The sequence below is a fragment of the Temnothorax nylanderi genome, unplaced genomic scaffold (genome assembly GCF_030848795.1).
Source record: "Temnothorax nylanderi isolate EJ_2023f unplaced genomic scaffold, tnyl_v1.0 TNYL_tig0481_pilon, whole genome shotgun sequence".
Taxonomy (NCBI): domain Eukaryota; kingdom Metazoa; phylum Arthropoda; class Insecta; order Hymenoptera; family Formicidae; genus Temnothorax; species Temnothorax nylanderi.
This window is the reverse complement of record NW_027249543.1, coordinates 60,021-132,109: the sequence shown is the minus strand read 5'-3', so window position 1 is coordinate 132,109 and position 72,089 is coordinate 60,021. Positions and strand designations below refer to the sequence as shown.

General features: G+C 40.9%; 1 protein-coding gene and 1 long non-coding RNA gene across 2 annotated transcripts; one reads left to right on the top strand and one right to left on the bottom strand.

Annotated features, from left to right (window-relative positions):
- Positions 1 to 14,067: 14,067 nt before the first annotated feature.
- Positions 14,068 to 41,714, bottom strand: LOC139783241 (uncharacterized). The gene is made up of 4 exons (XR_011721179.1): positions 41,479 to 41,714; positions 39,859 to 40,027; positions 14,275 to 14,495; positions 14,068 to 14,159 (listed from the first exon to the last, which is right to left on the bottom strand). It is a non-coding gene; the product is annotated as an uncharacterized lncRNA (long non-coding RNA).
- A 6,532-nt stretch (positions 41,715 to 48,246) lies between these two features.
- Positions 48,247 to 51,792, top strand: LOC139783240 (uncharacterized). Its single transcript, XM_071722394.1, has one exon. The coding sequence runs from the start codon at positions 48,247 to 48,249 to the stop codon at positions 51,790 to 51,792; it is 3,546 nt and encodes a 1,181-aa protein (XP_071578495.1).
- The last annotated feature ends 20,297 nt before the right edge of the window (positions 51,793 to 72,089 follow it).

Sequence of the window (72,089 nt, the reverse complement as noted above, 5' to 3'; positions counted from 1 at the left end):
CATGTTGCCAACAAGCAGCTTGTCGTTAATGCAACTAATTTTGACAAACTCGGGACAAGGTGAGACAGCATTATGCTTGTCGGGTTGAACTCATATGAATTATATTTTTATTAACAGCAAATTGTTTGCAACGTGACAGCATCAATTTGTGAGGAATTTGTGACAATTTAATATTGTCAACACTTCGTTAGCAACGAGATACAATTAAAAAACTTCATAGCTTGATGACATATACACAATAACGGATGGAAATCATTATATATGTGCTGTTGCCGTCATGTTTGCATCATGATGCTCAAGATGGAACGATGAATCATTCATTGCTGTCATGTTGCTGACATGTTGCAGACAACATAACGTACCAAAATTAACAAAAGTTTCGCTCGACAAGCAATAGCTAAATAATATAAAACGGCCAATTTCGAGCTAATACCAGATGTTAGAAAAAAATATTTAATACATTCAATAATCGTATACAGACTTGTTTACGTTTCGTGCCTTACTTGGCCTTCTTCAGAACAATAAAAAAATATAAAGAAAAACGCATTACAATATATCGCATTATTCTACGAACAAAACGAATCAATTCGATCCAACGCCACAATTTACATTAATCCGGTCTCACCCAAGTAATTGGACAATTAGTCATATTGAAGTCAGAAGTATGTTGTCAATTAATCGTCAATCTACACGCAGAATCGGTCGTTTCCTTCGCTGCATGACACTTATGCGTCCATGAAACCCGTATAGATGTGAGATCCTTTATCGCCAGACCATCTTAGTGGCAACTATATCAAAGTTAGAACTTACATAGGACCAAAACGAAAATTTGATTAAAAACGAGTTTAGCCTTAAAAACGGACTCACATAAGCGGTCGATGAAACAAGGAACTAGGGTGAATTCCTTCCATCGTCTCACAAAGCGTGTGTTCGTCGCGAAGGATAACAGACGACTGAGACAATACCCGCATCGCAAGGGCACAATAACCAATGATCATTGTTATTAACAGAACGTTTAAGACAACCGATTCAAGATATCAAAATAGGCATCGTTTAGTAGTTCCGTGTCCTTATTTAAATTTATACCATTAGTTTGTTCCTTAATATGTATCATTTCTGCGGTTAATCTCTTTTTGTAATTATGCTCAATTTCTAAGATGCGTGCATTTTCCCAGTCAAATGAATGATTGAATTTTGTGGTATGTTCTGATACAACAGAATGTTTGGACTCGTCTAATCTTATATTGCTTTTGTTACGTCCTGGAGACTCCACGATTTCCCTTTTTCGCGGGAATTCTTGTGCGCCTAAGAGTGGCCCTTAAGATTAGGATACACAAACCGAGCACGGACGGTTGTCGAACGGGGAGTGAGTTTAGATCTCCTCACATTCCTTTTTTTTTTATGATCAAATAAAACCAACCCCCCAGATTACGAATTGGTAACAGACGGGGCGTATGGTGACCAGATTCTCAGCAACCTTATCGGGCCCATAACTATAAACCCGGCGACACGACGCGTAAAAGGGGCCTTAATTCCAGACAGGGTTGATGGGGATCTGTACTGTATCGTGCGACTAGCTCAGATTTCCCGCGCAATGTTCCGACAAACAGAAACGAGATCTAAAACGTGCTTTTGGAAATCTTGTAAGAGCACGTGGCGGAAGTTTCTGTTTGCACTTAGCAATAAAACTGCAATAAAACTGCACTTGAGATTGGAGGGATATGCGTCGTCTGTCGGTAATTCGAGCAGGGTTGCGAGATAAATAAGGGACCCTAATAAAAGAGAAATCGGCGATAGTCGAAAAACAGATGAGTCACTGGAGGAAACGATAGGTTACCCCCAGCAAGACAGTGGGGGCCTTACGAGGGGACTCACCAATGAACACCCGGAAAAATCGACAACCGTCTCTAGCTTTCTAGGATAGGCGAAAACTTAAGAATCCAGCTCTTGGGTGAAGACCATCCCACACAATAAGAAATCCTTCAGACAAAAATTAGAAACATCCCGCCAACCAGAAGTTCCCAAACTGAAAACCTGACACATCCCACACGCAATTCACCCTTCCCATCCTTAGGGACGTCCTATATAACTTTCCTATATAAATCGCGACATCGCAGGACTTGCTCTCTTGCGCAGCTCCTCTTCAGCCAGATCATCTCGTCGCCTCCTTTCAATTTACTGCGCCAGATTCAAATCTCATCTTGAGTTCAAGTTAAATTCTGTGCGTGAACTTAAACCCATCGAGTGCCAACTAGAGCCTATCCACAGCACCCAAGGAGAGCCAGCGATTTCAAAGAACCAGCTATTCGATCACCGACAAGTAGTAAGTTCTACACACACCATATATATATATATATATATATATATATATATATATATATACGCTCCCCTTCTTCTTCATATATTTACGCGTTAGGGAAGTCTCCCAGTATAGCCCTTCCATCCCTCTTGCTACCCCTGTTCCGAATTAGCCGATTTATCGGTCGATTCCGAACAATCTCCTTTGCTTTGAGTTAACTGGCTCGGTGGACTCGGGGTATGTTGCTTTGAGTTAGCTGGCTCGGCGGATCCGAGGTATGTTGCTCTGAGTTAACTGACTCGTCGGTGGACTCGGGGTACACTGCTTTGGGTTAGCTGGGTAAGCGGACTCGGGGTATATTGCTTGGGGTTAGCTGACTCGTTGGTGGACTCGAAGTACTCTTTAGATTTATTCTCCAAAGCATGAGGAGACTTCCCCGCACGTGACGGACTTAAATTTTAACAATCCGCTAATTCGTAGTGGATTCGGCTGGTCCCACCAATAAGAAGTCGCGAAACGCCGCGAAACACGGGAGACGTCGCCACAAACGGGCCCGCAGGGAACCGGAAGAACCTTGTCCCACACAGCCCGGTGCTTCGCGTCTCGCCACTCCACCGCCCCTACCAGCCTTCTCAGAGGAACCCTGTTCCTCATAACAGCGTCGCCCCGTCATACAATCTTGCCCCATTATCCTCCCATCTAGGTTTTCCCCCGCACCTTATCGTCCGGTTTGTCGGGTGGCCCCATTTCGCGTGGTCCCCGTCAACCGCGATCCGGTCGCCCTCCTCGAACCTCCCGACTCCCCCTCCTCTTCCCGAACTCCGTCTCCGGCCCCGTCCACCGCCTCGACTCTCGACCTTGAGCAAGTAGGCGATCCTGAGATCGTAACCTTAGATTGATAGCTATATAATTAGGTTTTACTTATTACAATTTTCATATGCTTTACTTCATCGATTAACATACACACGCACACACACAGTAGATTCATGTAACTTCAATCCTAAAACTAACTGTAATAATAGCGGGCAGGATGTGTATTTTCAAGTAGGTATCCCCTTAGAAATCTTGCCCGATCACCCCCGCACTTATGTAACACCCGCGAGAAGTACACACATATACCTTAAACATACACTTCCATTGTAAAATGCTTTCAATCTACCGTTTTTGCCTAGTTCTCATCAATTGTAATTTCGACAGTTACTTAACTTAAATTTATAATAAATGTTTTACTTATATTAAATATAAATTTCCATTTATTTATCACTTAAGACCTCACCCACCACTATCTCCCTCTCGAAATTGCACGAGGTCCGATCCCGAGTTAAAGGGATTAAATTCCTTGACTCGAAAGAGGACCGTCGATCGCACCGCTCACGGAAGGCGTCCTAGCGTCCCTACGAACGTTGACCCTTCCTGAGTCATAAAAGTGTGTTCGGGCTCGCGCCACGCGCCGCAGAGCGCGTACCTGCGAGCAGTATTCTTAAGCTTCGAGTTGCGTCCTTCCTTACCCCGACCCCCCTGGTTAGCTTTTCCTTCGCTTCCCAGATTTTCTTATCCTAATCCCGGGGTTGGACGTAACACTTTTATGTTCTTTTAATCTGGTTTGTAATTGCCTCTTAGTCTGACCGACGTAAGAGGCATCACAATTTTTACAACAGATTTTGTAAATTACGTCATTCTTGGAAAAATGAGCGTTCTTATCCTTATGGACCTTAATGATGCTACCAAGATTGTTAAGAGTGCGGTATCCCACAGAATTTTCAGATTTATCGACTGCTGAGGCGATGATTTCCGAAGTATGTTTTAAATACGGCATAACAATAAAACTTTTTGTTTGCTGTGCACATTCGGAATCATTACCCGTATTATTATTCTTTATGGACTGAAGTTTCCTCAGTCTTTTATTAATATGCAAGAATATTAGATCGATGGGATATCCATTTCCAAGCAATACATTGATGACAAAATTTAAATTTTTATTATAAAAGCTGGAATGTGATAACGTACCAATATTGCGGCCCGTTTGCTCTTGAAATTGCGTCAACTGATTGCATGTATAAGCAGTCATCCCTGGTAACCAGTCCATTGCAATTCTGCTGTAAAACTGCACGAAAAGTCGTGCATTAACTTTCGGGCAGATCATGCGTTTTCTATTTCCAACTTTGACTATTTTTCTGTTGGCAGAAACTTGCTCTCGTCGTAGTGCAACAGAATTGTGGAAGATATATGTATGCATTTACATATAGCAGAATAGTGCAAGAAATGCGGTAGATGCTTGCGCAAATTGCAGTGCAACATAATCGCGCCAGATTTGTAGCAGCGCCTACTGCTACCCATACAGCACAAAATATTTTTAAAATATTTTTTAGGAAGATTAAAATAATTTACAAAAATATTTTTTATATTTATAGCACCGCAGTGGTGTTGGGTAAACCTTGCGTTGTATTACTAGCAAAAATATTGTCACAAATGTCATGATTTTGCTTCGCCGGAGGCCTGCTTATATTAGATCCCAACTGAAATTTATTTGCGAGTTAGTTTTACCATTATGCGCCGCCTAGCGGCATCGTTGTAAACTAGCACATACAGCAGAATTCAACAAGAATTACGGCAGATGCTTGCGTAAGAAGTAGAGCAGCAGAAATACAAATGACTTTGGCAGAATATACCGTACATCTGATTTATCAATCAAACATTTTTCGAAATTCGAAACGCCAAAATGGACCGTATAGCCTACATCTTACATCACGAAGCTATAACAGTTTCACAATCTCCAGTTAACTTACAGTAATTATTTCTATAAATATTTATAACATAAATTAAAAACAACTTTAATAATATTGATGATAATTATTTACACTTTATTTTAAAATATTTATTATAATCTTTTAGATACTTTTATTTTCCGGACATTACAATATTTACAAAATATTCAACGTATATATTTTCAAAATATTTAAATATTTTTTATAAATATTTTGAAAATATTTTATAAATATTTTGTGCTGTCTGGGAGTTTAGCGCGCTCGGCTGTTCTTTTTCTGACGGGCAGATGCTTGCACGCTTTTTTCGCATTTCTGTCACTCGGATCTGTACGGCAAAAACAACAATTTAAGCGACATTATACACTTGTGAAATTTTGCTGCAAATATGTTTCAAGAGTCTAGCACATTCGACTGCTCTTTTTCTCACGGGCAGATGCTTGCACGTTCTTTTCGCGTTTCTGCCCGGTCGGATCTGTACGGCAAAAACAACAGTTTAAGCGACATACACTTGTGAAATTTTGCTGCAAATATGTTTCAAGCGTCTAGCACACTCGACTGCTTTTTTTCTCACGGGCAGATGCTTGCACGTTCTTTTCACGTTTCTGCCGGTCGGATCTGTACTCAAAACTCTGCTGCAAATGTGCGTGAAGAGTCTAACGCGATTTGCTGTTATTTTTCAGTTGGGCAGATACTTCCATATTGTTTTCACATTTCTGCTGCATGTTTACTTTTAACAAGTAGTATAAAATTTCACAGTAGCTTCTTACAGCAGACTACTGCAATAGTACAGTAAGTACACGTTCAATCACAGATATTATGCACTTCTGTCGCAATTTTGGACTGTTTTCTTGCGCACTTTTTCGGGACGTATCTGAACTATCAGACTGGTTACCAGGGATGTAGCTGTATTTCTAACGTGTTCTATTTCGATGTCAGCAAATTTACAGCAAATATATGAAAACACATGCAATGCATTAGTTTGCTCAATATGCTCTATCACGCTTGGCTATCTGGGAAGAAGAACACGCAGTTCTTCTCTATCCGTCTCGTCAGTGCCGTACTCCTGTTAGTCGAATTTTCGTTACACTTTCGAGTTTCATGTCGCAAAATCGAACTTACTACCGCGCTAAAAGTAGGAGCCGTCTCGCCAATGCCGTACGCCTATTGGTCGAATTCTTGTTACACTTTCGAGTTTCGTGTCGCAAAATCGAACTTACTACCGTGCCAAAAGAAGGAGCCGTCTCGCCAGTGCCGTACGCCTATTGGCCGAATTTTTGTTACACTTTTTCGTTTCCCAAAATTCGTGTCGCAAAATTCGTGACGCTCTTACGTGTCGCAAAATCAAACTCACTACCGTGCCTAAAGAAGTTTCACTTCAAAAAGAAATCGCTGAGAGCTTCGTTGCATTTATCGAAAAATATGAATATAGCAACACAAAGGAAGCCAAAATAAAATACTAGGAAATGCTTTTTATTACAGAATGCTAATAGCATGGATCACCTTTACGAAGACCGAACCTGATATCCGTGCATCATTTGAGGTAAAAAAAATTCATATACAAGTCGGGTATATATTTCGAAAAATTCAGAGTAATGAACCAGGTCGAGTCAGCATGGAAAATGGTAATCCAACTGGACATCATAGCTATAGACCACCGATACCAACAACTACAAAATTATATGGCACAAACCAAAGCGCTGTGATAAACCGCTAGAAGAAAGCATGAAGCAAACCTGCCGAACCTTGCTTCAAATAGTAGAAAAAGATAACAATCAAGTAACAATGGTATTAAGATGATTGAAAATCGCGTACCAAAACCCAAGGAAAAGACGAAGAGGATTGATCAATGGTTAGGAACGATAGCTAAAACATTATTCGGAACAATGGATGCTGATAATAAAAAAATTATAAAGGAACAATTAAAGGTAATGCAAGGAAACCAGCAAACATTACAACACGCCGTAAAGAATCAAATAAAGATATTAAATGCAACTATTGCGCACGTGGATGATATGGAAAAGAAATTATTTTCTACAAGAAAATGAAAACTGATTTCTAAATATCACAGAAAAGATGAGAGAAACCTGGTTACGCGCAAAAGCCGGGTATAGACATCGAGAAGAACTCGACGAACACTTTCTAATACTAAATACAATTGTGAATGATTTAACAATTGATAAGACAGACATTATAGAATGTGGGGGTATTGGGTGATAGGATAGGTGCGTTCAGCTTCCCACAATAACAATACCTTTTAGTAGATAAAATCTCGATCTATATTCTTTATCTCTATATGTATACAGTATTAATAAAGGAATTCTTTGGTAAACTCTTTGATGTGTGTGAGAATAGATGGTTGTGCGGGATTGTGTAGGAGGTTATTGTATAGTGTCTTATTCGTGTAGTGTGTTGCGTTTATTCGTCCCCGAACATCTTCTTAATTAGGGACCTCTTCTTCGCGCTCAGATCCTTCCGCAAGAACAGATCTCGCCCGGGAGTCCACGGGTTGCCCTTCGGTGTAGTTGGTAGAGGACTTAAGCGGATTCAAGGAGGCCGAGGTCGAGGAGGAGTCCGGAAGACGTGGTCAGTCTGCGTCGCCACAGATATTCCAGGAGTGCTCGGATTGGTCGGAGCGGGTAGAAGCCGGATACGTGGTACTCGGGTCAGCAGGTCGATAAAGTGTAGTTTCCACGGCAGGAAAGTCTCCACCTTGGAGATCGGGAACGGATCCTCAGTCTTGACCCCAGGTACAGGAATCGGAACTCGGGAAAGGCAGCGTCTTGGTCTCCACCGGATTCGATGCTGCCCGACGGGCTAGATCGTAACGACCCCGGAAACCTTTCCGCGGCAGGGTGTCTGTCGACTCTTACCGAAGAAAGTTAACGCCCTGCAAAGCAGGTATAAACGAAGGCCCCAGAAGAGCACACTCCGTAATCAAAAGAGTTTAGTGGTGGGTACAAAAACGCCGAACTGTTTGAAAAAACTGTTTTTCAGCAAACAACGAACGAACTGTTTTTCCAAATGGATCCTAACAGTTGAATCGGTCTGATTCGTGTCTCCTTTCTCCCCACTGCTCGCTTTCCTTTCAAAAGAACTAATAGGTGCTTTCCAGTTAACGACACAAGTCGACACAAGCGTCATTCTATCTTTGTTGCTCACTAGATGTTGAAAAGAGACAGAATGACGCTTGTGTCGACTTGAGTCGCTAAATAAAAAGCACACAATGGCTCCTGCACATAGGATGCAACAAAACGGCAAAGCGACAACACGGTGGCCAATCATCGTCTTGCTTTTCTAGTAAGTAGTAATATATAATATTCGCCGATTGGCAATGCGTTGCCGCGTCCTGTATGCAGGAGCCAATGGACCCATAACAACAGAGCCTGCGCTCATTGGCTGTTTCTTCAGTTAGCACGTACGTGACGTATGACATACGTATGGGTATCTTTTGCTTTTCATTGGACGTGTACGTCCCGCTTCCAAGCGTTTTTCGTTCAAAAAACAGTTTCTTGTGTTTCTGAGTTATATAGTTTTATATTATCGTACTCAGTACTGTTTGTTTTATTTCGATTTATATTTTCTAAATAACCTAACTTTTTTCAGTTATTCGCATTTTTATAATAATGGCTAATAAACAAAGAAGTGATGTTTGGAATTATTATACTAAAAGTGATAATGAAAAGGCCATTTGCAATATATGTAAGCAATCTATATCGTATAAATCCACTATAACAAATCTTAAAGGACATTTACAGAGAAAGCATATTGCCATATATACAGAATTAGAAGAACAAAGAAATACAAGTTTAAGAAATGCAATTGTTCAAGACAGAAATGATAATACAAACAGTAATCCCGAGGAAATTGAACATGACACCAATCTTTCAATTTCAAGAGTTGACACTTCTGCTATCTTGCCGTTGACTTCCACTTCTTCCACTATACAGCCTGCTAAACGCCAAAGATTAATGGGTTCATACATTGCAAAAGAAATTTCACCGAATCAAAAAAAACTTATAGATCGGGATTTGCTCGACTTAATCATAAAAGACTTTCAGCCGTTTAGCATTGTCGAAGATGCCGGTTTTTCTAAATTAATTAAGTGGATACCCAGATACGAACTTCCCGGAAGAAAAATTATTTCTTCTGTAACAATCCCAGCATTATACCACAAATGTTTAAATTCAACAAAAGAAACTGTACTCAGAGAAGCAGAAACTATTGCATTACAACCGATTCTTGGACTTCATCCATTACCGAAAGTTACATAGCAATTACTGGTCATTATATTACTAAACAATTTGAATTTAAGTCAGTTTTATTAAAGTGTTCGAATTTCACTAGAAGTCATACAGCTATTAATCTAGCAGCAGAACTTAGGAATGTGATAACAGAGTGGAATCTGCAAAATAAGGTAAATTTCGATATATTCTATTAATTTTAGTTAACTGGTTTATATACAGAATATATTTTTTTAGGTAAATTTCGCCGTTTCTGATAATGCCAGCAACATAACTAATGCCTTTGAGGAGGTTCTAAAATGGAAACACTATGGTTGTTATGCACACAAACTGAATTTGATTATACAACGATCTCTACGGAAACTACAACCTATCCCAGAAAAAGTTAAAAAAATAGTAGGCCACTTTAAAAGAAGCACTACTGCTAGTGAGAAACTCTTAAAATATCAGATATCATCTGGCAGCTCTCAAGCAAAACGCCTTATACAAGATGTAGCTACCCGGTGGAATTCTATACTTTTTATGCTCCGTAGATTTGTTGAGCTGGAAGAAGCTATCAGGGCTACTATAGCTTTAATAGACAAAGATCTACCAGTTATAACAAGCGACGAATGGCAAACTTTTAGGCAGTTATGCGAAATACTCAGTCCATTTGAGGAGATGACCAATTCAATGAGTGGCTAGAAGTATATGACTGGGAGTTCAGTTATTGTAGTTACAAGATGCCTAAAGGGTATTTGTGAGAAAATGGAACAAAAACATAAATATTCAAAAGCAGCCAAAAACATCATTGCATCTTTGAAAAATGGGCTTGAGAAGAGATTTAGGCATATCGAAAATAGCAGTACGTTTACCCTATGCACGTTGTTGGATCCGCGGTACAAAAACTACGTATTTCATGATCATTCAGCTTTAGAAAACGCAAAAAGAAATCTTCGGAATTTAGTTGTAGGAGTTATAGAAAAAAATACCAAAGCCAGCTATAACCATTCACCAAATTTTCAAGAACCATCAACATCGGCAACTTTACCACCCCCAGAGCCATCAAGATCGGCAACTTTATCACCTCCAGAGCCATCAACATCGGCAACTTTATCACCCCCATCTTCATTGAGTAATACAAGTGCTTGGTGTATATTTAATGATATTATAGCAGACGAACATGAAAAATGTACCGCATTATCGAGGACAATAAAAGAAATCGATACTTATTTCAAAGACGACATTTTACCTCGCCTGAATGAGGATGGTAAAGTAAATTGCCCACTGAAATGGTGGAAAAAACATCAACATGTTTACCCAAAGGCTGAATTGTTTAGAACAAAATGTAATATAGTGGCAACGTCCGTGCCATGTGAAAGACTTTTTTCTAAGACAGGAAACCTAATAAGCGACAGAAGGACACGACTGACATCGAAGAAAGTAGAAATGATTATGTTTTTAAATGCAAATTCTAATTTTGAATTCTAAAATAATTTTGGTTAATTTTTTTTATTCTATCTCCAATAACTTTGGTTAATTTTTTATATTCTGTCAACGTAATAAAACAAATCTGTTAATTTTTTCTATTCTATCTAAATCTCCAATAATTTTGGTTAATTTTTTATATTTTGTCAGCGTAATAAAACTAATCTGTGAACTTTTTTCCATTCTGTCTAATCTTTGGTTAATTTTTATATTTTGTCAATGTAATAAACTATAAGTCTATCCGATTATGATATTTATTTATTTCATTTTTCAAAATTATCCATGTTTTCAGATTTAGATATAATTATTTTAAGTAAACTAAAAATTTTATTAAAACTATTTTACATTCAGAACGCGTGCAACCTTTTAAGCAAAATACACACACTTTTCGTAAAACGTAACAGTAAGATTTCGACCAATCGTGTTGCTCGATTCTTACTTCTACGGTTACAGACGACCGAATCGAATCAAGCAACGCGATTGGTCGAAACCTTACTGTTACGTTCTACGAAAAGTGTGTGTGCCCTGCTTTAACGTTCTAAAGGCCGTGGTACATAGAAAAACTTAACCAGTAAAACTCAAGCAGTAAGCAAATCAGCCAATCACAGTCAAGAACTTAAGGCACGGCCCTAAGCGGTAGCGAATCCATACCGTTGATTTCTTTACTGCTTAAGTTTTTCTATGTGCTACGGCCTTAAAGGCCATTGCACGTAACAAAGTTTTAGTCATAATCGTAAGGCCGTAAGAAAATAGACCAATCACAGTCGATTATTCTCCTTGAGCTCGAAGAATAATCGAGTGTGATTGGTCTATTTTCTTACGGCCTTACGATTATGACTAAAACTTTGTTACTTGCAATGGCCTTCACTATTCGTGCGTCACGACATTCACGACTGTTGATTGTTGATTCGAATAACCAACAATTATGACGCATGAATAATTAGAAGGTTACACGCAGAAGAAATTTTTCCACGTCCGTGCATTCCGTCAAACTTTGCAATTTTCAGTATGCCAAACATGCCCTCGGATTTCAGGGGTTACAGGGGTAGGGCTGCATCGCATGCAAAAAATGGAGATACATTCTTAAAGTAGAGACTTCAAGCTTTAATTTAAAAAAAAATAATTTGTCTGCGATAATTTTTCGCGAAGTGACCGGCAGTCAAAATTGACCTATTTTCGGCAAATTTTTTTCTATGCCATAATTTTTTTGAGCAGTGTACTTATTTATTTGTCATGTAGCGCATTATACACAATACTGTGTAAAGCGTAGGCTAATAATTCGCAATCATTAATCGAATTTTGATCATAAACCTCACGCAAGATATTTGCCGCATTACATTTATCGATGATACATTTCCGCTGTAAAATAGTTACAAATTGATTAAATTTTATATTAACTTCATGCGTATTTTGATACAGCTTGAAATATTCATGTTCGACACTGTTACGTACAAGCTCACGCATGAGCCTGATCGAGTGATTTAGATGAGGAAGCTACACACACAACTATAGAAATGAACTGTACTGAGATTGTGTATTCGAATCTGACTTACAAATCAACGCATTTTTTGTATCATACAAAAGGATGTCATACATGAATATAAGCTGTGTAAAATACAATAAGAAAAAAGAAATGATTAGTCAAGAATGGCCATTTCTTTGATTCTCACAATATTGTCCTTTTCTTCTACACACACACAATCATCAGAAAGAAATAAGTCTCTTATTTTATATTGATACTAATCTGAAGGTACTAAGTATCTTGTTTTATCTTGTCTGGAGATTATTGACGTAGTCAAATTCACTTCGCATTTATATTTCTCAGAGAAAGGATCATTCCTCGTAAACACAAGTAAAATAAAATATAACAAGCATAAATAGCAGTGAATATATACACAAGAAATAATAGGGTTATGTGGGGTGATGTGCAACACTTTCACGCGTTGCTCGGAAAACATATCCAAAAATCAAATTCTTGAATATATCATGGCTGTATAATGTAGAGGAAGGAAAATACTAAAATTCTGCGTGATTAGATTTTCAAAATTTTAAATTTTTCCTAAAAATTTTTCGAGTTTTCAAAAACGTCTGTTGTAGCATTTTCAAATTTTCTTGGGGTGATGTGCAACACAGGTAAAATTAAGGTAAAAAATGCATGAATATCGACATCAATCGACTTAAATGTTTAATTTGGGCTTCTTAAATACAAATTAATCGAAATCTGGTGAACAAAAAATTTCACTGTGTTGTAATCGACCTGAAAAAAAAAAAACATTTTTTATTTGATTTCTTATTTATTTATCGCTTAAAAATTTATATAATGAAAGGAAAAACGCAAAAAACTTTATTTTTCATCATCTGAATCGCAGTTGTCACAAGTAAAATAGTTGCGACCTTGCGTGTCGACACATTTCACATCATGTTGCACATCACCCCAAACACGCTATTTTGCGCGGACTGGCGTGACACCAACACAATGTAAGAAAATCACAAAATTGCTTTGGATTATCAAAAGTACTTGAAAAACTAACAATATAAAAATATTTACCTATAAGATGACTAAAACCAATTCACGAAATCACTATGAATGTGAAAAGCAAAAATTACATTCAGCTCGAGAAATTTAACTCGCTTTTCGTACAGCAAACCAGGGTGCGTGCTATCTCGCGAGTTATTTATCTAAAACAAGGTACTGTCAACACAAACAGATGGCAGTATGCGGTTCTGTCAAATGTCGACATGCAGACCAGGAATCGGAAACGTTGCACATCACCCCATGTTGCACATCACCCCACACAACCCTAGTAATTGAATTAATGCGTCAATTCTTCTTTCATTATAAAAATGCTCTTTATCAGAATATAAAGTGCTTTACTCTCGAATAATTATTTTCGCCTGTAAGAAAACAATGAGCTATACAACTATATATAATGATTAATCTTCATCAATCAGTAGGTAAATCAGGAAGAATAGCACTTTTCCATTGCCATTGACACACTAATTCTCACCATAAAATACAAATACAGTACGCAAGACTTCGCATAAAATCACATTCTGGATTTAACGAAACGACAGTGCAAATTCGGGTTAATCGGTGAAACGCAAATAAAGATTTATAATATAGAAAAGCATATAATCTAAACTGTAGCGAGTTTCACAACAATAAACTTCTGAATAAGACAGATATCTATTTAATATCTCAACTCGGTTATTGAATGATACGTTATAGAAAATTAATATAAGATAAATAGTATTGTAGCTACACAAAAGAACGTGAAAAGTATATTTCTACTGAGCTCAGTATCTCTAAAGAATGTAATGTGCACACAGAAATTGTATCCGGATTAATCGTCGAGGACGAATCCTCGCTTAGTGAATTCGAGATCTCTGAAACCAATGATCGAATAATTAATAGCCAGTAAGGCCTCTCTATGACGTTAGACGGTAATCTAACGCCCACTCTCAAATGATCAAGAGTTTACAAGAGATCGAATGCAATTACCTGTAGGTATGCCATTGAAGAATTCCTCTGAGTGATGGTCGCTTCGACCAAGCTCTAAAGAGCGTTCTCGTCCTTAGCAATGATGGTCGCTTCAACCAAGCCTGACAGGGCTTTCTAGAACGTCCAATGGCGGTGTCGTTTCTTCTGGCAACTACGTCGTAGCAATGGCGACGATTCCCTCTGATTAATATAGCTCGGCTCGTTTCCACGATGTAGATCAGCTACGCCGGGATCGTTCGTCCGAAATTAATATTCTCGATTAAACTCTAACTAAGGTAACTCAAAACTGTTACAGTAAAGAATTTCGACAACTCGACTCGTGTAATAGGAAGAAAACGCATCGATCGGACACGATACGCCACGCAGGACGAGCAACACACGAATGCTCGCAGAGCCGCAAGCACGCACGCACCAACATGCACGCGCACGCGCCGTTACTCTCTCTCGAACCCTCTGTATCCGGGTCGCAACGCGGTCTGCGCCGCGCGCGCAGTAATACATAATTCTTGCATCGAAAGTAGTAGCAGTAGCCAACACTACCGCCATCCGTATTAGTTAAGTAGAACTACAATTCACACCGACGATTTCCGCGTCGACGAATACACAATCTCTCCAGTTTTCTACTTTATCTTTTAACAGACACATTGTTCGAGCTTGAATAAGAAAAGCATAGTCGAAGGTTTTATGTACAGACAAGCATTGCATGATGTCAATTTTACAACACTCGCATCGCGCATTTTTTTTACGAATTCTATAACTACATCCTGAATTGATAGCGGAGAACCGATAGTTGACCCCAAAAGTTGTTCAATATCCATATGCCTTTGCTGAGCGCCGTCCACGTTACATGGGGTAACACTATCCGATTTCCTCGATTATCACCAAGAAGTAATTCAACAAAGGATGTAGGTCCTACGCTGATTCCCACATCCAAATATTTGTAAGCTGTAGATGACAAGGCAAATCTTCTTTGCAAGATACGTGGCGTATAACGAAAGATGGACAAACATGTAAATCTGCTGTAGCACTTACAGCATTTACAGCACTTACAGATGACGACAACGTGAGACATTGCGCATGGATCAAGAACCTATCCCGCCTCGTGAGCTCGCAAGTGAACAAGAATAAGAACAAAAAATACTTTTGCGATCGGTAAGTATACATCCTGATAAAAATAAACGTAATTATTTACAATAGGGCCTTTTCCGAATTTTGATATTTTCTTGCGGCTCTCTTGGTAAAAACCTTTGTTGTGACTCTGAGAGTGATAATCAATTGGGGGAGCCCGAAAAATATGTACCCTACCTATTTTTTAGTCTATTTTTTTTTTAAGTAGGGAAGACCGGGGCGAAGTCGGCCCTTTTTTTCGGTGCCGATTTTTAACAACAAAATAAATCATTTTAGTGAAATATAGTATACCATTGTAAAGAGTGAACCTTTGGCTACAAAATTTATATAGGCATTTTTGGTCTATGTCGCTTTGTTCAACCGGTATAGAGTAAAAACGACAAAGGTGCAAAAATCGAAAAGTCAAAAGTCCCGGGGCAGAGTCGTGTCTTCATTCTTGGACTGGATTTTAAGTAAAGATACATAATTTTGATCATAAAAAATAATAGAATACACTTTATTCATTGTTTTTTAGTTTAAAAAATGGAAAGCGGACAATAATTTCAAGAAAATCAATTTTCTTTTTCGCTAACAGTTAAAGCATGTAAAGACAGAGTCTGACGAGCGCACGCACTCGTTGTGTGCCTTACGCCTGCACGAAATGCACTGTTTTTCATCGGCTCTGTTTTCTATTATCTCCGAGCATACGCAGCACATATTATTTAGCTTTCTTGACTTCGTTTTGGCTTGGAAACTGCACTGGATTCATGTTCAGCATGCATTACTCTTTAGAATTACTTACTTTGAGATTCGGAGAGACAATAATACTTAAGATATTACAAACTTTCGACGCGGAAGAGATTTTACTTTTGACCTGCGAAAACACGTTTGCTTTGATAAGAATCACAACATGGCACGTAACCTTAATAAACTCCGTTGGTCACGTGGGCACCATAAACCGCGCTTACAGTATTAATGGCGAGTTCACACAACATACAGATTTCGAGATAATTGCAAAGACGACTTTGCCCCGGGGCCGACTTCGCCCCGGTCTCCCCTATTCAATTTTCCACGCAAACGTTTAATTTTCTTTGGTATTTATGCATAAAAGGGGCCTTCTCTCCGATTTGGTTTATTTTTAAATATGTTGTTGGGGGAGTCTTCCCGAGTCATTTCATATATATACATATATATATATGTGACATTCCACGTCAAGTGGCCCCTCCCTCTGTCCAAAAATTGAAGCGACTTTAAATATTGAGTTTGGGCTTAAAATGTTCGTATAAGCGAGGGCTTTTGAAATTTGAGTGGCCTTTTTGACAAACTCCATAACCCCATGACCCCATAAGCAAAATAACCCAAAAACCTGATGAAGTGATCTTACAATATGATTTATACGACTTGTCTCATCTCAATAATCGCTTTAATTTAGCTGTTTGGCCCTAAAACCCTCATAAACTATTAACCCCATGACCTCTTGATCTTATAACCCTCAAAACCCCATAACCCCATAATTATATATATAGCCCCATAAGCTTCTAAACCCCTATAATCAAAACCATCGCACTTTGATTATTATCTTTCTATACCTCCGTAATCCTGTAATCCCATAACCCCTTGACCGTAAAACACCAAAACCCCATAACCCCATTCTAGAATATGCCCAATTACAAATTTGAATACGCATCATGTCTTACCTGCACAATGTCACGACTCATTCCAAAAACTGCATTACCATGTCGTCAGTATCCAAAAACTCCATAAAAATCATAACTTAATGAGTCTGACCTTGTAATCCATTCAAAATTAGTGTTTTCTCAAAATTTGTACTGGTTTTAGCGTTACCCATCCTGACCACGTGGAGGTACCAGTCATCCCAGTACAAATTTTATGAGGGTTTTAGGGCCAAACAGCTAAATTAAAGCGATTATTGAGATGAGACAAGTCGTATAAATCATATTGTAAGATCACTTCATCAGGTTTTTGGGTTATTTTGCTTATGGGGTCATGGGGTTATGGAGTTTGTCAAAAAGGCCACTCAAATTTCGAAAGCCCTCGCTTATACAAACATTTTAAGCCCAAACTCAATATTTAAAGTCGCTTCAATTTTTGGACAGAGGGAGGGGCCACTTGACGTGGAATGTCACATATATATATATGTATATATATATATATATATATATATATATATATATATAAGGGTCGGATTCAAATAACTTCGGAGATATTGTATATGCATACACACACACACGTACACGCGCGGGGGGGGGGGTGCAAGGGGGGCCTTCGGCTCCCCCTCCCGCACCCACTCCCGCCGGTAGACAGCGTGGACCTCGCTTTACAACTTAAAGTACGTGCTAAAGGCTGCGGTCCGATTCACGCTTACAGCGTTGTAAAGAGCGATGTTTTCAGCGTGTGTGTGTGTGTGTGTGTGTGTGTGTGTGTGTGTGTGTGTGTGTGTGTGTTCCGGCATTTCGGAAAAAATAGGTATAAAAATAGGTAAAAAAAAATTAGTAAAAAAATAGGTAGGATACATATTTTTCGGGCTCCCCCGATTGATTATGTCGGAGTCACAACAAAGGTTTTGTGTGTGTGTGTGTGTGTTCCGGCATGTCGGAAAAAATAGGTATAAAAATAGGTAAAAAAAATTAGTAAAAAAAATAGGTAGGGTACATATTTTTCGGGCTCCCCCGATTGATTATGTCGGAGTCACAACAAAGGTTTTTACCAAGAGAGCCGCAAGTGTGCGCGAGCGCGGCAGGGATTTCAGCGAAAGGGCGGGAAATGAGTCTAAGCGGAATTACTGTCAAAGAATTTGTGTATGTATTTACAGAGTCTTCAAATTGCGGCTTTCTACAAACTATTTACAAGGTTTCGATTTATCGAGCCCGCGAGCCACGGGGCGACCACTCGAGTCCGCGAACAATAGGATCGCGCGAAAATGCGTAGGCTAATGCGAGCCGCGAAAGCCTTTATGTTTCGTGCGCTAATTCTGATACTCTATCAATCGCGAGACTTGGAAGCGAGTGCTTTCGTTTGCGAAATGTACGTTCGCCGAAATACTTTGGTCGAATGTACTGGTGTGCGGAGGTTCGGGGTTTCATCCCCACGGTTTCCGAATTTTCGCGAATCCTCCGGACTCCCGGTAACGAGTCGAAAATTCAGCTGAGCCAATCAGCTATCGACACTCCGAGAAATTCGTATTCGACGAATGTCACTGATCTCGTGGTCGGCGGCTGATCAGCTGTTTTGAAACACCGCTCGCTCGCTTTGACCCGGGTGTATGCCTCACGCACCGAGTCCCCGAGACAAAGGAGCGAGGCGGTATAGGCAAAAACTGGGCTTTGTTTTTCTGTCCTTCTAGTTTACCAGGAAATATGTTGAGGTTCCTGCGAACGGATCTATTCTTAACGTTGAATTTAGGCAACTTTAAACCGAAAGGCAGAATTTGACAGAACTAAATTAAAAGAATGATTATTTTAATTCGCAGCATTGATTAACCGACGGTTTTAGGTTCGATCGCGAACAGCAAGAAAATATCAAAATTTGGAAAAGGCCCTATTGTAAATAATTACCAAAATAAAAATAATTCTTACGTGAAAGATATATAAAAAATTTTATTATTTACAGATGTTTGCACTATTTCTACACGAGCGAGAAATTGGAAGCCCACACCGTCGACTGTCGGGAGATGAACGACTGCGCAATCAAGTTACCAAGTGATAACGACAAGTGGCTGAGTTTGAAGAATTACAGCAGGAAGGAACGAGTTCCGTTTATCGTATACGCCGACCTGGAATGTACCCTGGAGAAGACGGAAGCGGTTCCGAAAACGTCCACGTATCAATATCACCGCGTATTTAGCATAGGGTACTACGTGCGCTGCTTGTACGATAACTCGTTATCAATGTATCGGTTTCGTCGCGATAAGGATTGCTTCGCGTGGTTTGCCGAGGAGCTAAGACGTTTAGCACATGACGTAAAGACTATCTTATCCGCTAATGTATCCATGGCAGATTTCACGCGAGACGAGAGGGAAAAGTTTAACAGCGCAACGCACTGTCACGTGTGCGAAAAACCGTTCGAGCCAAACGACGTGCGAGTACGCGATCACTGTCATCTGACCGGTCATTACAGAGGTCCCGCGCATTCAAATTGCAACTTAAATTACAAAGATTCGCATTGCATTTCCATAGTTTTCCACAATTTATCAAGCTACGACGCGCATTTTACTATCACGGAAATAACTACAGCGTACGAAGGACATGTAGACTTACTTCCAATCACGAAAAAAAAAATATATTTTATTTACAAAAAAACGTTAAAAGCACCGAAGATAAAAATCAGAAAATTTGCGTCAAATTACGATTTATCGATTCATACAAATTTCTCAATAACAGTCTCAACAAATTGGCATCTTTTTGGGGTAAGGATAAACTGCGAATATTACAACGCGAATTTTGTAAATTATCCGCAAAAAATTTTAATTTGTTGACACGAAAAGGCGTATTTCCGTACAAGTACATTGACTGCATCGAAAAGTTAGAAGAGTCATGTTTACCACCGCGCGATTTGTTTTACAGTTCGTTGACAGGTGACACCGTACCCGAGAGCGATTACGCGTACGCCGTCAACGTCTGGCAGCAATTCTCCATTCGAACGCTCGGTGACTACAGCGATTTATATCTCAAAACCGATGTCTTGCTGTTGGCCGATATCTTTGAAAATTTTCGCGATAGCTGCGTCGCGAGTTATGGACTCGATCCCGCGTATTGTTACACTCTACCGGGTTTTACGTGAGACGCTATGTTGAAGCATACGCGTGTCAATTTCGAACTGCTCACCGACATTGACATAGTCATGTTCATTGAACGTGGTATACGCGGCGGTTTGAGTTCAAACAGATACAATGTTCAAACAGATACGCGCGGGCCAACAAAAATACATGCAGTCGTACGATCCATCGAAACCGTTGTCGTACCTGATGTATTTTGATATAAACAACTTGTACGGCTGAGTAATGTGTCAACCATTGTCCTACGCAGATTTTCAATGGGTCGACGACGTGTTCAATTTTAATGTTATGGATGTCGCGTTAGATTCCTCGATAGGCTACATTCTCGAAGTCGACTTGGAGTACCCGTAATATCTTCACGACGCGCACACTGACCTACCGTTCTGTCCGACGCGCGATAAACCACCCGGTAAACGGCAGAACAAGCTCCTCGCAACATTATACGATAAGAAGCGTTATGTCATACATTATCGCAACCTGCAGCAGTGTACTCGCCACGGTCTCCGTATAGCAAAGATTCACCGCGTATTGCAATTCGCGCAATCTCCATAGCTTTGCGATTATATAGAACTCAATACGAAATTTAGACCATTGGCCAAGAATGATTTCGAGAAAAATTTATACAAATTGATGAACAACGCTGTATTTGGCAAAACCATGGAAAATGTGCGCAATCACATTAACGTGCGACTCCTGACTCATTGGGAGGGTAGATACGGCGCGGAGGCAATGACCGCGAAATCAAATTTTCACAGTCAAAGCGTCTTTTTGGAGAATCTGGTCGCAATAGAAATGCGAAAACTCGAGGTAAAGTTCAACAAATAAATCTACGTGGTTATGTGCATCCTTGATATATCCAAAAGACATGTTTGTACGAATTTCATCACGAGTACATATCACCGTTGTATCGCGCGACAAGTGTAAAGTTACGTACACCGATACAGACAGTCTTATTTATCACATCGAGTGCGACGACGTGTACGATACCATGAAGCGCGACATTAATAGATTCGACACTAGCGATTACACGGTCGATAATGCGTACGATATCCCACTCGCCAATAAAAAAGTACCGGGCTTAATGAAAGACGAAAACAACGGTGCGATAATGACCGAATTCATCGGGCTTAGAGCAAAGATGTACGCCTTGCGAGTCGACGGTAAGAAAAATACGAAAAAGGTCAAAGGTGTCAAAAGTAACGTCGTAGCCAGGTCGATAACGTTCGACGATTACACGCGGTGTCTGCGAGACGAAATTGAAATGACGCCACAGCAGGCTTGCATAAGGTCCAAACTACACCAGGTGTACACCGTGTCCGAAACGAAAATCGCTCTAAGTCCGTACGACGATAAGCGATACATTATACCCGATTCTACTGAGACGCTGCCATAGGGACATTATAAAATACCATTGTAAATATATATATTGTAAATAAGATTACATTTGGTTATTTTGAAAATAAATGGCTCATTTGTATGTATAATATGTTTTTTATATTGTAATAAATTTTTACACTATATTATCCTTGTGTATCCATGTATTGTGTGAATTATTAAATCCTAACCACTTTACATAAACCTCATCCCCCCCTTTTGCGCAAAACTTTTTCGACGAGATACACGTCGGGATTAGCAACGCAATGCAACTCGTATTCGTAGAATCCGCCGGCGACAGGTTTTCCGCAGGAATCTTCCAATACGTCACGGGATTAGTTTTCTGCACTTTGACGATTCTAAACACCTCCGTGGTCCAATTTGGAGTATATCCTTTCTCGAAGATGTCTTGAATTTACTCACGCGTACCGAGTCGCCCACTTTGAATCGCGCGGAAGCAGCGATCTTTGCATGGCTGTACAATGTTGTTAGGAGCCTGTCGGCGATCGCGGGGGTAACATCGATGGGTCGCATGCCGATAGTTCGATGCTTTCGCGCGTTGTAATCCGATACGAGACCCGGTAGCGAATCAATCCATTTGTAATTTCCATTGTGCGTAAACATTTTTCACATGTCGTTCTTGAGCGCGCGATTAAATCGCTCGACGACCGATGCCTTCATTACGGAATAGGTCGAATAGTGATTGATATTATATTTCTTCAAGAGTTTCTGCACGTTTGCGTTGTAAAATTCCTTCCCCTTGTCTGCAGATTTTTCGGACATCTTCCGTCGTCTCGAATTATTTTTGCAATCACCGTAGTAACCTCGTTTCCGCTCTTGGCTTTGAGCGGTACGGCCCATGCGTGCTTGCTCAGCACGTCGATAACGGTGAGTATGTAGTGGTAGCCTCTGTTGAATCGCGTGGACGCATCTCGACCACATCCGCCTGCCACAGGTCATCGTATCCGCGCACTATGACGCGTCTTCGCGGAAAGTTTCTTCTCGCCGGAGCGTGTAGTTCCTCTACCAGCCACCGTTTCTCAGCTGATTGCTTCTAACTGGCCATGACGCTGACGCGCAACTGACGCAGAGATCAGTGTACGTTCCGCCTTATCTATTCGCGATGATTCGCAATTACATCTTGAATCATGTTTTGAAGTTTGTTTAGGGTAATTTGCAGGTTATTCTGAAATGCGCCCATCTTTCTCTCGATTTCATCCTGTCGATCTTTCAAAATTTGCACGCTCTGCTGCACGTAGCGTTTGTTCGCGACATCGCCATCATCTACAGGCGACGCTACCCGTCGAATGTTGCGCGATTTTGCGTCAAAGTCAGTGGCGACCATGCAAAGAGCATTCACGCACGTAATTTCTGAATAATCCGCTCCATTGATAGTACGGTTCCGCACCGCCTCTTCCGAGCGATATACCAAACTTGTTAATCGGCATTCCGATGTTGATTGAATGACTCGCCGACGCGCGGTTTAATTTATAATAAGTCCAGCCTCGCGAAGTTCCTCGATAATCTACAGGATCTCGTTGTCGTGACCCGCTAGGTGCGAAGCTTCGAGCAATCGGAGACGATCTAGGCTGCGTTCGGAAATGCTACCCTGAAGGAAGACTCGGGTGAATAGTGGTGGGGGCAGGGTGCACCCCGGATGTAAGTAGTTTCCGAACGGTAAATAAGTAATAAGACATGGCGGATGAAAGGCAATCCCGAGAAAATATTATTGTATCCTGCGCCATGACTACTGGACAAAAATCGATAAGTCCCTGTCTACAATAGGTGTTTTAAGCCCTAAGCCTTAAGAAATTGTTCAATCACAGTTGAATTTGAGGAGAATAATTGACTGTGATTGGTCAATTTCTTAGGGCTTAGGGTTTAAAACACCTATTGTAGACTGGGACTAATCACACAGGATAGCTTTAGATAGTTTATATCCAGATAGTAATGACACAGTATAATATCTACTTATGCTGTGGTAATGATGAGCCGTTGAGTGTTTCTACAGCTTCTACTTCCTTTTAGTAAAATTAGTGGCGCAATTACCAAATAACGATGAAATAATATATTTTTTTATTTAAAATTATTAGTTATTACTTTACAAAAGGAGTGTAAAATATATCGATCGCTTAAGCAACTGTTAAAATATACCTACATAAGATGAATTATTAATTAATATGAATAATAGAAAAACATAATCGTAATAGCGTCAAGATATTATTAAACGTAGATAAAATCTGATAATAAATTAGCGGTAGGTAATAGAATATAATTAACCTTACTTAAATCCAACTAATCAGAGTTATTATAGGTTAACAGTTCGACCAATTTAGCAAATCGCAACGCAAACCCGGCAAAACATTTTTTATATAAAAATATATTTAAATATATATAATCATATAATATTAGAGGAAAGTCCCCTATTATGAGACACCACATCTATTTTGTGTGATTATCGGAAGTCTATGGGCAGAATTGAAAAAGGTAGTAGGTCATTTTGAAGGGAATTTAATAAGCTTTAAGATGCTGAAATGTAAAATTTAATTTAAATATTAATTTTTCTGAAAATTAGAAAAATGTAAAAAATGAGCTTCATGCAAAATCGAAAAAGTGTCCTTTTAATATGAGATACCCCGAGAAATCGCTAATAAAGTGCAAAATACATCGGTATGGCAATTAGAAAACTTCATTTAATGTCTCTGAAATACAAATGTAATAGAGAAGTTTATTTGCAATAATCGCAAACCCACTTATGCTCAATATTTCCAGCGCAGCCAGTGTGCGCCCAGCATGAGCATGCGATCACTATCAGCACACTTTTGTAAGTTCGTATGAACCTTCCCTTAACTTTAACATAGTATTTTCCCTCTTTTTATTACTGTACAATAACCTTCATACTCTAGCAATGATCGTCACCCTGAATATCTCATATTACGGATCCCACGCCTTGCGGATTCGCGATCACCAAATCTATCCTCTACAATTAAGCAACTCAACATATCCTGTATTTTCCTATTAATACGACCTTACTCTATCGCTGCATACAGAACTCATTGTCAAATATTTATTTATTATATAATAAACAAGGTTCGAAGTCTCACCTTTATGGGACTTGACAACATCCAAATTCACAATTTCGATATTTGTAACGAGTGCATGCACGATCGAACAATGAATTTTCTTCTAAATAAAGGTTTTACACCAAGGGCAATAAGTTCATGGTGGAACCAACAAATAGAACCTATTAGTTTAGCAGAAAGCCCGTTATCGCATATTAGGAGCTTATCTCATAATAGGGGACTTTCCTCTAAATAAAATATTATATAAAATATGTCCATATATGTCCACACTATGTTTTTTTCTCTTGTATAATCTCTGTTCGTATGTACAAGAAAAATAATAAGAAAAAGAATTAGAAAATAATTAAAAGAATAATTTTTGCATTGTTTTTTTATAACAAAAAATAAAGTCTAAGAAATTGTGAAAAATTTGCTCATATAATCATATATAATCATATTTTATATACAATTATTACATTTATATATGATTATATATAGGCAAATAAATAAACAATGCAAAAACAAAAAAAACAATGCAAAAATTATCTTTTTAATTCTTTTCTAATTCTCTTTCTTTTTATTTTTCTTGTACATATGAACAGAGATTATACATAAAAAAACATACATGGACATATATCGACATATTTTATATAATATTTTACATAATATCATATAATTATACATATTTAAATGTTTTGATATAAAAAATTTTTTACCGAGAATAGATAATGGAGCTACGAATTCAAGTATTTAACGCACAATACGCGATATTCGCCAGCCTCGCTTCGAAGAGAAAAGATACGTAATACTTGGTGTATTGTATACGAAGTACTGGACACAGAGGAGAGATATACTAGAACCGACTGGAAATGTTTGGAATGTATTCCGATCGAAATTCAATTATTTCCTAGATTTCTATTGTTTTTTAGGGAAAACGGAATAATTTCAATTGGAATCCATTCGAAACAGTTCCATAGAAGAAGAAACTCCATTTCTACAGTTTGAAAAATGCCGCCAAATGTAATAAGTTACCCGCATTCACCCTAAAATTTCAGGGTGGAAAATTTTCCTCCTGAGGTGCACCCGGGTAAAGTTTCCGAACGACTTCATCTCTGTCACACTGGTACAACCCGAACGTTTTCGAACAGCGTGAGCCTCGGCGGGTACACCCGGGTGAAGTTTCCGAACGCAGCCCTACAAGCTCGTTGGGGTCATCCCAATGAACGTAGTCGATCTTGTTGTCGTTTAATGTCATGGCACGTGGTATACCTTTTCCAGCTTTTTTACCCGAAATCAACGATGCGATTATATGTCTACTTGTATCCCCTGTTGCCATTTAATTGAATGTGCGCATTATGATTGCGTTTATGCGTGTTCATCATCAACAGAATGCTCTTGTACTTTTGCATGTCCTCCTCCGTGTAGATGACGTCATCGGGGATTCTCTTACAGATCAACTAGTAAAAACCGGGTGTGCCGGCGTATCGTACGCCATTGATAATTATGTTATCAGCGTTGTCCACGTCAAAACGTTTATTACCGAGCATCATTCCATCGTTGCTGAAATAAACGCCGTACACGGTGTCTATACCGCTTTCTTGATCGCCGCTCAGAACAGCCCCGACGTACTTTTGGCTCAATGGACCCAAGTGATCTCGCAACGTTTCTCGACACTCAGATGTTTGCAACTGCTGTCGAACGGATGTCGCGAGCGAGTCATCCGTAGTTTCGAAAACATTCTCGTTTACGAGTGATTTGAGGAATGTAGGTTGTACGGTTTTCACTGTCGCGGACAGTGCAGAGGTTATCGATGGTACATCCAATGGAGCTTTCGATCGTTTCGATTTACGCGGTTGTAAAATTTTGGTTATTTCGCTCAAATTAGATGGCACAGTTATTGAACGTTTCAACGTAACCGGAGTTGAAGTTATTACAGAGTCGTTAAACGAGGCGTTTGGTCGTTTTCGTTTGAGCTTTTTGGCTCTTCATCTTCCCACGCCGTTCATTCTCAATCTTTGACATTTCAGATTCTTTGCCAACGGTGTTTTCGGCAATCTGTCTCTCTCCAACGCGATATCTTCCTACATTTTACCAGTTTTCAAGGCGTGATACTTTTCGCGAATCAAATCGCTCGTTTTCGCAATTTGATTTGCTATCCTCTCGCGCTCTCTAATCTTCTCGCTGCTGTCCATGTTGCGAGAACGTTGTTCAATCGACGTGTCGGTAACAACTAACCACATTACGGTATCGCAAAGTCGTTAAATCCTTTTCTGTATTGACCATTCGAAATCGCGCTGTCTTTGTCTATCACCACGATCTCGGTTCGTTGGTCGGCGGAACGGCGGGAGTCGCAAAGGCCGTGAACGATAACAAACCCGCGCGGCGTCAGCTGGAAGAGATGCAACGTCACAATCGCGCCATGGAAGGTCACGGACTTTATCTCGCTCTATACAAACGCGGACGGGGAGTCTCGAGAAAAAAAAACGTCGAAGAGACGCTAAAAATTCCCCAGGGCGTAACTACCAACATACAACTGCAACAACTAACAAAACGTATGCGCATTCCATATTTTAGAGGTATTTTTATGCGCGACTCGTTACTGATCGGCGATATACGTCGAAACGAGAGTGGCATCATGAATTTGGATAATGCTGAGGGACCGGGTACTCACTGGGTGGCGTACGCGAAGAGGGGAGATTGTGCCATATATTTTGACAGTTTTGGCAATCTTCGACCACTGAGAGAATTGGCGCAGTATCTAAAGAACAATGTGACGAAGATAGAGTATATCAGCGATACGATCATAGCAATTGCGGACAACTGTGTCTGCGCCTTCTACAGACGGTTGAAAATCAATTTAAAGACCGGCGTTGCGCTGTTTAAACTCAGTATTTATTCAAACATGTCACTGACATTTACGCTTACCGGCAAGAGCAGCATTCTCGCGGTAAGCTACTTTGCCGCCGTGGATTTCAGCGATGGCGATTACGAGCTCGGTCTGACAGATTTCGAAACCTATTACACGATACCGACTGTAAATTCTTCGAACAATAAATTCTACTTTGACGACGACAAGGAGATTACCGTTCCCGAAGGATCGTACGAACTACGTGATATAGACATGTATCTGAAACGCGCCGTTTTATGGAATCAATCCAATAATGTCTCGAGAAAGAAACATGTCGACGAAGATGGAGAGCACCCGTTGATTATTATTCGGGTTAATAACAATACGATGAAGAGCGAGATCAAGTGTGTTTATTGGATAAATTTCACCAAACCGAACAACATTGGATCGCTGCTGGAATTTTCAGCGAATCGCGTGCTGGAGTCGCGACAATGGCACGAATCGGATGTTCCGATAAATATCATCAACGTAAACATCATTCGCATAGAGTGCAACGTGACCGCGGGTGCATACAGCAACGACAAGTACTTGCACACGATACACGAATTTTCATCGAGTGTGCCACCAGGATATAAGATATTGGAAACGCCAGCACAGATCATTTACCTTCCGATCTTCGTACGGAGCATTTCGGACTTGACGCTTCGCGTCGTGGATCAGGACGGTCGATTGATTGATTTTCGCGGAGAGGAGATCACCGTTAGACTGCATGTACGAAGACGACAGCAGTAACGTGAGATGCTCGTACTGAACGAAGCTGAGCAGGTGCAACAGACGAGAAACAATATTAGAGAAACAATCCGATCGCCAAAGAAAAAACTCACTGCGTCGAACGTTGAATTTTTGAAATTATTGGGTTTCGTTGTACGAAATGGCTAATATCTTGAACATTGGAGGTGAACCGATCTTTCAGATATGACAATTTTTCGCGCAGTTATGCTTATTTGAAGTTGGGCAAATTTTTGACGTAAATTTTTGTTGCGATAATTTTGTTGCCCAGTGTATATGCGTTTCAAATCATGTGCGCGTTAGAGGCCGCAAGCGGAATATTCCCGCGGCGCTCAGATCAGGATCGCGATATTGCGGTAAAGACTAAGTCCCGAATTTTGGCTAGCCCCCTTCTCCCGAGACGACTCCGGCGGGGAGAACACTGAAACGCGGTAGACGGTCCTTCTCGTAACGGATTCGTTATCCGAGTGTGTACCGAGAAGGACACGGGTGGAAATATATAGTTCAGATACATTCACACGTTCCTTTCTTTCACCTCGGGCATCTTCAGTTCTCTACTAGGACACAACAAAAGTATTTGCGATACATAATTATGTAGATTAAAGAATATGTTGAGGATTGTATGAGGATGTCTGGGACATCCTTGTCAGAAGGGTCGACGGTTCACCGGGACACTCTAATAAAGCACTCGCGAGTTATAATTTAATGTCAGTATATTTTCGATTTACATAGTTCTATGTACACAAGGACGCTGATTTTAATATGATTGCTCCGACGGACCAGAGACCCGTGCACGCCGTGCACGTAAATGATCGGGCACGAGGGCGGAGCGTGACGGAATAAACGTCGATCGGAGCAACTAGATCAGGAATTAACGCACGCAATGAAACGGATATGTTGAAGCGGAAATCTTGAGACGCGAGTACCGAGAAAGTCGAACGGAAATCTTAAACGCGAGAACAGAGCGGAGATCTTGAGCGCGCTGTAGCGTAGACGCTCGATGCGTCGCTGAGAACAAGCGTTGAGACCTTCGAAAAGAGCTACTCCACTCGCGCCCAGCTCGCTCCCAATAATACGGGAGGCCGGTTTCTGGCGATTAACATAAATCACGCCTGCACTTCGTGGTCAAAACGTATTAAGTATTAAATTCTGCGTGTTTATTTTTATTAATATGTAGCTTTAAGTTTGCGACAGAGCATTGATGGAAAAGCGCCATAATGTGTTTCCATGCGGGCGCGATTGTATGCGTGTAGCACATCTATTGTTTTTCGCTCGGTGCTCCCCCCCCCGCGCGTACTTCCCGAGTTCCCGCTCATACTTCCGCCGTCTCTTACACGTATCGCCACGTATTTTATAGACAATACACCGTTTATAAGTCTCAGTTCTTTTGCTATTATTATCTCTTTTGCTGTAATAAAAGTGATCAATACGGTCAACAGTCCTCTAGTTATTCCTTCGCTGTGTACAAGTACATACTCCTAAAATTCCCGGGAAAGATAATCTCAATAGGTTATGGGCCCAGGCCACGCGGTATAAGCGAAGAGAGAAAGTACGCGTCGTGAAATCTTTTCATCGTACTACAAAGACAATAGCGAAAATGAGTGCATCCATCGATCTCAAGAATGTGGCCAAATTTGATGGCACGAATTTCCAAGCATGGAAATTCCAGATGAGAGCAATCTTCATAGCGAACGACATTCTAACCATCGTGGATGGATCTGAGATGAAGCCGGAAGAACAAGCACAAAAGAAAGCATGGATTCAGCGGGACGCCAGGGCCATGTTTATACTCTCCTCTTCAATGGACACCTCGCAGTTAGATTATCTCATCACATGTGAATCATCGGCAGAAATGTGGCAAAAATTACGTTCTATTCATGAACAGCAAAGTGAGTCTAATAAATTAATTCTAATGACTAAATTCCATGAATATAGAATGGCCACAGGCGACTCGATTACGCAGCACATTGCGAAGGTTGAGAACATGGCACGGCAATTAAAGGACCTAGGAGAAACGGTTTCCGATGTCACCATAATGGCGAAGATTCTTGGCAGCCTGCCGTCAAAATTTAACGCACTAGTTACAGCGTGGGACAGTGTGGACGCGGACAAACAGACATTGCAAGGTTTAACGTCGCGACTCATTAAAGAAGAGAACAGGATGACTGCAACTGATGAATCAACCAGTGCACTAGCAGTGGCGAACAAGAGTAAGTCACACACCGCATCGAACGTCTCACACAAGCCTGCTCAACATAATCGACAGTCCGTGGAGTGTTTTTACTGCCACAAAAAAGGACACATGGCAAAGAACTGTCGAAAGAAGGAAAGAGACCAGAAGCAGAAGCAGACGCAGAAATCGCAGAAGGATGAAACGTCGGCAAACGTAAGTGCCTTTATTGTCATGGGAAATTCTGCAAACGTAACTAACCTAAACGAGAACTTTGCATGGTATTCGGATAGTGGGGCATCGAGACACATGACCTTCCAAAGAGAATTTTTTCAAAATTTTGTTGAAAGCGGCAACGAAAATGTATCTCTCGGAGACGGAGCTCCATGTAAAATCAAAGGTCATGGAACAATACATATCAAACTGAATATCAATGGAACCTGGTCTGATGGAAAGCTTGAAGATGTGTTATATGTACCCTCACTCAATAAAAATCTGTTTTCAGTGGGAGCATGTCTAAAAAAGGGTTACACTGTCGTCTTCGAACGTGATGCCGTTAGAATAAGCTCAAATGGCGTTCTCAAGGCTGCTGGAATAAGAAGAGATAATAATTTATTCCAGATGTTGTTTCGTACTGTTTTAAGGAATGAAAATTGTGTAGCCACCGTCCCTGATCTACAGATATGGCACGAGCGTCTCGGACACGTGAGCTGCAAAACCTTGCGTGAGATGAACAAGCAAGGATTGTTGCAACTAGGTAACATGCCTGAGAATGTTGATTTTTTCTGCGAAGCCTGCCATTATGGCAAACAACACAGACACCCGTTCAAAAAATGCATTCCACCAAGAAACATGTAACCTGGCAAACTCATCCATTCTGATGTGGGCGGACCAATGTCAGCAGAGTCAGTTGGAGGATCCAGATTTTATGTCAATTGGATAGACGACACTTCGGGTTACAGACATCTATACTTCATGAGACATAAATCAGATGTCTTCGAAAAGTTCCAGGAGTTTTACGCCATGATACAGACCAAGTTTGGTCGATCGATAAAAATTCTAAGGATGGACAACGGCAAAGAATATATTAACAGTAACATGTTACGCTTTCTTGCAAAGAATGGAATACAACTAGAGACCACTGCACCACACACCCCAGAGCAAAACGGAAGATCGGAGAGGGACAACAGACCGTTGTTGAGTCTGCAAGATCGATGCTGCACGCGAAGAAACTTCCTACTCGGTTATGGGCAGAAGCCATGAATACAGCTGCATGCATCCTAAATCGGACACCGACATCTCGCACGAAAGGCACCACACCATACGAGGTCTGGACAGGCAAGAAACCCGACCTATCACATGCAAGGATATTTGGCTCCGAAGTTTTTGCACACATTCCGAAGGGACAAAGAACCAAATGGGACAAGAAATCAAGAAAGTTAATATTTGTCGGATATCAACGTGAATCTTCAAACTACCGGCTATATAATCCGCATACTGGTAAAATAACTGTGTCAAGGGATGTCGATTTCAATGAATCTCGAGACAAGAAAACTTCGTTGATGGATTGTGGAATATCACTCCTGCTAGAGAACTCACAGCAAAGAAAGCTGCAATCGAAGAATTGCCACTTGAAGAAGGATCGGAGAGAGGCAGCGACAACGGGAATCCGGAAGAAGAAATTCACCAAGGAAACGAAGCGCGAGGCCATCACCTAAGAGACAGAAACAGGATAAAAATGCCTGAGAGATACGAAGCTAATCTGGTGGAGTTAAGCGAACCGATGACCTATGAAGAAGCAGTCACAGGGGAGAATGCCGAACAATGGGGTAAAGCAATCAAGGAAGAGCTGCACGCACACGACAAGAATAAAACCTGGAGATTGACATCTCTACCGAGAGGTAAATCGACCATAGGATGCAAGTGGGTGTTCAAGATCAAGGGAACATCATCCGAGAACAACCTACGCTACAAGGCTAGATTGTGCGCAAAGGGATTTACGCAGAAACCTGGCATCGATTACAAGGAAATCTTTTCACCGGTGGTTCGATACGAATCAATACGAACTCTCTTGGCCATGGCAGCAGAACGAGACCTGGAGGTAGAGCAGTTTGATGTTAAAACTGCGTTTCTGCACGGCGATCTCGACGATCTATATGGACGCACCAGAAGGTATCAACGCAGACGAAGGTCAGGTATGCCGACTACTAAGATCATTGTATGGTCTTAAACAAGCCTCGAGAAAGTGGAACGATAAATTTCGCGATTTCTTAGAAACTTATAACTTTGTACAAAGCAGTGCGGATCCATGTATATATGTAGGGCGTTTTAAGAATGTTCTTGTTTTTCTAGCTCTATACGTTGATGACGGGTTGCTACTTGCCAAGTCAAGGGAGGCGCTCGATGAAGTGCTTGATGCACTTAGAAATTCTTTTGAAATCACTAAAGGAAGTCCGAGTTCATTCGCAGGTATGCAGATAGAGCGCGATCGAGAAAAAAAGGTGATCTGTATTCACCAACGTTGCTACATCGAGCGCATCCTTTCTCGGTTTGGTATGATTGATGCAAGACCTGTGTGTACGCCAGCAGACCCGCACTCTGTTGCCTCATTAAACAGCGGAAACGATAGCGATAGCTTAGTAGATTTTCCATATCGTGAAGCGATAGGATCCTTAATATTCCTCGTACAATTAACACGTCCAGATTTAACATATATTGGTAACTTCTTAAGCAGGTTTTTGTCATGTCCTTCAGACGAACATTGGCGTGCCGTAAGAAGGATATTCCGCTATTTGCGTGGCACGATGGACCTTGGAATCAAATACCAGGGATGTGACGCTGATAGGCTATTCGGACGCAGACTACGCGGGAGATACTGTAACCAGGCGATCTACTACCGGTTACATTTTCATGATCTCAGGAGAAGCCGTGTCATGGACGTCACAGCGCCAGAGCTTGGTTTCCTTAAGTACAACGGAAGCCGAATACGTTGCGGCTAGTGCAGCTAGTAGAGAATTAGTATGGCTGCGACGATTACTGAATGATATCGATTGTCGATGCGATCAACCAACACAGCTTGTGGATAGTCAAAGTGCAATAAAGTTAATAAAGAATCCAGAGTTCCATAAGAGAACTAAGCACATCGACATTCGATATCACTTCATAAGAGAAAGATACATCAGCGGTGATCTGACTGTGAAGTATGTTAATACAAACGAACAATGTGCTGACTTCTTGACCAAAGTTTTGTGTAGAGAAAGATTGAAAAGATTGTTAAGTATGATTGGAGTGTGTTCAAACGCAGAGTGATATAATTACCAAATACATTTAGTATATATATCTTTTTTTTAGGTTAAAGATAAAAGAAAACACTCGAATAGTGGGAGTATTAAGTATTAAGTTTATTTTTATTAATATGTAGCTTTAAGTTTACGACAGAGCATTGATGAAAAAGCGCCATAATGTGTTTCCATGCGGGCGCGATTGTATGCGTGTAGCACATCTATTGTTTTTCGCTCGGTGCTCCCCCCCGCGCGTACTTCCCGAGTTCCCGCTCATTCTTCCGCCGTCTCTTACACGTATCGCCACGTATTTTATATACACCGTTTATAAGTCTCAGTTCTTTTGCTATTATTATCTCTTTCGCTGTAATAAAAGTGATCAATACGGTCAACAGTCCTCTAGTTATTCCTTCGCTGTGTACAAGTACATACTCCTGAAATTCCCAGGAAAGATAATCTCAATAAAACGCAGACACGTTATGGCGCGAGAAATAGACTCGTTGCCTATCGTCTCGGATAGGTCTATATCAGAGGTCCGACGAGCTTGAACTGAGCTCGCAGGATCGTCGCATAACACGCAAAATGTCGAATTCGGAAGCGACGCCTATGCGGAAGCATGGCCCGCGCGTGATCCCATTGTCGGTGATGCGTGAACGCGTGATCGACTTACACGCTGTGGTCGTACGCAAATATCTCAATATAACTTAAATTCCGGAGTACCGGCGAATCCGGAACAGAACACTTTTGGATACTTAAATACAAGCTGCATTATTAGCCTTCTTTATTTTAAAAAAGGTTTTGTTTTTTAAAGTATTACAATTCTTATGGCATAGTTTAATACATACTTAATATATTTAAAAATTAATTTTTAGAGAAGGGCATGTAGTCCAATTAATGGGCGGGTGAATAAGAAAGAGAGAACGTGACCGAGAAGATGCGCGCGAGGGAGAGAGAGAACGCAATTAGATAGGCGAATGATGGAAATGGCAAGTGAGAGAGGATGCAAACATGAGGATAGGTAAGAAGGCGAATGGAGAGTGAGAGAGAAGATGCGGGCGGGAAAGAGAACGCGAGAAGGAACAGGAGCGAGAGAGAACATCCGCGAGCGGGAGAGAACGCGAACGAGAAGATGCGGGCGGAAGAGAGAACGCGAGGGGGAACAGGAGCGAGAGAGAGACCACGAGCGGGAGCGCGACGTGTGACGTCACGCGGACCCCCTTTCACCGCGGACCGTAGCGCGATACCCCCCTCTCCCCGCGGCGCCCAAAAACGCGGATCGTACTCCCCCTCTCTCCGCGGACCCCTTGCTCACCGGGCATGGCGTGCAAAAACCGTTTTTAGCCTTCTAAAATACAAAATGGCGGCTTGTCCCGATCCTCTTTTTAATAGATCTCCTCGGATTCTTGACTAGGGGCCCCATCTTTAATCATCAAAATTTCTTTACTACCCCCCCTCCCCCCAACAAATGTTTTTATTTATGTTTAAATTGACTGGCCTAATAATATAATACCCAAAAAGGAAAGCGATACCGCAATATTGTATTAAATAACGATTAAAGTTAAGAGACTTGATGTAAATTCGATGTAAATTATGTAAGACGAAAACTTATGTAAATCATTCGTTTTCTTTTTTTAAAGAGGGAGGAATGCCGTAGCCCAACCAGCTTTTGGGAACAAGAACATGTTTAATAATCAATACGTGATCAAAGTAAAAAAGAAAGATATTAATACAAGATGAGACAATTAAATTATTAAATTACTAAAGAGGAACGTGACGAGAAGAAAGCGAGTCACAGTTCTGTTCCCAAAATGCTGAGACAGCGGCAGAGTCGCGTGGAACAGATACGGAGCAGCGTACGTGCTCCGATCAGGGTCACTGCACTCCTTCCGCCTTAATGAAATGAATATATATGTATGTCAATAGCGACAGGATCAAGCAGATTGCTTCTGAGAGTAACCGCGCATCCTAATTAACGCGTATTGAATTAAGTTAACCTCTTGTAATAATGTGAGAGCAAATATATCCTCTTTTACTGTAAAGTACAGAGTGTCATTTATTAGAGCGTGGATCCTAATCCTTTGGGCGTCTACATCCCGACAAAGTCCCTCCTTCACGGCTACGGGCACAACAGAAGTCTATCCCATACCGTCCAGTGCTTACAGTACGAAACGAGGTCTATTATTGTACGAAAATTTCTATTCGGGATTGTGTCCGATCGGGACTGTGTTCGATGGGGACTGTGTCTAATAGAAAATGTGTCCGATATGGTATGTGTCTGATTGGTACTGTATTTGATCGAAAAATATTGTTGTGTCTGATTGGTAATGTGCGCAATCAAGACTCGTCTGCAATGCCTTTGACAGTGATTTTTATGTTAGTATCCTCATATGTTGAAATCTCCGTGCAGGATAAGTATGTCCATTAGGAACTCTGTCCAGGTTAAGCTGCACTTCCTTCCATTATGCGCCGGGTATAAATTAGAGGCCGACCAAGCCGACATACTCAGTATATATTCCGCTCTCGGCAAAGTAGGGTATTTAGCAGAATTTTTATTTCGCCGACGTCACAATCATTGTGAACGAATAGAAGTTTTTTTCAATATTATGGCAACTATGTATCCAATATCTGAATAATACTAACTGAAATATATAAACCTACTTAGTTTATTGTAATTCTTTATCACCCCCCTGCGGTCACATGGATTCGTGACGCGCTTTACAAGCTCGTTTAAGTACATGCGTGGGCGGGGGGGCTTCGCCCCCCTGCACCCCCCATTGTGTGAGTGAACCTAGGAGTGTGGGCGGGGAGGCTCCGCCCCCCCGCACCCCCCCGTGCACCTGGCGGTGTGGGTTGGGTTAATGGGTGGGCTCCTTTTCCACTGAGCATATCCGGTATAAAAATCTGTCGTGTCGAGAAGACACGCACTTCTCCGCCGGACCGCTAATGCAAAGAAGGATGTTCTCTTTTCTTTATATCTCAGGAGTGTTTTATTTCCGTCGAGCGTACTCGGCCAATGCCGAGTACGGCTCTGACCCGAGTACGGCTCTGACCACTAAAAAAAAGGGTGTTTTCCATCTTTACTGATTTGATTGCTATCGGGAGAAGGTATTTTCTCTTTCCTCCAAGTATAATTTAGCACCGTTCTGACCGCTACCGAAAAAGGGTATTCTTTTACTCTGATAAGTGTTTTCGATACTGCTCCGATCGTTCACGTAGAATAAATTTTTTTTATTTTTATTTAACTCCGTCTTATATTACAATCTGTCTTGTTGGAAGATATTCAGCAATACATGTGTCAGTAATAAAACAAGGGTGAGTGAAAGACTTGCAAGGAAGGTGCCCATTGACAACTCCTATAATGAACAAGGACTACTTAATTAAATCCTGAGGTATCTTTCTTTTTAGTCTACGTGGTGTTTTCATTAATGCTGTTGCTAGATTATTTGGATGTGCTTCTACACGTTTCAAGTAGCTCGGACTGGATCTCTTTATCTCGTCCTTGACTGTTGGGATGTGCAGATCACGGTGCAGGGTTTCGTTTGTGACATACCACGAAGCGTTAACTATAATTCTTAGCATCTTGGATTGGAACCTTTGAAGTATCTCCAAGTTAGAACCAGAGGCTGCGTCCCACAGTTGGATGCCATAAGTCCATATGGGTTTGAGGATGTATTTGTAAATTAACAATTTGCTGTCTATTGATAATTGTGATTTGCGACCTATAATCTAGTACAGGTTTCTGAGTTGGAGGCTCAGCTGCTTGCGTTTTGTAAATATATGTTTTTTCCAGTTTAATCTACGATCTAAGTGCATGCCCAGGTATTTGACTTCTTCAGCTTGAGTAAGTTTTTGTCCGTTCAGGAAGACAGGAGGGCATGTTTTATGACATGTGGTGAACGTGACGTGAGTGGATTTGGTTTTGTTCGCTTTTATTCTCCATGTTTTTAGCCATTTTTGGATAGCGTTGAGGCTTTCCTGAGTTCTCAGTGATACCAGAGTTGGTTCTCTATGTGCAGCCAAGAAGGCGGTTTCGTCAGCAAAGGTAGCGGTAGTAACTCCTTTGATTTTGGGAGAATAAAATCCAAACAAAAATATAAAATAATTGTGCATTGCAACATAAATGGTGTTGATTTTCATAAGAAGAATGTAATAAAGTAAGACTTCTGTATGTCACTCATATCCGATTTTGATCTACTTTTGCAGGTACATAGTATGCACTGAAAGAAATCAAATAGCACCAGTGACAACTTGCAGAAACGACTAGTTCCTTAAATATTCAAATTTGTATTATTTCACTACATTTTAGATTTTTTGACTGCATATGCGGAAGATTGACCTCTCTTCTCATGGAAAGTTAAAAACCCATGTAAAATCATACAATAGACCCCGCTTCGCAATGAAAACAAGAGACAGTGTGGGATGGACCTGGCCTCGCGTGGAAAATTACAAACTCCTGTGAAACCATACAATGATAGACCTCTTTTCGCCTTGTAAGCAGGGAAGAGTGTGGAGTAGACCTCGTTTTGCGTGGAAAGTTGAAAACTCGAACCGTACAGTAATAGACCACAATTCGCCCAATAAGCAGGGGTGGGGTGGACTTCGCTTCGGGTGGAAAGTTGAAAACCCGAAGCGTACAATGCTGTCCAGAGAACCAATCTTCCGCAGACCAAAAATCCGAAATCTAGCAGAATAATAAAAAAAATATATAAGGAACTAGTTGTTTCCGCAAGTTGTCACTAGTGCTATTTAACTTCTTTTAGTACGTACTATGTGTCTGCAAAAGTATCGGATCTGAATCGCATACAAAAGTTTAGCCTAAAATAATCTTTTTCCCAATTTGACTTATCGACTCGATTTACCTGCTCGATCGATAATAACGCGCGCGTGTTTCATCGGAAATATTGTCTCTCACCCATGCATATAGACAATGGTGCCAGAATGAGGTTACGGCTTCTCGACAACATAAGTGGTGAAGATACGCACTAACGCACACCCGTGTTTGTGAGGTGTCAGGCCACATTCCTATGTCTATGCGTTTGGCGCACACAAACACGGGCTCGTGCTTTGTGTGCGTATTTCCACCACTCATGCTGCCGAGAAGCCAGGGCGAGGAGACATTGTCATAGAGACTCTGGTGATATTGTCAACAATTTTTCTCAATGCAAGCGCTAGCGAGAAACCTTGCTTGCTAGCACTGCGTAGTGTCGAAAAAGTGAAAGAAACAACCCTAACAGCAAATGTATATTCTGAGAATGTTCAGAGGATATCTTACAGTATAAGATATTATAAGGATGTTTTCAGTATATTAAGTACATCCTTAGTATATTCTATAGATATACAGGATATTAATGCTGTTAGGGAACATTTTTTAGGGCGATGGTGACAATAAGGACGACGTATTTTAATGCGAATGTTTACATTTCAGACTTGCATCGCAATATTTCCGCTCATAGAACTCGTGAACGAAAAATAAAAACACTTTTCTCGTGTGAATCGAATCCAAGCTATCAATTAAGCCTACTCAGAACTTGATCAGTCAGCCGTTATTGAGTTTCGATAATCTAAGAGTCTCTCAACTCGACGATTCGCATAAAGATACAGAGTCTCGCCGTTTGTGTGTCGCCCACGCGTACACTTGGTGCGAGACATTACCGTGTCTCTTAATTAGCTTAGGAAATTCCCGCGTGTACAAAGTTGGAAAATTTGTGTTAAATATAATATAAATCACATGTCCAAAACGGCCCACTCAAATTTTTGTGTTAATTTAACATAATATGGATGTGTTAAATGGTAACATCGATACTATGTTAATATTTCAACAGAAAAAAGTTAATTTGCAAATAATTGACCGTGCGAGAAAGGTAGACTGTTACAAGTATAGATTGCGCATTCCAATCATGTGTTATATTCTATTTTAAAAAGAGAAAAGAAATTTTGGATTTGTATCACTTTTCCATTAGAAAGAGGAGACATGCCTTTAAAAAAGACTGCATTATTAGAAAAAATTTTGAGTGCACTAATTGTAAGTAAGTAAGTATATGCGCTAAATAATAAGAAACACAGAATCTATACTTGCACATGAAACTCTACTAATAATTATTAGTAGCGAAAAGGATAATTTAAATTTATGCAAAAATAAAGGCATATTTTACACATACCTGATTGTATAGAGCTTTCATTCGATTTGCCATATTGTTTTTTACTTCTTCTGCCGCTTGTTGGTATTAGTTCAAGAATTTATATTTGACACGCGTAGTTTATTAATAATTACTTAAGATTTCTATGATCTTTAGTCTGCCCGTAACTTCAACCGTAACTTCAACCAACCTGGTGAAATAAAAACAAATAAATAGGTAATTAACTAAAGACTCTCAATATTGAAATTAACAAGTAATAAGTAACAAATAACAAGTAAGAAAAAGTGGGCTTTGAAAATTAAATGCGGTTAGTTAATATTATGTAATATTTAATTAACAATTCAATACAAGGTAAAACTGCATAAAAGGTTATACCTCACAAATTTTATCGCCATTTAAATATGTTGTATGAGCGATGCTTTTAACATGAGCGTGAATCGGACCACAGACATACATGTAACGTTGCCAACGTCAAATATTCTTGCTTTTCTTTATCAAAGAATATAAATTTCTCTCAAACTGTACGGTCAATTTAGATGAAACTTTGTCAGAACAAACTTAAATGTTTACTTTGTAGTTATAACGATTTTTTAAATCTTTGTCTTATATGCAAATGTCTCAAATTAAGAGAAAATATCTACAGGATAAGGTTTTGGATATATTTGTAATGTCAAATTCTATACATTTAGAATTAAATATCTTCAAAACGGAACGATAAAAATCAATAAATTTTTTTTCTACATATTGTCTATTGTAATTAACTTTCGTATTATGTATTGTATATATCTATATTATAGACTTGTCTTACATTTCATCAAACGCACCAACCTCCTTAAGCGAGAAATTGCAAGTTAAAGTTTGAATAATTTGTCAAATCAAGCGCTACGATTTACGCGTCACACGCTTGGTAGTTCGGATAAGTGCGGGACCGCAGATTCCTCTACTTGTCCCTTGCCTGCGTACTTGTGGAGAGAGAGAGAGAGAGGGGGGGGTGAGAGGGAGAGGGAGAGGGAGGGAAGTGGGGAGGAGAGAGAGGGAAAGAGGGAGAGAGGGAGAGAGAGAGAGAGTTTGCTTTACTGAAAAAAAATAATCTAAATGTAACAAAAATTATTCTTTATATCACAGTTGACACATTTTAAGCAGTGTTCTTTTGGCTTCAAAGCAGTACACAAGTATTCAATCTTGAGATTTCGAGGCAATATCTTCCTTATTTACGGAAAATGCAGACGTGCACCTTATTTATGGGTACTTGATTTGAAAAATTATTCAAACGTCAACTTACAATGTCTCGCTTAATATTAAAAGTATCCAAAAACTAATCGGACTCTTCGATTCAGTTTTTTATGTAGAATATGCGATTTATTTTATTAGATACATCAATTGAACACTCTGTATATATGGAGGGGTAAAAGCCATAGTGGTGTAAGTCAAATTTTTCAAGATGTTGACTCGTGTGCATAAATGCAATCTATACAATATATAAATTGCATCTATGCACACGAGTCAATATCTTAAAAAATTTGACTTACAATACTATGACTTTTACCCCTCCATATACAGGATATCCCATTTTAATCTCATTTTCCACAAAATTTCTCCAAACTATTTATTGTTCGAAAAAATATTTTAAATAAAACTTACTCTGTTTCGAGGAGGACATCTTATTGTGGACACAAGTCTGGTCTAACAATGAGAAGGACGGAAGTGTCCCCTCCGATTTTGATGAGCTTTTAGTGTGTTGTTCTCCAGATAAAAATAAGGGATACGTATTTTTTTATACGTGCCCATACGCATGTTTAACGGGTGGAACACCCCTTTGAAAAAATCTGTTTTTCTCTTTCGGATCGAATATCTCCGAAATTATAAAAGACAGACAAATTTTCTGAAATGGAAATTAAATGGCTTGAAAAGTACTTCAAAACAATGACAAAAAATTTTTTTATTTTAAAAATACCCCCACCATTAAACATTTCTTTTCAAAATTTGAAAATTTTTTTATTACCAAATAAAAGGTTATTAGATAATTAAATCGAGTCGATTTAATTCCGGGGAGGGAAGGGTTTTTAATTCTAACAATAACTGTGTTTTAAAGTCCGACATTAATCGGCGCGCAGTTTGTTGGAAAAATTATATGTATATTTATAGTATATATATATACAGAAACTAACATAAGGCTGTCAAAGAACTAGGCTTGGATCGCAAGGCTTCTAATTCTTGATTGTATATTGTCGATCCTATTTCTCTTATTATTATTAAAAGGTTATTTTTTTCGAATTCAACCATATATGATAAAGTTATACAATCAAACAAAGGGAAAAAACGCCGTAATCGGCCAGGACTGGATCTTGCTTGTCCGAATAATATATTAATTCTTGAGTGACTTTTTACGTACAATTCTTATGCCCTGGCAGACCACGCGCCGTTACTTTCGGACATGTATTGTACGTAAAAAGTCACTTAAGAATTAATTGTACGTAAAAAGTCACTCAAGAATTAATATATTATTCGGACAAGCAAGATCCAGTCCTGACCGATTACGGCGTTTTGTCCCCTTGTTTGATTGTATATCTTACACGGTCGTATAATCTCATACTTATTGATAAAGTTATGTTTCAAGAAATTATTTCCAGGAATTAATTAGAAAACGCTCTGTGTACACGCTTCCGTACACGTCTATTAAGCTGACACAGCCACTTTAGCACAATCGAATAAAACATACATAGAAATTTAGTGCCCTTTTGTTACTAATTTGTTGCTCGATTTCGGATTTTGTTGCAGCCATTTCGGACAATACAGTGGCTGTGCCAGCTTAAGTTTAAATTAGCACAGTCACATAAAAAATAAGATAAAAAAACAATTACATATATATTTAGTGCTATTTTGTTGCTATTTTGTTGTTCTATTCCCAAATTTGTTGCACTACCCCTACCATAAAAAAATACCCCTAATTAATCCTACCTAGCACCACGATAAAAATTTCACTTTAAAGAAATATCTTAATAGATTACATTATTTTGATTTTGTTGCTTTTTGTCGACCCTGATTTTGTTGCTCCACCCCTATTGTCAGAAAACTACCCCTAGTTGCTCATGTCTAGTACAACACCTTATAACTCGAATTTCAAGTAAAATCTCGAAGGATTGCATCATTTTGATTTTGTTGCATCACATTTTCATTAATATTGATTTCGGTGCTCCACCCCTACCATCAGAAAACAATCCCTAGACATTCCGGGAGACGTACACTTGGACCCGACACATTTGGACACCGTAAATTTGGACACCGTTTATTTGAACACGGTTCATTTGTACACGGTTCATTTAGACACGGTTTATTTGGACACGGTTCATTTGGACACGGTTCATTTGGACACGGTTCATTTGGACACGGTTCATTTGGACACGGTTCATTTGCACACGGTTTATTTGGACACCTTTTATTTGGACATGGTTTATTTGGACACTGTGAGAAGTGCTCGGTTCACTTGGACACGAAAATGTACGGCCTGTGCACTTGGACATGAAAACGTGCGATCTGTGCACTTGGACACGAAAATGTGCGAGTGAGTCCCGATTGCGCACATTACCCGATGTTTCCCGATCGGACGAGTGGCATCCGATTGACCACGATCCCGATTAACCACGTTGCGATTGACCACGGTCCCGATTGACCACGGTCCCGATTAACCACCGTCCCGATTAAGGTACTTAACGTATTATAATATTATATGATAAGTACTAGCTTGGACCTTGTTTCACCCTGCTGCACATGGGGTTGTGGGATAGACATCGTACGGCGGTCAATCGTGACCGTAGTCAATATCAACGTGGTCAATCGCGACCGTAGTCAATCGGAACCGTGGTCAATCGGGACCGTGGTCAATTGCAACGTGGTCAATATCAACGTGGTCGATCGGAACCGTGGTCAATATCAACGTGGTCAATCGGGACCGTGATCAATATCAACGTGGTCAATCGGAACCGTGGTCAATCGGGACGGTGGTCAATCGGGACGGTAGTCAATCGGGACCGTGGTCAATCGGGACCGTGGTCAATCGGGACTGTGGTCAATCGGGACCGTGGTCAATCGGGACCGTGGCCAATCGGGACGTGGTCAATATTAACGTGTCCAATATCAACGTAGACAAATGGGACGCTCCCTCGGAGGATACAGTCCCGATCGGACACTGTCTCGAATAATTTTCCACTTACCACGTGAAGCAAGGTCCACCCACACTCCTATGTGCAGCAGAGTGAAAAAAGGTCCAAGATAGTACGATTCCAAATAAGTTTTCATTATGGGGTTCTTGTGTCCAAACGGGACTGTGTGCGATCGGGACTGTGTCCGATCGAAACTGTGTCCAATCGGGAAATATTGTCGTGTCCGATTGATAATGTGCGCAATCGGGACTCACTCGCGCATTTTCGTGTCCAAGTGCACAGGCCCCGCATTTTCGTGTTCAAGTGCACAGGTTGCACATTTTCGTGTTCAAGTGCACAGATGGCACGTTTTCGTGTCCAAGTGCACAGGCCGTACATTTTCGTGTCCAAGTGAACGGCGAGTACTTCTTGCAGTGTCCAAATAAATCATGTCCAAATGAAAGGTGTCCAAATAAACCGTGTCCAAATGAACCGTGTCCAAATGAATCGTGTCCAAATGAACCGTGTCCAAATGACCGTATCCAAATAAACGGTGTCCAAATTTACGGGGTCCAAATGTGTCGGGTCCAAGTGTACGTCTCCCGGAATGTCTAGGAATTGTTTTCTGATGGTAGGGTGCAAAATCCGGAATCGAGCAACAAATTAGTAACAAAAGGGTACTAGATTTCTATGTATGTTTTATTCGATTGTGTTAAAGTGGCTGTGTCAGCTTAATAGACGTGTACGGCAGCGTGTACATAGAGCGTTTTCTAATTAATTCCTAGAAATAATTTCTTGAAACATAACTTTATCATATATGGTTGAATTCGTAAAACAATAACCTTTTATTTGGTAATAAAAAATTTTTTTAATTAAAAAAGAAATGTTTAGTGGTAGGGGTATTTTTTAAGATAAAAAAAATTAAAGAAATTTTTTGTCATTGTTTCAAAGTACTTTTCAAGCCATTTAATTTTTATTTTGGAAAATTTTTCTATCTTTTATAGTTTCGGAGATATTCGATCCGAAAGAGAAAAAAAATTGAAAAAAGCTTTAAAAAGTATAAAATAATACTTTTAAGAATCCTTTTCAATTTTTTGAAATCGGCGCAAAATTAATAATTACTAAATTAATTTGGCGCCGACTTCAAAAATTGAAAAGAATTCTTAAAAGTATTATTAATTTTGCTGCACCGATTTCAAAAAATTGAAAGGGATTCTTAAAAGCTGGAGTATTTCGGACACGTTATGAGAAATAGGAAATATTTACTATTGCAGAACATTATACGGGAACATTATAGGGGAAGATTGAGGGGAAACGTGGTCCGGGTCGAAGAAAAACATCGTGGCTCAGAAACTTGCGACAGTGGTTCGGACAGAGTACAACGTCTTTATTCAGAAAAGCGGTTGATAAGGTTCAGCTTATGCTTTTGATCGCCGATGTTCTAGGAGGATAAGGCACTTGAAGAAGAAGAAAAAGAAGATTCTTAAAAGTATTATTTCAAATTTTTTAAAGCTTTTTTCAATTTTTTTATAATTTTTTAAATACTTTTTAGAGCTTTTTTCGATGTTGGTTCTATTTTAAAAAAATTTTTTATTTTATACTTTTTTAGTGCTTCATTAAATTAATATGAATAAAAAATCAAACGGGCACAGTAACAACTGTGCCGCAACCAACAACGTAGAACTACGTCTATTCCCAGACAGCACACGGATATCCGATGGACATCCATAAGACGTCCTTTAAGGATATTGAGGATGTCCATAGGCCATCCGTTTAACGTCCATTGGACATTTTATGGACGTCCATAGTATATCTGTTTATGAAATTGGTGGACATACTTATATCCCTAAAACATGTCCACAGGATATCCGATGGACGTCCTGTGGACATGATAAAAGGAAACATCCAGAATTGTAATTTACATTAAAAGGGTAAAAACAATTAAATGTATAAATATTTTAAAATAATATATTTATTTTAAAAATTATATAAAATATATACATATATGTATGTATATATGTATGTATCCACACACACATACACGTATTGTTAAACGTATTGCACACGCGTATTGCAAATTAATTAAAGAAAACAGCAATTTGTACAAAACAGTTATAAAGCTAATGTTGAAATTTCAATAAGGGTGTTTACTTAAATGTAAAAAAATTCTCAGATTTTCTAGAAATTTTACTCCAAATTCACACTTTTGCATTGTTTAAAAACAAAAATGATTCAAAATGAGCAAAAATGAAATAAATTCACAAATTGCATGTGCAAATGCAAATGTTCACATTAAAGAATATGTTTTTTTATTTTGCTTCTTTCCCTGCCCTTTCTTTTGCACGTCTTAGCCAAGTTTTAATGGCTTGATCAACTTCTTTTCAATTTTCCGCTTCTTTACACAGTAGAGCACTTTCTAAATAGAAAAAAACATAATATAGACATAATTATATATTTGAAATATAACTATAGTTATAGTTATTATACAGGGTATCTCTAAAGTCTGACCCAGCCCCTTGGACCTCAGGAACAGCTTTAGATATGGAAAAATATTTTAGATAAAAGTTGTAGGATATTAAAGGGGACTGTTCGATATTCCGTTCTCTCGGTGCGCCACCCCTTCAGATGGCAGCATCGATCGGGTATCGACACGCGAGATCCACGCGGCAATTATAGCAAGCACGGGCGCGCTGATCGCGTCGTCTCCCTCGCGATCGACAGAGTAGTACATATGGCCACCCGGTGACCAGCTGCAGTAACGTGTGCTCTGTGCATCGTCGAATAGTGACTCCGCTTCGAAGTGCCATTGCAGTGACCACGCTGCCGAGATACATTTATAACGTGTGAAAGAGACCGCTCATCATCTCTGGTGCATCAACACGACAGCTCAAGCTCACACGTGCGCGAGTGCCGACCGCCACGTGTCTCACCGGCTCACGGGCTATTCATCACGAGGGAGGCAATTAATATAATCGCCTCTCGAATACACGGACAATCAAAAAGACTTCTCATTTATACACTGCTCATCGTTTCTCAGGTCAGATTGTATATATTTTGACGAATTAAAGACGGCTCAGACTGTGATCTGAGTTACACAAAAAATAAAAGGAATGATTCGTTAACACCCTCCACGCGCGTCCTTCTCATCCTGCTACCATCGCCGGGATTAATCAGCGATTTCGCGAACATTTATTCCTTCGAGCCGGATCGTGGAACTTATGGTGTAGCTCAGACACAGCTCACGTGAAAAGGGCATGCCCTTCACGACGTGCCACGTAGACATTATCGCGCGTTTGCGAGTGAAGTACAGACATTCTCACGCGCGCTCGCGAGTGTTACACAAATATGTTCACGCGATCTCGCGAGTGTCACATGGACATAATCACGTGCTCAATACATGATTCTCGCGTCGCATAGCGCTTTTCGCTCGCGTTCCTCGAACGTTCTCGTCGCGTGCAGCATTTCTTACACGTGTCTCGACGTTTCTCAGGTTTCTCATCGTGCGCAGCTCAGGGACGGCTCATCATGACGGATCCCGCCAAAACCGGGACGGGCGGAAAGACCCCGCCATTGCTCGAACTGCCGGGCGACAAGCGCACGTCAGAGCGTCAGGCCTCACCGGTGCGTCTGTCCGCGGAGCTCACTCTGAAAGTGCAGACGCAGATGAACTGCATCGCGACGGTGCGGGCCATTAGCCAGACGTTGCCATCTACCGCGGATGACACGTCGGTGGATGAAATCCTCCAGCTCAGCCGCGTACCCGCGGTTCGAACAGCTTGAACAGTTCCTGTCATTTCGAGCCCGAGCACTCGAAAGAATTGAATCCACGGCCAGCTCGGGAAGCACGGTCGCCTCAACATCCAGGCGTTCCTCGACAGTTCAACATGCGGCAGTTCAACCAGCCCGCACGGAATCAGACGGCTTAACGGGGTACCCGTGTGACTGCTGCAACGGCACGCATTTCATCGTGACGTGCACAAAATTCAGGGAACTCTCACCAGGCGACCGACAGAAACTAGTCATCTCACGGAGGCTCTGCTTTAATTGCCTCGGCCGCCACAACGCCCGATCATGTAAGAGCTCACAGGGGTGCAAGAAGTGCACCAACCGACACCACATGATGCTGCATGAGGCTCACCAGCCGAACTCATCAGCGAAGCCAACCTCCAGCTCAGCCGCGTCAGCGCAATAGGAAGGTGGTGCAATCGTCGCTCACTCCTCTCTGGCCCGCTCATCACACTCAACATTATTAGCGACGGCCCTGGCTCAGATGAATTCACTTGTGACTACTCAGCGCGTACGGCTTCTCATCGATTCAGGTTCAGAACTTACCTTCGTTTCTGAATCACTCATTCGTCAGCTCAACATTCCTCGTCATCATTCTGTCATTATCATTACTGGAATTGGTGGCGAACAGTCAACTCCAACTCGAGGAGTTGCCTCACTCCAGCTCCGCTCACTTCACTCAAGATCGGACGTCATCATTCAAGCTCACATTCTGCAGACGTTAACCAACATCTTGCCATCATTCAACGCGGCACCACAGGAATGGCCGCATCTCACCAAGTTAACCTTGGCCGACCCAGATTTCCTCACACCACGGCCAGTGGATATCATCATTGGAGCTGATTCATATGGGCAGATCATCAAGCCCAACATAATCAAACAAGATCTATTGATGCCAATTGCGCAGCTCTCAATTTTTGGATGGCTCGTTCTCGGACCTGTCGACACATCATCATCGGCATCTGCTGCAGTGCATCATGCCTCGATTCAGGAGAGAGAAGACGCTCTCGACGAGTTGCTAGCGAAATTCTGGACACAAGAAGAAGTACCAGCGAGTAACAATCATGAGCTTACTCCTGACGAGCAACGATGTGAAGAATATTACAAGAGCACTGTTTCGCGGGACTCAACAGGTCGATACACGGTTCGTCTTCCGTTAAAATCATCACCTGATACTCTTGGGGATTCGTATCACACTGCGCATCGATGTCTGCAGGGCTTACTCAGAAGATTCTCACGAGATGACAACTATCGACGCCTGTATCATCAGTTCATGACAGAATATCGAGAGCTCAATCACATGACGGAGGCTTCACCCGCTTCCAGCCAGCACGCGCAATATTACTTGCCACATCACGGTGTGCTCAAACCAGACAGTGCAACCACAAAATTACGGGTGGTGTTTAATGGCTCGAGTGCATCTACATCCGGCCGCTCACTTAATGATATCATGTACACGGGAGCCAAGTTGCATTTAGACATCACAGACGTTTTGCTCTGGATTCGACAATTTCGGCATTTAGTGGCCACTGACATCACCAAAATGTACAGGCAAATCAACGTACATAAGGATGACTGGAATTTACAACGGGTCCTCTGGATCGACAAACAACTCAAGGAAGTGGAAAATTATCTAACAACGGTCACGTATGGTACCAAGGGTGCCCCGTTCTTAGCAGTGCGAACACTGCTGCAACTGGTGAAGGATGAAGGCCACAAGTTTCCCCTTGCAGTGCCGCCACTCACTGAGGGTCGATATGTTGACGACACTTTTGGAGGCGCCGACACAGTTCAGCAGGTAATAAAAATTGCATTGCAACTAAAGAATTTGTGCATGGCGGGCGGTTTCCCATTATCAAAGTGGCACGCGACTCATCAAGATGTGCTCACTGCGGTTCAAGCAGACAGGGACCAGAGCTCACAAATTGCATTTGACGATTGCATAACCAAAATACTCGGATTAAAATGGCTTCCTCACGAAGATTCATTCACATTCTCAACAAGGATCTCATCGCACACCAATCATTTCACCAAACGCCTCGTTTTGTCTGAAGTGGCTCAGATATTCGATCCACTAGGCTTTGCATCACCAGTAGTGATCAAGGCGAAGATGCTCTTGCAGGAGCTGTGGCTTCATAAGCTCCGATGGGATGAACCACTGCCATCCCAGCTCTCATCACGGTGGCTCATCATCAGAAAAGAACTCACTAGCTTAAACAGAATCTCAATACCTCGATGGTATAACACATGGAGTACCTCGTCAGTGGAATTTCACGGCTTTTCTGATGCTTCTCAACTAGCAATGGCTGCAGTCGTATATATCACCGTCCACGGCTCTAACGGCGCCACGATTTCATTGGTGTGCTCCAAAACTAAGGTAGCACCGCTCAAACGGCTCACCATCCGAGCACTGCTGCTCTCAAGGCTCATGCAATACGTTCAAGCCACCTTGAAGTTGAACGTTACAGCAATTCACCTGTGGACGGACTCTGTTGTGACACTCACGTGGATCAAATCTCATGCATCGCGCTGGAAGGATTTTGTGAGAAACCGAGTTTCTCAGATTCAAGATCTCACTGCAAGGGCATCCTGGAAATACGTACCGGGTACCTCCAATCCAGCCGATTGCGCATCCCGAGGCTTGACTACTTCTCAACTCCAAAGCCACTCATTATGGTGGACGGGACCACCGTGGATACTCACACCTGAAGCATGGCTATCACAACCCGCGCTTTCGGACGAGTTGAGCACGCATGAGGCTCGTCCTGGCATCGCACTATATGCAGCTGCATCTCAGTCGGACTACCACTGGGACCTCATATATAGATACTCAACTCTCAACAAATTAGTGAAAATAACAGCTCTTTGTTTCAGGTTCATCTCGCTTCTGAGAAAGCGCCGATACAAGCCACTGGACTTGCACTCAGCTTTGGAGGAGGCCAGACTATTCTGGATCAAGGCTACTCAAGCGGCATACTTTACGCACGAGATCAAGATGCTCACGACCAATTCGAGACTACCACCTACTCACGCATTCAGTCGATTGACTGCGTACATAGACGCTCAAGGGGTTATCCGAGTTGGCGGCCGCCTCAACCAATCAGCACTAGCTCAAGACAACAAACATCAGGCGATTTTACCTCGCCACTCACGGTTCTCAACCTTGATCATCGCTCACGCCCATTCGCGCACCCTGCATGGAGGAACACAGCTGACATTGGCTCATGTCAGGCAACAATACTGGATCATCGGCGGACGGGCTCCGGTAAAGTCTCATATCTTACGGTGTGTCGTGTGTGCCCGGCAGAGGGGGATCCGTGCTCATCAACTGATGGGCCAACTACCTCTTTCTCGGGTTACGCCGTCACGTCCGTTTGCTCACACAGTAGTCGACTATGCCGGACCGCTCACCATCAAGACATGGAAGGGACGAGGTGCAAAAACATACAAGGGATGGATCTGTGTGTTCGTCTGCTTCTCCACATCCGCAATTCACCTCGAAGCAGTCAGTGACTACTCATCGGACGGATTCATCGCAGCCTTCCGAAGATTTTCCGCGAGAAGGGGAATTGCTCAGAACATGTACTCGGACTGCGGGACAACCTTCATTGGAGCAGACGCCGCGCTCAAGAAACTGTTCGCCCAAAGCTCTCAAGAACATCAACGGATTGCTCACGTTTTACAACTTGACGGCACAAGATGGGTGTTCAACCCGCCAGGCGCTCCACACATGGGGGGCAAGTGGGAGGCGGTGGTGAAGTCCGTGAAGTTTCATTTGAGACGGACCATCGGGGAGACTCTACTCACGACGGAAGAACTCACAACGTTGCTTACGCAAATCGAGGCCATTCTCAACTTGCGCCCGTTAGAACCGTTGAGTGACGACCCTGAAGACGTCTCAGCGCTCACACCAGGTCATTTTCTCATTGGCGGTCCAATCACCACCATACCCGAGCCATCTCTGATTGACCTAGCAACCTCACGACTATCTCGGTGGCAGCTCATCCAGCAGCGTGTTCAACATTGTTGAAAATTGCACTTTACTATGAAGGTAGAACAAAAATTATAGATTTGACTTTACTTGCAACGCGTATAGGATGTATTGATATTGAAAAATTAAATTTTGAATGGAAAATTCTACCTTCTATTTATAATGATGTTCAGAAAGCTCAGTTGGAACTTTTAGAAATTAGCGATATGTGGAAACAAATATTTGAATTTGAAGATATTAGCAGGGGAAAAATGTTTCCAAATTTAGAATTATTAGTTTATTCAGTTCTTTCTTTTCCCCATTTAAATGCCGAAGCCGAACGCGTTTTTTCCATAGTTACAGATGTAAAAACTAAGAAAAGAAATCGATTAGCAAATAATACTATTTCTGCCATTTGTAATATTTGATCTAGTTTCCAGGCTAAAGGCATTAATTGTACTACTTTTGAAGTAGAATCCGAACACCTTAAATTATATTCATGGAAAAATTTAAATGCATCCGGTAGTTCATAACAATAATTTTTTTATTTAATTATATTTTTATTGAATTTTTTTTTATAAATCGCATTGTGCCGATGTCTGGTCGGTGCATGCTAGAAAACGATATGTGATATATTGTTTTAATAATATGTTTTAATAAATGTTTAACTTTTTGTAGTTTTATCTCATCACGCACGCACACACAACGTGCGTCGGAAATGTTCCTGATGGACATAACATTCGTTAATTTTATTTTTTCTTAATAGAAATGTGATTTTGTTTTAGTTTGTTTCAGTTTTTTAAGTTTTCAAGATTTTATGGATTACAGCATTTGATATTAAATAACAAAATATATGTATTATGAATGTGATACTAGATTATTAGAGTATTAGGTTAGTAATACAATATGTAATAACAGAATATTATATTTATTTCTTTTATTTCACTAAATTATATTAATTTTTGTTTAATTTTTTAAAGATATTTTTGATTTTAAAAATGTGCAATATTTTTGTTATACAGATACTGGTAAGGTTTTTGGCAGTTTTCCTTACCCTTGCAATAAATGTTGGTATCTGAAGAGATTTCTGTCTAATAAAATAATGTTTTATTACACAAAATTTTGTGTTTATTTATTAAATTATTTAACACCTATTTCCCTTTAATTCCTATATTCTAATATTGCATATATCATTTTATGTTTAATACGTTAAAATAATAGTACATTTTTTATATTAGTTAAACAATAATAAAAAACTTGCACATTGCTTTCTCATAGTTTTTAAGTGTGCAAGTAGAAACCTGTAATTGAGCCTGAAGCCTGTTTTTTTATGCATAATTATTAGTAAATATTTATTAATTTGGCTTCCTCATACAGGAAGCAATGTGCAGGTTTCTACTTGCTCACTTAAACAATATTTATTAATTTGGCTTCCTCATACAGGAAGCAATGTGCAGGTTTCTACTTGCTCACTTAAACAAGTTTCTACTTGCATACTTAAAAACTATGACGAAGCAATGTACAAGTTTCTACTTGCACGTTTAAAAACTATGAGGAAGCAATGTGCAAGTTTCTACTATTGAAATTCTAAGACAAAACATTTTTTAAACGTACTTACTAGCTTGCATTTTTTGCTTATAAACTTAAAATAATTATAAAAAAGAGGTTTTTCAGATAGTTAATTATGTTTTTATTGGTTACAATTTATGAAATTCAAAATGTAATATTTTACAGAATAAAAAATAACATTACAACAGTGAATAAATGCGATACAAAATATGAAAGTAGGTAAATAGTTTATATTGTTTCTTTACATAACGTTTAAATTTAAATGTTTAAATCTTTATATTTTAAATATTTTTTTAAACTTCTTCTTCGAGTTCATTTTCTACTAAAATCGTAGGGGAACAATTGGAGCAGTTGTCGCCGTTGCATCCTGAGCAAGCTGGTGAACAGAATAATCCCGTTTTCCTGCATCCGCAATTTTCTCCACATCCTGATTTGCATTTGCAAAAGATAATTTTTATAAATTTTTCAGGGGCAGGTTGCTGATTCATGGGATTTGGCATTAAAAAATTACCAATTTTCCACCCCCACTCGTTTGGTATCAAATTATTACCTAATCGTAATTGCGTTTGAAGATAAACTTTTTTTAAGTGTTCTACAGCTGCATCTGCTGTGCACGGTAAATTGAATAATTGTACCCGAATATTTTTTCGTTATGGCTGTGGTAAAGCATTGATATCTAATATTGGTTCAAATCGAGATCGGATGATGGAGAACCGTATAAAGCAAGAATACATCTCACTCCAGCCTTAAAAATGTCCTCAACATGTTGCTTTTCTTGTTTGAATACTTCAGCAGCATCTTGCAAATCTTTTCAAGTTTCAAACTTAGATGCAAACTTATTTTTACCTTTGTTGTAGAATGCCGATGTCGTATCGCAGCCTGTAAAGGCATGTAGAAAAATCACGTGTTGTTTACAATCTATTCATCTGCCAGTCTCGATAAAATGCCAATGTGTAAAAAACATGTGATTTTTCTACATGCCTTTCTAAATTTGGAAACATTTTTCCCCTGCTAATATCTTCAAATTCAAATATTTGTTTCCACATATCGCTAATTTCTAAAAGTTCCAACTGAGCTTTCTGAACATCATTATAAATAGAAGGTAGAATTTTCCATTCAAAATTTAATTTTTCAATATCAATACATCCTATACGCGTTGCAAGTAAAGTCAAATCTATAATTTTTTTTCTACCTTCATAGTAAAGTGCAATTTTCGGCTGTAAAAACATTAATTGTTCAAAAATAACATCATTATATGGTAATCGTTTCAACATTTCGCGAAGTGAAGTTTCATAAAAATTTAAACAATCTCTTTTAATTCCTTGCGCGCATTCTAAAGGTAATGTCTGTAAAAGGCTTTCGCATTCAGGTCCACATATATATCATTCAGGTCCACATATATATCATTGACATCTTTTATGTGATTATCTAAAATAATATTATTTATATCTTTTAACGCCTGTGGTACAAGAAAATTTTTACCGATATCAATAATTATTTGTCGACTACTTTCAAATATTTTATGAATTAAAATGTCGCGACATTGGAAAAAGGCATTAAAATTATTAAAAAAATTTAATACGTATTTTAAAAATAATAAATATGCTTTAATCGTATAGTCATTTAATTGTTGCAAAATTGTTTCAGCGGATTTTAATTTGTCTTCTACAACTGCCAAAAGAAAATAATTTTTTAAAGCTTCCCAATTGTTAAGTAACCGGACTACACAATGATATAAAGCTAACCATCTTGTATTTGATAATTTTAAAATTTTGTTTCTTTCTCCATTAAAAAATTCCTGAAATTCACCCAAAATTGCACATCTCTTTGCACTACCCGAGACATACGAAGCAACGGCTCGAATTAAAGTTTTATATGATTGCGGTAATTTATGGCAAGCTTTACTAGCTATAATCGCGGATGAGTGACATGTACAATTTAATGTTACTAAGCCCGGAATTTCTAATTTTAAACGCGACATAAAAGAGTTATTGCATCCTACCATTACAGATGCATTGTCACTTGCCATTCCAATAACATTCTTTAAAGGAATCTGTTTTTCTTTAAGAAGATTTTCAAAAATTTCGAAAAGCTTTGCAGCAGAACAATCTCTAGCGTCTAAAGGAACTAAATCTAATAATTGTGTCATCACTTTTTTAGTTTTTGGTGAAACATATCGGACAAGAACACACATGGTTTTAGTATCTGTAATATCAGTAATTTCATCTATTAAAATTGAAAATTTTGACGTTTGTAAATTACTAATAGTTTCTTCAACTTCGCGTTTCGCTATTACTTGTGTAATAATGTTTTTACATTTATGTCGATTGAGTGAAAGATCTGATGCAATTTTGGAATCTATAAACATATCTTTTATTACGGGAATTAAATGATCCGCGATTTGAATAGGAACATTATGTTCAGCAATAAAGGCATTGAATTTTATTTCCGCGCGTTTTACTTGATCTTTATGAGAAAGAGAATTTGTACTATTTTCTACTGTTTCTTGACTTAAATTTTGATAAGATGCTTTTTGAATATGTGAGGCTGACTGCGAATGTAGAATTAAATGTGTTTTAATGCATACGATAGCTTTATTACACGATGTACATAATGCTTTATCTTTTATAATAGGATTGGGAGCTAATCATCCTTTAAAGATCGCTTCATCTAACTATGATGTCTGGAATTTCCGAACTCTACTTTTTTTGATAGCTCCTTTATCCATGTTTAAAAAAAAATATATATATATATATGTAATTATTACAATATACTTACCTATACTTATCAGTAGGTAAGCTACGTTAGTCCTAAATCACTCTGTGTGCGTGCATGCGTGTGTGTGTCACCATGTGTGCGTTCGTGTGTGTGTGTGTGATAATCGACAGGATCTCGTTATCGTGACCCGTTTTCGGGCGCCGCGGTGGGGGGGGGGGTATACCGCGGGGTGGGGGTATACCGCGTTTTCGGGCGCCGCGGGGGGGGTATACCGCGTTTTCGGGCGCCGCGAGGAGGGGAGGAGGGGGGAGTAACCGCGTTGTTTGCCGCGCCGCGGGCGGGGGAGGAGGGGAACCGCGTTTCCGGCGCCGCGGGGGGAGGGATCCGCGGGGTGAGGGGACCCGCGTTCGCGTTTTCGGGCGCCGCGGGAGAGGAGTCCGCGGGGTGAGGGGACCCGCGTTCGCGTTTTCGCCGCGCCGCGGGGTGAGGGGACCCGCGTGCAATGGCCGCGTCGGTCCGCGTGACGTCACACGGCACGCTCCCGCTCGCGTTATCTCCCCCTCGTAGATGTTCCCTTGCGCCCCCGTCCCCCGTTCGCGCGCGTCTTCACGGTCGCGTGCGATCCCTCTCCCCCGTTCGCGTTATCTCTCTCTCTCTCTCTCTCGCGCTCCCGTCACCCATTATAGTTAGATCATTTTTATATTATTTTAAGTGATTTATTTATTGGGAATAAGAGGAAGAATATTTAATAATTTATACGAGACAGATGAGAAAACGTTTAATGATCGCGCGACGAGTGCGGCACGCGCATTCTTATCGAGAGTTACCGCTCTGTAATTCTAAACCGCTGACGGTGGACAAGGGAACGGTAGACAGAAGGAAAGATAATTTTAGATACAGTGATATGCATTTTAATATACATTTATTTCTCATATAATGCATCGTGTATAATATTATCTGCAGCATACGCCAACAGTTCACAATCAATAATCGAATTTTTATCATAAAATTCACGCAAGATTCTAACTGCATTACATTTATCGGCGATACAATTTTGGCGTAAAATGGCTACAAATTGTTTAAATTTTTCACTTACGCCATGAACATTTTGGCATAGTTGAAAATACACATTCTCGACGCAATGTTCTAGTTCGAACAGGAAGAGTACGGTTGATGGTTTCATGTACAAGCTGGTGGCGCACGATGTCAATTTTACAATATCTGCGTCACGTATTTTAACGAGTTCCAGATCTCGAAACGCTAGCGATGATGGCGCTGGTGACTGCACGAGTCGCTGAATATCTGCACGTTTTTCGATGAATGTCACCCACGTTGCATGAGGCAGAATTATCCGATTGCCTCGGTTATCACCAATAAGTATATCCACAGAGGACATAGGTCCCAGGTTGATTCCAACATCCAAAAATTTATACGCTGTCGATGTCAAGGCAAATCTTCTTCTCAAAATACGAGGCGTATAACGAGGTTTATCAAAACTGAAAAAATACAATTATGTTTATAAAAGATTTTTTTTTGCACAAGTATATACGAAAATTAACGGTACTTACTCATTGTGCTGTTTCTCGCACGTTTCATCCTGAATCGGAACGTAGTAGTTCGCACCGTAAGTGTTCATCGTAACTGGAGGCTGTTTGCGACGTACTCGAACCGTATCAAACTCTTGACTGCGCGCTAGAATCCTCGCAGACCATTTATACGTACAAAAATGCGAATCTTGCAAATGGCGCCAATGTATGGCTGCTGCATGGTGATCACTACCACATATATGTTAAATGTGATATCTTTGTCAAGAACATTCGTGATGAGATCACCTCATCGGGCATTAAATATGATTTTTTTTTCAAAAGCATACGTGTCTTGCGATGATTTATCGAACACGTGCAAAACTGCAAATTTTGCAATTTCGCATAAATAAATGGAGCGTTATTGTTTTCAAGAACATGTCGCGACGTGTCTGGCGATGATTTTATCGAACACGTGCAAAACTGCAAATTTTGCAATTTCGCATAAGTCAATGGAGCGTTATTGTTTTCAAGAACATACATGTCTCGCGATGATTTCATCGGACACGTGCAAAACTGCAAATTTTGCAAATAGCGCCGATGTACGGCTGCTGCATTGATACAGATCAAATCACCGAAAGTCAATGGCGCGATATCGTTTTCAAGAACATACGTGTCTCGCAATGATTTCATCACACACGTGTAAAACTGCAAATTTTGCATTTTTTCGGAAGGCGCAAATGTACGAATGCTGAGATGAAATTAGATATGATAAAAAAGCAAACGATGCATCATTAGTAGAATATAAATTGACGAATCTGGGGGATATGCTCAGTAGTCGAGGACTGGAAGTCGCGAGTACAACAAAGTGTGTCATAAAGAGGAACATGGAGCAAGAGTTGTTGGAGCAATCCACCTTTTTAAATTCGAGGGAAGACTTTGCCGCGTGGGAGCAACGATGCGACGAGTTTATTGAATCGTTGGAAGAACAAAGCCGAATTAAACGGCCGCGATTATCGATCGGTCTCAAACAGTCGTTGGTCGCCTGTATCGCACGACTCGAAGGTCTGAAAGACTCGGTACGTCAACGTTTCGTGCATGTGGGTGCAGGATACAGTGCGAGTGAGACAGGAATCAGATGGCGCGAGATAGATACGGCCTTTGAAAGTCGTATACTGACCGGTGTGGTAATAAATTCCAAACACATTGACCCTCATCAATTTCTCAAAGATGCAAGAGACATTGTACTCATTCGTGTGCGGAACGTCATGCAACGACATGACAATGTAAAAATAAACACAATGTTTAATGGTGAATTTGTTGCGGGTGACAAACGCGCGAATAAAAGTATCGCTACGAGAAACTGTGAATTCTTCCGTGAGTCCGATCTGTGTGAGTGGTACAAGCGACACGTCATCGAGCCTACCCTAGCAAAGCTGGAGGAATTCCAGGAACGTGATAGCGGATGGGCGTTGTCGCGTATACTTAATTTGATTGTTAACGTAAACAAATATAATCCATTGCACGCGGGGTGTCTTGTGGAAATACCGCGAGAAATTAAATTGAAGAGAGCGGTGATAAACGTGCAATCAATGGACAATGCATGTTTCGCATGGTCAGCGGTGGTGGCTGCTCTGCATCCAGCCCAAATAAATGCAGAACGGGAATCGTCGTATCCACATTACACGTCGGTGCTAAATCTTACAAACATTAAGTTTCCAATGACGTTGGATCAAATTAAAAATTTTGAAAATTACAACGACATCTCCATCAACGTCTACAGCATCGAGAAAAAAAACAAGGAACTTGCAATCCTGCCAATACGGGTTACTGGTCGAAAGATGGGCAGGCATGTAAATCTGCTGTACGTGCATGACGACAATGTTGGACATTTTGCGTGGATCAAGAACCTGTCCCGCCTTGTGAGCTCGCAATTGAGCAAGAATAGAAACAAAAAATACTTTTGCGATCGGTGAGTATACATCCCAATAAAAATAAAAATAATTTTTACATAAAAGATATATAAAAAAATTTCATTATTTACAGATGTTTGCACTATTTCCACACGAGCGAGAAATTGGAAGCCCACACCGTCGACTGTCGGGAGATGAACGACTGCGCGATCAAGTTACCGAGCGATAACGACAAGTGGTTGGCTTTCAAGAATCACAACAGAAAGGAACGAGTTCCGTTTATCGTATACGCCGACCTGGAATGTACCCTGGAGAAGATGGAAGCGGATCCGGAATCGTCCAGGTACACATATCAACATCATTGCGTGTTTAGCATAGGGTACTACGTGCGTTGCTCGTATGACGACTCATTATCAATGTATCGGTTTCGTCGCGATAAGGATTGCGTCGCGTGGTTCGCCGAGGAGCTAAGACGTTTAGCTCACGACGTAAAGACAATCTTGTCCACTAATATACCCATGGCGGATTTCACGCGAGACGAGTGGGAAAAGTTTAACAGCGCAACGCACTGTCACGTGTGCGAAAAACCGTTCGAGCCAGGCGACGTGCGAGTACGCGATCATTGTCATCTGACCGGTCAGTACAGAGGTCCCGCGCACTCAAACTGTAATCTGAACTACAAAGATTCGCATTGCATTCCCATAGTTTTTCATAATTTATCTGGCTACGACGCGCATTTTATTATAACAGAAATAGCAACAGCGTACGAAGGACATGTAGACTTACTCCCAATCACAAAAGAGAAATACATTTCATTTACGAAAAACGTTAAAAGTACCGAAGATAAAGATAAGAAAACTTGCGTCAAATTGCGATTTATCGATTCGTACAAGTTTCTCACCGCTAGTCTCGACAAATTGGCATCTTATCTCAGCAAGGATAAACTGCGAATATTGCAACGCGAATTTTGTAAAATATCGGCAGAAAATTTTGATTTGCTGACACGAAAAGGCGTATTTCCGTATGAGTACATTGACTGCGTCGAAAAGTTGGAGGACTCGCGTTTACCACCGCGCAACTCGTTTTATAGTTCATTGACAGGTGACACCGTATCCGAGAGCGATTACGCGCACGCCGTCAACGTCTGGCAGCGGTTCTCCATTCGAACGCTCGGTGACTACAGCGATTTATATCTCAAAACCGATGTCTTGCTGTTGGCCGATATCTTTGAAAATTTTCGCAATAGCTGCGTCGCGAGTTATGGACTCGATCCGGCATATTATTATACTCTACCAGGTTTTACGTGGGACGCTATGTTGAAGCATACACGTATCAATTTCGAATTGCTCACCGACATTGACATGGTCATGTTTATCGAACGCGGCGGTTTGAGTCAATGTTCAAACAGATACGCGCTGGCCAACAACAAGTACATGCAGTCGTACGATCCATCGAAACCGTCGTCATATCTGATGTATTTCGACGTAAACAACTTATACGGCTGGGCAATGTGTCAACCATTGCCTTACGCAGATTTTCAATGGGTCGACGACGTAACCGATTTTAATGTTATGGATGTTGCGGTGGATTCCACGATAGGCTACATTCTCGAAGTCGACTTGGAATATCCGCAACATCTTCACGACGCGCACACTGATCTAGCGTTTTGTCCGACGCGCGATAAACCACCCGGTAAGCGACAGGACAAGCTCCTCGCAACATTATACGATAAGAAACGTTATGTAATACATTATCGCAACCTGCAGCAGTGCACTCGTCACGGTCTCCGTATATCAAAGATTCACCGCATATTGAAATTCGCGCAATCTCCATGGCTTCGCGATTATATAGAACTTAATACGAAATTTAGAACATTGGCCAAGAATGATTTCGAGAAAAATTTATACAAATTGATGAACAATGCTGTGTTTGGCAAAACCATGGAGAATGTGCGCAATCACGTTGACGTGCGACTCGTGACTCATTGGGAGGGTAGATACGGCGTGGAGGCATTGATCGCGAAACCAAATTTTCATAGCCGAAGCGTCTTTTCGGAGAATTTAGTAGCAATAGAAATGCGAAAACTCGAGGTGAAGTTCGACAAACCAATCTATGTGGGTATGTGCATCCTCGATATATCCAAGACATGTTTGTACGAATTTCATCACGAGTACATGTTACCGTTGTATCGCGACAAATGTAAAGTCACGTACACCGATACGGACAGTCTCATTTATCACATCGAGTGCGACGATGTGTATGACACCATGAAGCGCCACATTATTAGATTTGACACTAGCGATTACGCGGTCGATAATGCGTACGGTATCCCACTCGCCAATAAAAAAGTTCCGGGATTAATGAAAGACGAAAATAACGGTGCGATAATGACCGAATTCGTCGGGCTTAGAGCAAAGATGTACGCCTTGCGAGTAGACGGTAAGAAAGATACGAAAAAAGCTAAAGGTGTTAAGAGTAACGTCGTAGCCAGGTCGATAACGTTCGACGATTACACGCGGTGTCTGCGCGACGAAATTGAAATGACGCGACAGCAAGCCTGCATAAGATCCAAACAGCACGAGGTATACACCGTGTCCGAAACGAAAATAGCTCTAAGTCCGTACGATGATAAACGATACATTATACCCGGTTCTACCGAGACGCTGCCATGGGGGCATTATAAAATACCATTGTAAAATACAATTGTAAATACATTTAGATATGTATGAAAATAAATGACTCATTTGTATGTATAATATGTTTTTATATTGTAATAAATTTTTACAATACATTATTCTTGTGTATCCATGAATTGTGTGAATTATCAAATCCTAACCACTTTACATAAACCTCATCCCCCCTTTTGCGCAAAACTTTTTCAACGAGATACACGTCGGGATTGGCAACGCAATGTAACTCGTATTCGTAGAAGCCGCCGGCGACGGGTTTTCCGCAGGAATCTTCCAACAGATACGTCACGGGATTAGTTTTCTGCACTTTGACGATTCTAAACACCTCCGTGGTCCAATTTGGCGTGTATCCTTTCTCGAAGATTGTCTTGAATTTACTCACGCGTACCGAGTCGCCCACTTTGAATCGCGCGGGAGCAGCGATCTTTACGTGGCTGTACACCGTTGTTAGGAGCTTGTCGGCGATCGCGGGGGTAACATCGATGGGTCGCATGCCGATAGTTCGATGCTTTCGCGCGTTGTAATCCGATACGAGACCCGGCAGCGAGTCGATCCATTTGTAATTTCCGTTGAGCGTAAACATTTTCCACATATCGTTCTTGAGCGTGCGATTGAATCGTTTGACGACCGATGCCTTCATTACGGAATAGGTCGAATAGTGATTGATATTATGTTTCTTCAAGAGTTTCTGCACGTTTGCGTTGTAAAATTCTTTGCCCTTGTCAGTTTGCAGATTTTTCGGGCATCTTCCGCCGTCTCGAATTATTTTCGCTATCGCCGTAGTAACCTCGGTTCCGCTCTTGGACTTGAGCGGTACGGCCCATGCGTGCTTGCTCAGCACGTCGATAACGGTGAGTATGTAGTAGTAGCCTCTGTTGAATCGCGTGTATGGACGCATCTCGACCACATCCGCCTGCCACAGGTCATCGTATCCGCGCACTATGACGCGTCTTCGCAAAAAATTTCTTCTCGCAGGAGCGTGTAGTTCTTCCACCAGCCTCCGTTTCTCAGTTGATTGCTTCTTACTAGCCATGACGCTGACGCGCAACTGACGCAGAGATCAGATGTACGTTCTTATCTATTCGCGATGATTCGCAATTACATCTTGAATCATCTTTTGAAGTTCGTTTAGGGTAATTTGCACGTTATTCTGGAATGCGGCCATCTTTCTCTCGATTTCATCCTGCTGATCTTTCAAAATTTGCACGCTCTGCTGCACGTAACGTTTATTGGCTGCATTGCCATCATCTACAGGCGGCGCTATCCGTCGAATCTTGCGCGATTTCGTGTCAAAGTCGGTGGCGACCATGCAAAGAGCGTTATCGCGCACGTAATTTCTGATTAATCCGCTCCATTGATAGTACGGTTCCGCACCGCCTCTTCAAAGCGATATACCAAACTTGTTGATCGGCATTTCGATGTTGATTGAACGACTCGCCGACGCGCGGTTTAATTTATAATAAGTCCAGCCTCGCGAAGTTCCTCGATAATCGACAGGATCTCGTTATCGTGACCGGTGTGACCCGCTAGGCGCGAAGCTTCGAGCAATCGGAGACGATCTACAAGCTCGTTGGGATCGTCCCAATGAACATAGTCGATCTTGTTGTCATTTAATGTCATGGCACGCGGTATACCTTTTCCAGCTTTTTTACCCGAAATCGACGATGCAATTATATGGTCGATCTTGTTGCCGTTTAATGTCATGGCACGCGGTATACCTTTTCCAGCTTTTTTACCCGAAATCAAAAGTGCGATTATTTCTGTGTACTTGTATCCCCTGTTGCCATTTATTCGAGCGTGAGCATCATAATTGCGTTTATGAGCACTCGTCGTCAACAGAATGCTCTTGTATGTTTGCATATCGTTCTCCGTGTAGATATCGTCATTGGGAAATTTCTTAAAGATCAACTTGTAAAGACCGCGTGTGCCAGCGTATCGTATGCCGTCGATAATTATGTTGTCCGCGTTGTTCACGTCAAAACGTTTATTACCGAGCATCATTCCATCGTTGCTGAAATAAACGCCGTATATGGTGTCTATACCGCTTTCTTGATCGCCGCTCAGAACTGCCCCGACGTACTTTTGGCCCAATAGACCAAAGTGATCTCGCAACGTTTCTCGACCTTCAGATGTTTGCAACTGCTGTCGAACGGACGTCACAAGTGAGTCATCCGTGGTTTCGAAAACATCTTCGTTTGCGAGTGATTCGAGCATTGTGGGTTGCACGGAAGGCGCAGAGGTTATCGGTGGTTCATTCAATGGACCTGTCGATCGTTTCGATTTATGCGGTTGTAAAATTTTGGTTATTTCGCTCAAATTAGATGGCACATTTATCGATCGTTTCAACGTAACCGGAGTTGAAGCCATTACAGAGTCGTTAAACGAGACGTTTGGTCGTTTTCGTTTGAACTTTGGCTCTTCGTCTTCCCACGCCGTTTCATTCTCAATCTTTGACACGTCAGATTCTTTGCCAACAGTGTTTTCGGCAATCTGCCTCGCCGCTGTCCATGTCGCGATAACGTTGTTCAATCGGCGCGTCGACAACCACTAATCACGTTTCGGTATCGCAAAGTCGTTAAATCCTTTTCTGTATCGACCATTCGAAATCGCGCTGTCCTTGTCTATCACCACGAATCCATACTTTTGTTGCCAACATGTATGACACAATTTGCTGAAATCATCGTATGACATATCTGTGTTTACGTGATCGTTGAATATGTGTTTCAGATTGGTACCATCCTGTTTAAACAGAATCAATAAATTCGCGTTGTCGCGTATAAGATGCTTCGGTATCTTTGCATACGTCTGACAAAGATAGAAGGAGTCAACGTCCGCGTGCCGGCCCATTGCAAAGTATTCTCTTATTGTATCCTGCTTGTCGCATGCTACGTCATCAAAGATAAAAATAGAATTCGGGAGCGCATCGCTCGGTGGAATGACGTCACTGTTATTCGAGAACGTAAAGTAGCCAATTTCTTCTATCGGTGTTAGTATATTCTCCAAATATCGGTATTTCGACTGTTGCAACGATTTCGAGTACACATACACGTTCTCGAAACGTACACCGTGCGGACTTTCCAGCAAGCTTATCAAGACGTTTGTCTTGCCGCAATTCGACGGACCGCAGATGATACCACGTATAGAAATCGGTAGCATGTCTCCATGTTTGCGTACCTCTTTCGTTAACTGTATCCTATCGTCAAAGTTTGTCACTTTGATCGTCCGCGATTGTCGTACGAACAGCATTTTACCTCCCCTCCACAACGAATGAAAAACAGTATCGAGAAAGCTGGCCTATTTATAGAGGCGCGTAGAGCTGAGATGCTCAGTCATTAAAATGTTTTTGCTCGTGTCGGATAACAGCGATATTTACAATTTAACCGCCGAGCAGTTAAAGTATATACCAAAGGTCATTCTACTACGGCAGTTTTATAATCATATAGATTATTTGTGGGATAAGCTTCCCGAACATATCAAGGCAGATTCGGAGGTTCAGCAATACCGTCGCTGTTTAATACATTATAATTTGCCGTGTCAGCAAACGCACATCGACGGTCCGCCGCCGTTGATAAAAAACTGCGGCGAATGCCGCCGAAGATAGGTCGAGGTCTGTTGAATCGCGCGATAAACGCGCTTCCGATCGAATTACACATTCCCGGCTATCAATTTTGCGGTCCGGGAACTCATTTAGAAACACGATTGGCAAGAGGTGATCAGGGTATTAATCCACTGGACGCAGCGTGTCGCGAGCACGACATAGCCTACTCGCGTAGCAGCGATCTCGCAGAACGACACGTGGCAGACAATATACTTGCCGCGAAAGCGCGAAAACGTGTCACCGCGAACGATTCGACTCTCGGAGAGAGAGCTGCAGCTACAGCCGTCTGGGCGGCCATGAAGGCTAAAACGAAACTCGGTATGGGTTTGAAAACGAAGAAAAAGAAGAAGAACAAGCGAATACTTCCGATAGCAAAACGCGGTAGTATCATACCGATCCTGCCGTTATTAGGGGTTCTCGGTTCGTTGGTCGGCGGAGCGGCGGGAGTCGCAAAGGCCGTGAACGATAACAAAGCCGCGCGACGTCAGCTGGAAGAGATGCAACGTCACAATCGCGCCATGGAAGGTCACGGACTTTATCTCGCTCCATACAAACGCGGACGGGGAGTTTCGAGAAAAAAAAAACGTCGAAGAGACGCTAAAAATTCCCCAGGGCGTAACTACCAACGTACAACTGCAACAATTGGCAAAACGTATGCGCATTTCATATTTTCGAGGTATTTTTATGCGCGACTCGTTACCGATCGGCGGTGTACGTCAAAACGAGAGCGGTATCGTGAATTTGGATAATACTGAGGGACCGGGTACTCACTGGGTGGCGTACGCGAAGAGGGGAGATCGTGCCATATATTTCGACAGTTTTGGCAATATTCGACCACCGAGAGAATTGGCGCAGTATCTGAAGAACAATGTAATAGAGTACAATCGCACGCCATATCAGCGATACGATCAGAGCAATTGTGGACAACTGTGTCTGCGTTTTCTACAGTCGGCTGACAATCAATTTAAAGACCGGCGTTACGCTGTTTAATCTCTGTATTCATTCAAACATGTCACTGACATTTACGCTCACCGGCAAGAGTAGCATCCTCGCGGTAAGCTACTTTCCCGCCATGGATTTGAGCGATGGCGATTACGAGCTCGGTCTGACAGATTTTGAAACCTATCACACGATACCGAATGTAAATTCGTCGAACAATAAATTCTACTATGGCGACGACAAGGAGATTACCATTCCCGAAGGATCGTACGAACTGCGTGATATAGACATGTATCTGAAACGCGCTCTTTTATGGGATCAATCCAATAATGTCTCGATAAACGAAGATGAATCGCACCCATTGATTATTATTCGGGCTAATAACAATACAATGAAGAGCGAGATCAAGTGCGCTTATCGGATAAATTTCACCAAACCGAACAACATTGGATCGCTGCTGGGATTTTCAGCGAATCGCGTGCTGGATTCGCGACAATGGCACGAATCGGATGTTCCGATAAATATCATCAACGTAAACATCATTCGCAGAGAGTGTAACGTGATCGCGGGTGCGTACAGCAACGACAAGTACGTGCACACGATACACGAGTTTTCACCGAGTGTGCCTCCAGGATATAAGATATCGGAAACGCCGGCACCAATCATTTACCTTCCGATCATCGTACGGAGCATTTCGGACTTGACGCTTCGCGTCGTGGATCAGGACGGCCGATTGATTGATTTTCGTGGAGAGGAGATCACCGTTAGACTGCATGTACGAAGACGACAGCGATAACGTGAGATGCTCGTACTGAACGAAGCTGAGCAGGTGCAACAGACGAGAAACAAAATTAGAGAGACAATCCGATCGCCAAAGAAGAAACTCACTGCGTCGAACGTTGAATTTCTGAAATCATTGGGTTTCGTCGTACGAAATGGCTAATATCTTAAACATTGGAGGTGAACCGATCTTTGACGACAGCGTCGTCAAGATTGAGACACACACGTACAATCCGTACGCCAACACAACGTTTGGACATAACGATGAGATAAGAATACCCATACAACAGCAGGATTTATACACGTTGCCGTGCGAGAGCTTTCTCTACGTTGAAGGAAGATTGACGATAAAGAAAAGGAATGACGAGTCTCAGGCAACGCTTGCGAATAATTGTGCAGCGTTCATGTTCGATGAGATTCGATACGAGCTCAACGGTGTGGTGATTGATCGCAACAGAAACGTTGGAATAACCAGTACCATCAAGAACTATGTATCGCTATCGTATAATGATTCTCAACTCATGCGGAATGCTGGATGGGACGTTTCATCGAGCATACCGGAAGGATACTTCAACTTTTGCATACCGCTCAAGAGGTTGCTGGGCTTTTGCGAGGATTACAAACGCGTGGTTGTTAACGCTCGTCACGAATTAATTTTGATACGAGCGCGCAGCGACAACAATTGCATTGTAGGAAATCCGGCGACGGAGCCGGAAATTGAATTGTTTAAAGTACAGTGGCGAATGCCTCACGTCACATTAAACGAGATCAATAAGCTATCCATGCTACGGGCCTTGGAAAGCGGGCAATATCTTAGTGTTAGTTTCCGTTCGTGGGATCTGTACGAGTACCCCATGTTGCAGAGCACGACCAAGCATTCGTGGGCCGTCAAAACGGCGACTCAGCTGGAGAAGCCGCGATACGTTATCTTTGCGCTGCAGACCGGGCGCAAGAATATCATGTCTCAAAATGTTAGCGTATTCGATGACTGTAACCCAGTGAGAAATGGTTGTTCGAATCGACGTCGATTCGAGCTCGAAGGGATCGAGTGGTCATCGACGATCGATTTCAACTAAATTTCGATGTGTTTTCGATCAATTGTTTAGACACGAGGAAATACCTAATTTCAATAATATGTCTCGGAATTTCTCATTTACTTTGCGTTTTCACTTTAAAAATACATACAAATACTAACATGTCGATTCGACATCGATTCGACATCGATGCAATATCATTAAATGTGAAAATTCGAAATGCTCGCAAATTGTGATTAAATTAATCAGTGAGTTGAAATAAACATGTACGAAACATGTTACTATTACGTTTTTCGACTGAAGATGTAAACTCTTTTTGGATCAGCCGACAGTCGTTTGAATTTGGTAAGTAACTCCCGCCCTACTTATATATATGTACATACATATTCGCTACGCCGCCGGGCCCCGGATCGCTGTACTCAGATTCGCTATCTCGGTACCTTCGTGGTTCGCACGTGTTCGCCATCTTAATCTCATAATTTATTCGTAATATTCCTGGTGCTGTTCGGGACTCGATCTCGTGATTTGTGCTTGCAATAATAAATCAGACAATTTAGACATTTACAGTGTAATTGATCTCTCGACTCGCCCGATCGCGAGCGCCGTAGATCATCCGCGGGAGCGTGAGCACGCGGTACAAGATTTTACAGTTATATCAATTCAAGACTTTAATTTATCCTTATTCTTACTTATATTTTCTTTTAAATATTCGTGTTTGTATCATGAATTTGATTTACAGACTTTACGGTAATCATATTGGAATCATTCCACCGGCGTTGATTGACCTGTTGCTTCTTGAGGCCTGTGTTTGGTTATGTTTGGATGCTACTTTTAATGTTTTACTGCCATGGCTCAACTATTACCAGTAAGTTATTCTCGATCATGGTCTTGCATTTAGAAATATTTACATTTTGTCTTGAAAGCAATACAGAAGTATATGTCTGTGGAAGTTCAGCCTCAGAGGTAAAATACCTGATGCTACTTCGCGATCGTTCAAGTATTTTTTGTTACAAGGTCAAATTCAAGCATATCTCGTGCTAAATTATTTCACTACCTACATGAATATTATTTAAAATATTCATGTAGGTAGTTTATTACTGTTCATGGCATAATGTTGAGGTTAGGGATTGTGTTGGTGGCCGGCTTTTGAGTAGGAATGTCTCTTGTTCACTAGTAATCTTTTTGTGGACTTTTCAACTTGTATTGCTTATTTTATTATCAATTTCATTAGCGATTTACGGACGAAACCTGTCAGACTAGCCTCCTTTGAAGCTGATAGATTAATTTGATACATGTACTTATTATTTAACAGGAGCTTTTGTAATATATTAGCCCGTGGATTTCATTTTAAATTATTTTCGTGAGGTGTTCTGATTATGTACTATAAACTGTTTGTGTTTATCAGTGCAGAAAAACTTTTAGACGCAGGGCTGCTACAGCTGTTCAAAATCGAGAGGCGTTTCTTGAATTGCGACAACCTGTTATTGTGGACTGCCCTCAAAGGTAAGAATGTTATTTACTTCTAGTGAAACATGTGTTTCACATCTCTCAATAGATTGATCTTTTCAGTACATGTTAAAATTCATGTTAAAGCAAGTATTGATTCCAATGCATCATTGCTCAATGTTTCATTTTGTACCTAATTGAGGACTTAGTTCAATAAATGCATTTGATTTAAAAGTTTCTGAACTATAATGTACTGTAAATTCTATGTTCTAGTATTTAGTTTATCCAGAAGTAGTGTTTTTTTATTTGTTTAATAAGCCCTGATATGAAAATGTAGGTTTTCTGTCAATAAAGAAATGTAAAGTGTTGAATTGTTTTAATTGTCCAATTTTACCTATTTGCTTTTACTTTTCATGGAAGTGAAAGTTGGAGTTCATTTTCTGACTAATATTTAACTGGGTATAGGAGTTTTTCATTTTAACTATGGGCATAGATTTACTTTTACATAAAACAATATAATGTTTAAAAAGAGTAATAATTTTCCTTTGCATTTGTTTTGTAGTTTGAACAAACATAAATTAGTGTACAGCTTTATACAATCTGTGCTTTTGCCTTATTCAGGTGCTGTCAGTTTAAAAATAGATGATACAGACTTCTCAGCGTGTAAAAAAGGAGTACAAGTTTGGCTCAAAGATGCCAAATGGAGAGATCAAGAAGGTACCCTGGTAAAAATTACCGTTAGAAACAGTTAGAAACAGATAGAATTTCTGATGGTATGTAACGGAATCCTATCCGCTGTAACTGCAAGCTTGTCTAGCTCTATCCGTTTCTGTAAGCAGCACTATTGTATCTGCAAATACAGACAGAAAATGTAACGACGTATAACTGTATCTAATGGAAATCTATCGGCATACCGCATCTATAAGCTTTTGCAATAGAAAAACTTGTCTGTTTCTGTCCGCATTCTGTACGCATCAGATGCTGACGGTATCTATCCGTAATTGCGGATACCGCATCCATCTGCATCTGTACGCAATGTCGACCTACAAGAATTTGTCTGCAGCTACGAATACGAATCCTGTCTGTTTCTGTCCGCATTCTGTACGCATCAGATGCTGACGGTATCTATCCGTAATTGCGGATACCGCATCCATCTGCATCTGTACGCAATGTCGACCTACAGGAATTTGTCTGCAACTACGGATACGAATCCTGTATGTTTCTGTCCGCATTCTGTACGCATCAGATGCTGACGGTATCTATCCGTGATTGCGGATACCGCATCCATCTGCATCTATACGCAATGTCGACCTATAGGAATTTGTCTGCAACTACGGATACGAATCCTGTATGTTTCTATCCGCAGTCTGTACGCATCAGATGCTGACGGTATCTATCCGTAATTGCGGATACCGCATTCATCTGCATCTGTACGCAATGCCGACCTATAGGAATTTGTCTGCAACTACAGATACGAATCCTGTATGTTTCTGTCCGCATTCTGTACGCATCAAATGCTGACGGTATCTATCCGTAATTGCGGATACCGCAACCATCTGCATCTTCGCGACGACGCCGCTAGGCGGCGCATGATGGAAAGCGTTTCTCACATTTAAAATACAACCAGCCATAATATATAAGCAGGCGTTCTGTCAGGCGACAACCAGAAAAATTACAGTGTCGTAACTAAAGGAATCCCTTCTCCTGGCGTTTAAAGGTTGAATCTACCTGATAACTACAAACCTCCCACAATGTACATGTATTTGCAGTAATAAGAAATGAATAAAATGCATTTGCAGTTAGAAACGGATAGAGCGGGCAAATCATAATTGCATGCAAATGCAGATAGATATCCTGCCTGGTTTTGCAATCAGATGCGGATAGACATTCAAAATTGGCTACGTATAAAAACGGATAGGATTCATAATTCGTCTGCGCATAGGTTCAGATAGAAGTTCCGTTCCGTTAGGAATCAGTTAGATGCAGTTAGCCTTCCTCACCGTATTTGCGTACACAGTCTTATAGAATCTGCAACACTTTTCATCTGCTTCTATCCGTAATTGCAGGGAAAGAAAAGCATAGTAAAACAGTCAGAAACGGATAGAATGCACGTTCTATCCGTTTCTAACGGTAATTTTTACCAGGGT

What these genes read in the sequence shown, in the direction of transcription:
- LOC139783240 (XM_071722394.1), top strand. Translation starts at nt 48,247, where the DNA reads ATGAATTCACTTGTGACTACTCAGCGCGTACGGCTTCTCATCGATTCA.